This window comes from Hermetia illucens, chromosome 6, assembly GCF_905115235.1.
Source record: "Hermetia illucens chromosome 6, iHerIll2.2.curated.20191125, whole genome shotgun sequence".
NCBI lineage: Eukaryota > Metazoa > Arthropoda > Insecta > Diptera > Stratiomyidae > Hermetia > Hermetia illucens.
This window is the reverse complement of record NC_051854.1, coordinates 29,166,648-29,230,603: the sequence shown is the minus strand read 5'-3', so window position 1 is coordinate 29,230,603 and position 63,956 is coordinate 29,166,648. Positions and strand designations below refer to the sequence as shown.

General features: G+C 40.9%; 3 protein-coding genes and 1 non-coding gene across 5 annotated transcripts; 3 read left to right on the top strand and 1 right to left on the bottom strand.

The window, feature by feature from the left end:
* Window positions 1-4,761: 4,761 nt before the first annotated feature.
* Window positions 4,762-4,843, top strand: Trnal-aag. The gene has a single exon. It is a non-coding gene; the product is annotated as a tRNA-Leu (tRNA).
* A 6,936-nt stretch (window positions 4,844-11,779) lies between these two features.
* Window positions 11,780-21,029, bottom strand: LOC119659992 (terminal uridylyltransferase Tailor). The gene is made up of 8 exons (XM_038068364.1): window positions 20,818-21,029; window positions 13,543-13,773; window positions 13,370-13,487; window positions 13,090-13,308; window positions 12,788-13,027; window positions 12,558-12,725; window positions 12,232-12,436; window positions 11,780-12,158 (listed from the first exon to the last, which is right to left on the bottom strand). Exons 1-8 carry the CDS (start codon window positions 20,854-20,856, stop codon window positions 11,960-11,962), a joined length of 1,419 nt encoding a protein of 472 aa, XP_037924292.1. The 5' UTR covers window positions 20,857-21,029; the 3' UTR covers window positions 11,780-11,959.
* Window positions 21,030-21,267: 238 nt separating this feature from the next.
* LOC119660235 (structure-specific endonuclease subunit SLX1 homolog) lies at window positions 21,268-45,925 on the top strand. Of its 2 annotated transcripts, none has more exons than XM_038068683.1 (4): window positions 21,268-21,459; window positions 38,709-38,976; window positions 39,051-39,242; window positions 44,905-45,695. In XM_038068683.1, the coding sequence occupies exons 2-4, from the start codon at window positions 38,740-38,742 to the stop codon at window positions 45,367-45,369; spliced, it is 894 nt and encodes a 297-aa protein (XP_037924611.1). In that variant the 5' UTR covers window positions 21,268-21,459; window positions 38,709-38,739; the 3' UTR covers window positions 45,370-45,695. The 2 variants fall into 2 exon arrangements, with proteins under 2 accessions (XP_037924611.1, XP_037924612.1); XM_038068684.1 differs by lacking the exon at window positions 21,268-21,459 and adding an exon at window positions 30,045-30,062 and having other exon boundaries at window positions 44,905-45,925.
* A 15,764-nt stretch (window positions 45,926-61,689) lies between these two features.
* On the top strand, window positions 61,690-62,693 carry LOC119659309. Its single transcript, XM_038067324.1, has one exon. The coding sequence runs from the start codon at window positions 61,864-61,866 to the stop codon at window positions 62,179-62,181; it is 318 nt and encodes a 105-aa protein (XP_037923252.1). The 5' UTR covers window positions 61,690-61,863; the 3' UTR covers window positions 62,182-62,693.
* The last annotated feature ends 1,263 nt before the right edge of the window (window positions 62,694-63,956 follow it).

The window sequence follows — 63,956 nt, the reverse complement described above, 5'->3', positions numbered from 1 at the left end:
CACTGACAGTGATAGTGCCTGTTTCATGGGGATCGGCCGACAAAAATTCAGTTTCAGTTATCATTTTTGCTATTAGATGTAACATCATTTGCCCTGAACGTTGGATGTCTAGTGTGAGAGTGTCCATCAAAAGTACAAAGCGGGGTGGTGAGAGGACTTACTTACTTTTCGGATCGTGGTAGAGCAATTTAACCCAGTGCACGAGTTCTTCTGGCACTAGTTATTGTCGTAGAGCATACCAGATAAGTTCGTGTGGCACACGGGTGAAACGCTTTCTCCAGATCTAGAAATGCAATGTTAACAAGGTGATGCTTCTTAATGTGTTTCTCCATTATTTTGGACGATTTCGTGAATACGATTGTCAAGAATGGGATCAAAACTTGACGGTATGAAACAGCAACCGGATCGGGCGGTAATTTGAACATTCTGCTGGAATCCTTTTTTTTCCTATTGGAACTGTGGTACTTTCTTGCCAGTCAATTGTTCTACTTTCCTGACTAATCCGATTAAAGAATGCACTGAGCCACAGTGTTGGGTCCCATCTCCCCGCTTTCTACAGCGCAGATGCAATGAAGTCAGGTCAGGTTTGTTAAATATGTCTCCGCTAATTATCTTCAAAAACCAAAGTCCATTCAGTCGACAACTGTCTATTTTAAATAATTAATTAAAAATTAGTTGTTATCCATTATCAAATTTAACGTCGACTTTTCATTTTCTTAATGTCATAAAAATAAGTGGTTGGTTTGCGAAATGGACGTATAATTTTTTAGCGGCACATTTTACAAAAAATGCGTGTTTTCCTAATAATAATATTGTTATAATGTCTAACTTTTTTTAGATTTCTCGGTTGGGTAGGTTTTGAGAAAGAGACCTGTTTGACTTTATGAGCCCTAACTCCCCTATGTTTCACCCAATATCCGAAATAAGATCATTTTACTAATCGGGCCCTTTTGATACCCCATATGACCATATTCTGGGAAAAAAAATTGCACCCTCCTTTTGCGTGTATGGTGAGCCCCCTTCAAATTCAACACAAAATAGCGGCACTTGCTATATGTAAATTGATTCACAGACCACACCGTCTTATCTAATTTCGTGACAATCGGTTGAGCCGTTTTCCAGTTAATCTGGTGTGATAGACAGACAGACCTTGCATTTTTTTTTAATAACGTTTTATTTCACACGGAATCTCGAAAAGAAATATTTAATCTCAAAGTAGTGAGTATTATACACTGAACCCCGCTAGGAAGTGCACATTAAAAAAAGCGGAATTTTCTGAAATTGAAAAGGCGCTATACAAGTGGTTTCTTTGCCAATGGGAAGGAAATGTATCGAATGATTTTCACTCTATTGATCGCTGGCTACAGCATTTTAGAGGACGATATGATATTCTATTCTATTCTAGGTCAGTGGTGAAAAACTTTCATCCCAAGCAGAGCTTGTAGATCCATTCAAAAGCAAATTAAGAGACAAAATTACAGAACTAACACTGAGCCAAAACCAGTTATACAACGCCGATAAGACCGGTTTATTTTGGCATTTATTGCCGGATAAAATGTAGGTTTCGTTGAACGAAAGGACTGCACCCAGGATGAGAACGTCAAAGCAACGAATAACCTTTCTTGGATCTGCAAATGCTTCAGGCTTGCATAAATTAGACCCTTTGGTAACTAGGAAAGCTAAGAACTCTAGATACTTTAAGCAGTTTGATAATCCACTGATGTATAGAAACACAAAAAATGCATGACTTCGGAAATCTGTAAAAATTGTTTTTTCCACGAATTTATTCCGAAAGTAAGTTTTATAACCACTAAGCTTTTTAAATTTGCTACCTAAATTATAGAAATAACGGAATTTCAGGTAAAAATGTTGCACTTCTTCTGGATAATGCTTTGTCGCATCCATCACAAGGGAAGCTTGCAACGGATGATGGTCAAATTTCTGTCGCCTATCATTCAACCAATAAGCCAGAATGCTTTGCGACTCACAAAACTTTTTACTGAAATAGCTTCTTGAATTCTGTGTCCAAAAATGGAAAGGAAGGAGCTGGCAAAGCTCTCAGCAAATTCAAATTCACGCCATAATAAAAATTTTGGTGGCGGCATGGGAAAAGTTAGATCCCATAATAATCGTCAGATGTTGGGACAAGATTTTAAAAGATCATCATCATCAACGGCGCAACAACCGGTATCCGGTCTAGGCCTGCCTTAGTAGGGAACTCCAGACATCCAGGTTTGGCGCCGAGGTCCACCAATTCGATATCCCTAAAAGCCGTCTGGCGTCCTGACCTGCGCCATGGCTCCATCTTAGGCAGGGTCTACCTCGTCTTCTTTTCCTACCATAGATATTGCCCTTATAGACTTTTCGAGCTGGATCATCCTCATCCATATGGATTAAGTGACCCGCCCACCGTAACCTATTGAGCCGGATTTTATCCACAACCGGACGGTCATGGTATCGCTCATAGATTTCGTCATTGTGTAGGCTACGGAATCGTCCATCCTCATGTAGGGGGCCAAAAATTCTTCGGAGGATTCTAATCTCCAACGCGGCCAATAGTTCGCAATTCTTCTTGCTAAAAACCAAAGTCTCCGAGGAATACATGAGTACTGGCAAGATCATTGTCTTGTACAGTAAGAGCTTGGACCCTATGGTGAGACGTTTCGAGCGGAAAAGTTGTTGTAAGCTGAAATAGGCTCTGTTGGCTGACAACAACCGTGCGCGGATTTCCTCATCGTAACTGTTATCGGTTGTGATTTTCGACCCTAGATAGAAGAAATTATCAACGGTCTCAAAGTTGTATTCTCCTATCCTTACTCTTCCTGTTTGACCAGTGCGGTTTGATGTTGTTGGTTGGTTGGTTTTCGATGCTGACGTTGCCACCATATAGTTTGTCTTGCCTTCATTGATGTGCAGCCCAAGATCTCGCACCAATCGCTGATGAAGGCAGTTTGTACCTCTCGGGTGGTTCTTCCCATGATGTCGATATCGTTAGCATAGGCCAGTAGTTGGGTGGACTTGAAGAGGATCGTATCTCTTGCATTTACCTCAGCATCACGGATCACTTTCTTGAGCGCCAGGTTAAAGAGGACGCATGATAGCGCATCCCCTTGTCGTAGACCGTTGTTGATGTTGAATGGTCTTGAGAGTGATTTTGCTGCTTTTATTTGGCCTCGCACATTGGTCACGGTCAGCCTAGTCAGTCTTATCAATTTCGCCGGAATACCGAATTCTCTCATGGTCGTGTACAGTTTTACCCTGGCTATGCTATCATAGGCGACTTTAAAGTCGATGAATAGATGGTGCAACTGTTGTTCATATTCCAACAGTTTTTCCATCGCTTGCCGCAGAGAGAAAATCTTATCTGCCGCTGATTTGCCTGGAGTGAAGCCTCTTTGGTATGGGCCAATGATGTTCTGAGCATGTGGGGCTATCCGACCCAGCAAGATAGCGGAGAATATCTTATAGATGGTACTCAGCAACGTGATACCTCTATAATTGCTGCACTGTGTGATATCTCCCGTTTTATGTATGAGACAGATAATGCCTCTTTACCAATCGTCAGGCATTGATTCGCTGTCCCATACCTTGAGCACAAGTTGATGAACCACTTGGTGTAACTGGTCGCCTCCATATGTAACCAATTCGGCTATAATTCAATCGGCTCCTGGCGACTTATGATTTTTAAGCTGATGAATTGCACGGACTGTTTCTCCTATACTTGGTGGTGGCAGTATTTGTCCGTCTTCTTCAGTTGGCGGGACCTCCAACTCGCCGATGTTCTGGTTGTTGAGTAGCTCATCAAAGGACTCAACCCATCGCTCCAATATGCCCATTCTGTCGGAAATCAGATTGCCCTCTTTGTCTCGGCAGGATGAGCATCGAGGTGTATAAGGCTTCATCCTGCTGACTTTTTGGGAAAACTTCCGCGCCTGGTGCGGTTGCCCCCTGTACTTTTCGAGTTCACAGACTTGTTGGTTCTCCCAGGCCTCCTGTTTCCGTCTGTGAAGTGGCTTCTCCGCTCGACGGAGTTCGTGATAAGTCTCTGCGCGTGGCCGCGTTCTTTGAGAATGCAACATTACTCGGTATGCGGCATTCTTCCGTTCCGTAGTTAGCTTACATTCATCGTCAAACCAGCCGTTCCGACTTTTTTTGCGGCTGGGGCCAAGTATCTTTGTGGCCGTATCAATTATAACGTTCTTCAGGTGTTTTTTAAAGATATTAGTGGAGATATCGAGAATACTATGCCTTTAAGCGAATTGAAGAGACTATGGATGGATGAGCATTGCTCCAAAACAACATCTGAAGTGATACAACTACTCCAGGCGGTAATTTATACAAGACAACTGAACTCATCACTATTTGAGGTGGATTTATTCTGTTCATGTTAGTAGGAGTCTACTGTATATAATATGGTTCATACATTTTTTCTAACCTGACTTTGTTATCCCTGCATCGTATAAATGCCCTTTCACAGTCGTCTTTTGCTCTTCCAGCTCTTTTCTGGTTGCTGTGATGCTGCTTCGATTCTCTTTCCCATAGTGAAAAGTGGGTGGTTAGCGGCTTAAATACGGTTTTCTTCTTAACAATTGTTTTTATACAAGGTCGCTATTGATTATGAATCTAAGGCTGTTTTGGCGTATTTTAAGCCGTAACCATATGAAAATAATAATCAGATTATAATGATTGGCTTTAAAGTGGAACTTCTTTGAAAATAAAACGATTTGCTAGTAATGAACAGTTATAAAAAGAAGTCGCACAGGTAGCGTGGCCGAGCGGTCTAAGGCGCTGGTTTAAGGCACCAGTCTCTTCGGGGGCGTGGGTTCGAATCCCACCGCTGCCAAGACTTTTTTACACTTGTTATTTCCATCCAGGGTATTTATGTACCACAGGAAATTTATATTTTAAAAGAAAATACATTTTCCTTTTTTTCTGGGATTTTCCAAGTTTATTCACAATTTGGGAAAGTGAAGAAGTAAGAAATTCAAAGATAACTCGACAATATTTCAATAACGTAATTCCAAAAGCTTGAGAATCACTTATTGTTGAAGCAATAAAAGGTGCGTAGGAATCGTAATTTATCTTTTGGGGGGTTCGACAATTGGTTTGTTTCTGGTATGTTTTTAACAAACCCGTTAATGTATTATGTTCATAAGCAAATGAATGAACACAATAAATTCTTCAGAAAATTTGTTTATTAGATATTCGCGTTATGTGTAAACCAAAATAGTCTTTTTTTGATATGTCGCCTTTTGAACTGTGAAATAAATTATGCTTCAAAAGCGATAAAAAGGTAATGAATTTAGTAAAATGGGCGATTTTAAATAAAAGAGTTATTTTTATCTTTTTTTCCATCTACTTTTGTTTTAAATTATGCTTTCAATTCTGCACGGCATAATCTGAACACAAGATTCAATGCATTAAGAGATAAGTGGATTGCCCAGGCATACTTCGCGAATATTTTGTGTTAAAACTTTCTTCGTATGGTTTCGCCTCTCATAAACCATTTATTTTAAAACACTCCAACCATTTTGTGTGGCCAAGGAAGAGCGGCAATGTTTCGATTGGATAAACACGCGGCACGACAGGGTACATTACCTTGAGTAGAGATTGTAGAATCTCCAATTACTTCTATTCGTTGTTTAAACGAGTGAGGACCATCGTTTTAGATCTTTCGAACCACAATCCAGTCTATTCTCTTCGAAACTTTGCGTTTGCCCTTACTGTTCGACCGTAGATTCGTTTGGCCGCTCTTTCCTCCATGGATATTTTTGGCTGCTGAAAAACTGATATACTATAACTGTTCTGCCTCTACTGTCAATTACCATAACTTAAAGAAAACGCACATTTTTTAAACCGCTTACCTGCGCCGCTGAATTCGGATATGACCTCCGTTTTTTCTGTCACACCCCTATTTTGGCCGAAATTGTGGTGAAATCGATAAATTCGTCTATTCTGCCCATTTCACAGAAAAGAATGCCAACTTATAGCCTAAAATTACAGCAAAATAATGATAAATACTATGTCCTACGATAAATATCTTTGGGGATCCGAGGCGGTGAAAAGGGGGGTCAGGGGGTATTTTTATCGAAAATCCGTAAAAAAGCTGGGGGCACTCCGGGGGGTGGTAATGTCGCAGCTGACATCGTCGTAAATTCAGTGATGAACCTGATAACGACGGCGTGTGAGGCTTCCATGTCCCAGAGAAATCCCAGGTGCGACAAGCCTTCTATGTACTGGTCGGCGGTAGAAATTGCCGACCTTGCACGCTAACGAGGAGGCATGTGCCATAAAGGCACAATATAGATCAGCAAAAAGGAGACTCCGCAGCGCTATAAATAAAAGCAAAGCTCGCGGCTGCCAGAATCTTCTTAACGAGGTGAATGAGGACCCGTGGGGACTTGGCTATAAGCTTGTCACTCGGAAAATCGAGGCTCTGCGGAAGCCCTGCATACTGAGCACCGACCAGATGAATCGCATTGTGCGGGCATTGTTCCCCAGACACCCTGTACGGGTTGATGTAAATAGCGCGGAAAGCGTCGTAGATTGCCCCCTTTTCACAATGAGAGAGCTCGAAGAAGCGGTTCTCACTATGAAAAACAGGAAGGCGCCAGGTCCTGATGGCATCCCGGCGGAAGTTTACAAACTGGTGTTCCGCCAACGGCCAGAATTGCTGCTTGAAGTGTTCAACGCGTGCTTGAAGGAGGACATTTTTCCTTGTCGCTGGAAAGTGGCTAGACTCGCGTTGATCAGTAAGGGTAAAGGAGACCCGGAGCTCCCGTCTGCATACCGACCGCTGTGTATGCTTGACACGGCCGGAAAAGTGTTCGAGAAGCTCATCAGGGGTAGACTCGCTGAAGCGATCCGTGCTGCCGGGGACTTATCCGCAAGGCAGTTCGGGTTTAGAACAGGGAAATCTAGAGTGGATGCTGTTATGGAGGTCGCAGATGCGGTTAATCGAGCCGGGGCACACAGCCGCCGATCTCGACGGGTAGTGCTCCTCATAACGCTTGATGTCAGAAATGCCTTCAATACCGTAAGATGGACAGATATGCTAGGCACACTAAAGAACTCCTTTCACGTGCAAAGCTATCGCTTGCGGGTATTGAGGGATTATCAGAAAGACCGCTCCGTGCTCTATGAGACGCTAGAGGGCCAAAGGAGGATGGAAATCACGTCGGGAGTAGCACAGGGGTCCAGCCTAGGGCCGGACCTCTGGAACGCTTCCTACGATAGTCTGCTGAGACTCGACATGCCCGAAGAGTCGCGCCTGATCAGTTATGCAGACGACGTTGCGGCACTTGTTTCCGGAGGCACTGTTGAACAGGCGCAAAGCAAACTTGACATATTGATGTGACGGGTAAGCGGATGGATGACTGCTCACGGTTTCAACCTTGCGCTGGAAAAAACCGAAGTAATCATCCTGACCAGAAGGAGAATCCCGACCCTGCGTCCCATATGTCCCCATATGACTATAGAGTCAAAACCAGCGATTAAATACCTTGGTTTAATGCTCGACTTGAAGATAAGCTTCTTCGAGCAAATCAAAGCAGCAGCGGACAGGGTTTCAGCTGGAGTCGCAGCCTTGAGTCGGCTAATGGCGAATGTCGAGGACCCTGTATCAACTAGAAGATGCCTCCTCATGGGAGCAACGCAGTCGGTTCTTTTCTATGGTGGGGAGGTTTGGGCTGATGCCCTTGACAAGGAGGTGCATCGTAAACGCCTTGCTCAAGTACAGAGGCGAGGAGCTTTGCGAGTGGCGTCTGCTTATCGCACTGTCTCTGAACCAGCTATGATGGTGATCGCGGGAGTGATCCCCGTTACCCCCTCCTTGCCAAGGGGCGCAAAGCTATCTACCGCCGTAAGGGCGAAAACTTACGAGAGGTGGTTGCCATGAAAAACATCAACGCACCCTTACCGAGTGGCAACTTTCTTGGCAAAATGAGCCAAGGGTGTGTGTTCTGCAACGTAGTGGCGGGCGACGCTGAACACACATTTTTCCCTTGCGAGAGGTGGGACGGCCTTCGCCAGCAGCTTTATGCAGACACAGGGGAGCTCTCTCCAGACAACATTATCAGAGAGATGCTGAAGAGCGCTGGCAGCTGGGATCGTATTGCGCATTATGTTCGGGCTCTTCTTGTTGCGAAGAAGATTGAACTCGACCGGCGAAGGGATCGGACGGTAAGGGGTTCCCTGAACTAACAACAACTCCTTTCCTCCCCTCCCCTCCCGTTGGTGAAAGGAATTCCCTGACTTGAAGGCTCCCAAAACCGGGAGAGCGGGAGGGCTGGCCCGAAGTAATGTGTCAAACGGTTCCAGGCTAGTTCTCTGATGACAGGGTGGTGTTTCATTGGTAGTTTGCCAGCGTGCTGTTGCGGGAGTCCAACATTCTGTGCAAAAACGCATTCACCTACCCTACTCCCAAAAAAAAATACGGCAAGAAATCCTTAAAACAAGCTAGAGAAATCGTATCCAAAAATGAAGTGGACTTATTATTATTCTGTTAATGGAAGTCACATTGCGTCCTTAAAGAACTTTTATGCTCCTTTTACTGTGTATAGTGTACCTATTAACTATAGTATGTCAAGCAAGCCTGCCTATAACCGTTAGGAATTTTAGTATAACCGTTAAGAATTTTAGTATATTCCAAATCCTTCAATTTTGCATCTGGTATTATTGTAAGTATTCTCCCAGGTTCTTCGACCTATTTTGCGGAAGTGCCGAATACTGCCTCAGAACGTGTATAGAAGTTTCGACACGCTCCGCACTGAACCTGCCGGCAGTGTCCCTAGATCTTTCTTAGGTGATAATTTAGTCGGCCGTGACCAGTGAGAATTCCCACTATAATCCAGAGGTTCTTTTTGGTAAGGTTTGTGCACTCGGGTTCGAATCCCCTTATAGGCACCCTGGCCTGCTGCATTCCAAGTATAGTTCACTCAGCCATTCCTCTTCATAACGTCATAGCCATTAACCCGTTTCCGATTCCACAGAAGGGATGGGGAAAAATACCGTTTACGCTGAAAAAATGTTTTCCAGAAAAGTGCCCGTCGAAAGCAACCATTTGCCGTTGTTATGGAAACTTTAAATGTGGTGGAACATCTACCGAAGACGCAGGGCGCCCAAATTCAAATCAAGTCACAAGAGAAGAGATACCACAGAGTGTACAACATGCCCAAGGTTCGAATCAATTTTTTTTTTGGCCTGTGAATCTTCAGAAACGTACGTTTTATCACTGTTCAAATCAAAATGTCAGAATTTGCTATATAGTTTGTTATCATTACTATCGAAGCGTTAAGTAACTTGAAGGATTGTCCATTTACGCATCAATCCCCCCCCCCCCCAATTCTGTTAGAAACTGATTGATTACTTTAAAAGTGACAAGTAACAAACACTAAACTGGATGCCTTCACGTAGATAAGATTCAAATTGCTCGCTCGATGACGTCATTGCCTTTTCTTTTCCGCCTTGTAAGAACTCAATTTTTAAACCATTATAATTAACAAATGAGCGTTCCGAATTGGTTTTTTTAATAGATATGGTAATTTAGCAGGTGAAACTACTATTCCGGCGTAGAAAAACATGTTGTCGTTTTCTAACATGGGGAGTCTATTGAGGTGTCTGCGTCCGAAAACATCCAAAAAGTCCTAAAAATCGTCATGTTCGATCATAGAGCGAGTTTGGAGGACATAGGTAGGATTCTGAAGATATCGAAGGGTACTGTGTCCAAAATTGTGCATGACAATTTGGACATGAAAAAAATTGTCCCAAGTGGGTGCCGGGTTTGCTCACAGTGGAGCAAAAACAACAGCGAATTGATGGTTCAGAGCGCTGTTTACGCGGGGTAGAAATGTTTTTTTTGGTCGGTACATATCAATGGATGAGATGTGGATTCATCATTATAATCCGGAGTTAAAGTGAGTGTCAGTCGAATGGAGACGAAAGGGCGAAAGCCCCTATTTGACAAAAATAATGCGCCAATTCACAAGTCGATGAAAACGATTGGGGAAATAGCACGATTTAGGATTCGAATTGCTCCCGCATCTCTCATATTCACCAGATCTGGCCCCATCTGACTTCTGCTTTTTCGCAAATCTGAAAAGGAAGCTCCAGAGAAAGATATTCGGGTCCGGTGGTGAAGTTATACCCTCAACTGAGGCTTATTTTCAAGCTAAAGACAGTGTTTTATAAAAATAGGCATCGAAAGTTTTTAAAAAAAAACGCTGCAATGATTGTATCGTTATGAACGGCAAGTCGAATTTTACAAAAACTGGATTTTTACTAGTTAATCTCGGGACTTAATGACCCATGTGCTAAGGTAAAGAATCCCGACGCAAGACCTTTTTGTCAGTCCTTTTCTTTAATTTTCGTCGTGTTTGTTATATGTGCTGTATATGCCGAAAAAAAAGCGGTTTGGTTCTATAAAAACCGAATCAGACCAGTTTCCATATGTGTACCTCGTAGATGAGAATAAAACACATTAAAGTCAACGTGAAGATGGTTCAAAATGTATTCATGGCAGAAGTGCGAAAGCCAAGTAGTAATTATTATAAGACCAACAGATTCAACTTATTCTTCCTTAGTTCGACTTTTGAATCTCTTATTCTATGTAAGAAAATATCTAGTTCACTCAAATGTACATAAATTTAAATGTGTGGAGTTGTCTGAATTTCGCGATTCCTCGTCCAAAGAAAAATGCTTCAACATATATATGACTTCTTAGGATTTTCAATTGACTCTTTTCCAATATCCCATATTTTCCCTTAAATCTTCTTTTTCTTTAGCCTTTGTCCCATCCCGGATTCAGATGGCTCAAGCGGTTAGAGCGCTAGGCTGTCGTAGCGGAAGGTCGCGGTTCGAATGTCACTGGTGGCAGAGTTATTTGTTATCGTGACTGGATGTCGAATACCATTCGACCCAGCTACGAATGGGAGTACCTGAGCGAAATCAGTGTCATAATATCGGGCGAGTGCAATTCTGACCACATTGCTTCCAACAATGCAGTGTACTGTTACGATGTTCAATGGAGTGCTCTAACACACTTCCACGCCCTGATCCAATATGGATTGTTGCGCCAACGATTATTATTATTACTAAATAGTGTAGTACTAAATGTCTCGCTCACAAGCGGGGTCGGCTTGTGATCGGATACGCTATTTTGCTCTGTTAAACACCTGATCCGGATGCAGTCGCGAGGCTTTCATATCTCCATCTGGTGTATCAACTCATCGTTCCTTTCTCCGGCTTTTAATCTTTCCCCATCGACCTCAATGTTCAGCTCGATCTTGGCAAGTGAATTCTCGTTAATGCAAACTACGTGACCATACCATCAGAGATGCCTCTCTAGCAATTTTCCTCGATCGATGCAGATTTCAGGCACCATACCTACTTGCGAGAAAAAAAGCTATGCATTTCCCTCGCACGGCATTCGACCTGCTTTTGAAAACTATCCTAATACCTTCTAAAGAGTAGTGGTTACTGTGGCGCCAGGGGTAAAGTAAACATATCAATTGCGAAAACTAAGCGGAAAAATCAGTTTCCGCCCCCAAGCGCATGTGGTCGGAATATTTCAGTCGAGTTTTATTTCATGGCTAATGGACTTACACGGTATTTCCCATTTTTGAAATAGCTCGTCGTCGTGGTTGGATTTACTCCACTCGGATGATCATCTTACCCATTCCCTGCCTCCAGCGTTCATATGAAAGTTTATGACAAATCTATTTGTAACTAATTCGGTTATCTGTTTCAGGAAATAGTTACAGTATGAAATGAAATGTCTCCGTTTGAATTACAGATCTTGCTTTAATTCAAATAGAAACCAACATTAAAAAAAAAACGAAACGAAAAAAAAACATACAAATAGATTCTGTTCACTTTTGATAAAAAAGACCATGAGATAGTCCTTAACAGGTTGTCGCCTTTCAAATGATCTGTTTGTGCGTCATTGTCTTAGCTCATGCCATTACTTTTTATTTTCACTTTGTTGACGAATTTTAAGCTCCATTGCTGTTAATCGACAAATATTGGCAAAACTGCTCAAGGCTTTGTTAGTGATTGCCTTTGCAACATTATGATTATGCTCCAGAGGATCCTGAATACAGATGGGTGTCCCCAATCGAAGTTCCTCTTTTTCTGCACTGTTCAATCGGTAGTAGTCATATCTGAATTATAGAAGAGCAAAACAGAAGAAATTATAGAATTGTATTACATCTATTGTTTCTGGTCTTAGCTCACCTTGCAAATACTTCTTTCATGTTGTTGAAGTTCTTTCTCACCACCAAAGATCCAGTGAATGGGCAAATTATGTTGTTGGCATAGTCAACAGAAGCATAAAAATTGAAGAATGAGATCAACTGTTGCAAAATATTTTCTGGTGTTTGAGGAATCTTTTCCATGTTGAATTCAGCGAGTGGCAGGCGGGCAAAGTTTCCTTGCCAGGCTGGTAGTCGAACAATAAATTAAAATTGAAAAAATATACAACTATTATGGCAAGAAATTTCTCGAACTATGATTATAAAAGTGGCTCTCTATAGTATTTGCAATACAAATCTAAAACTTACGACCAATGCAGCTTGGATCCACACAATGTTGCAAAACAAACACAGCAGGTAAATAAGACTGTCGTTGTAAATGAAAAATAACCATTAAAGAAAACATATAGCTGGAAAAGGATTCGGGGCATTGAGAAGTCTTGAACCACTTCTTCAAAAATAGGCACATTTGTTGACCTAAAACACGATATATTTCTTTCAATTTTTTCAAATGTTTATTACAATAAAGCAATACCCACATATAGGTTGGAGTCCGATGAGGTAACTGATTAGGAGCGTATTGCACTCTCCTAAGCTAGAAAAGGATATATCACAATCAATGCTATGTTTATGGTTATACACTCGGAGAATTGGTGTACGCGCTGATAAGATTGCCGTGAACGCCCTCCATTCATCCGTTCGCTTCTGAAGTTCATTTTGAACTAATTGAACATTTTGTTTGGCTTGCTTCGAGCCAAGAAGTGTGTTATATTTATCATCTGGAAGCAAGTTACCTTTCTGATACTAAGAAAAGTCTTTACAGAGAGTGTATCATACTCACCAATGTCAATAAAAATGTCCAAATCTGAATCCTTATTACCCAAGCCATTCATTCTTGACCCAAAAAAGTGCACCTTCATATTCGGGTAGATATTTTTCAAGGCCCTCGTCAATGAATTTCGAATTGCGTCATATGCTGGAATCTGTTTGAGCGCATCGGCCGTAGCAGCAGTTCCAGTCAAATATTCGGAAAAGTTACTCCTTACAAATGCAGCCATCTCTAAAAACATAGTATTGTTTGTAGTTGATATAATGTTTGAAAATATCTTCATTTAAATTACTTTTTGGAAGCTTTACTTGTTTGGTTGCGTGATCCCTTTCCCCCTTTATCTGCCCGCTGATATGTTTTTCCGATGTTAAATGTTTTCTAATCTTATGAACCCGGTTTGCTATTTTAACCTAGAAAAATCTATCTGCATTTATGTTTACATATCGAGATGACATCACACTTCACTTGGCATTTATTGCAGAACACTACTTGCTCTAAATGATTCTTCTTGAAATCGATGTTGACATCACTCAGCATTGGAGATGGGATCTCCTCGGGATTGCTGTCCATGTAGGACTCAATTTCCTCAACGAGCTGACATAGATTCTGGCACAAGACGCTGTCAACAACATTCGTTTGTCGAAAATTTGCGAATTTTTCAAGAAAAGTTCTAATCTCCAAATTTATATCGCAAAGCTATGAATGAAAAATAATATTGCATAAATATTTCATAGATGAAGATTTTTTTAAAGTAGCACCACACGCTAGTTTTACATATACGTGGTTGAATTCAAGCAGTTTATATGCGACAAAGTCAATGTCATTATGATTGGGAATAGCATACCACAACTTTTATTTAAAGTTACAGGCTTAAACGCCAACAACTTAATTCTAACCTAAGGTACTAGCACTGAGGAAGGAGGCACGTGGTCTCCGAAACGATTGTATGCGGGGAAAAAACGAAAATATTTACAGGATAAGAAAAAAAACAGTTCTTTTTTCAACCTAGTCAGTCTTATTAATTTCGCAGAGAGAAAATCTGATCTGTTGCTGATTTGCCTGGAGTGAAGCCTCTTTGGTATGGGCCAATGATGTTCTGGGCGTATGGGGCTATCCGGCCTAGTAAAGTAGCGGAGAATATCTTATAGATGGTACTCAGCAACGTGATACCTCTATAATTGTTGCACTGCGTGATATCCCCTATGTATGAGACAGACAATACCTAGTTGCCAGTAGTCAGGCATTGACTCACTGTCCCACGCCTTGAGCATCAGTTGATGAAATACTTGTTGTAATTGGTCGCCTCCATATTTAATCAATTCGGCTGTAATTCTATCGGCTCCTGTCGACTTATGGTTTTGAGGCCGGTGGATTGCACGGACTGTTCTTCTATGCTTGGTGGTGGCAGCATCTGTCCGTCGTCTTCAGTTGGTGGGACTTCTGGTTTTTGAGCAGTTCATCAAAGTGCTCAGCCCATCGCTCCAATATGCCCATTTTATCGGAAATCAGATTCCCAGGCAGGATGAGCATCGAGGTGCATAAGGTTTCATCCTGCCTATTTGTTGGTAAAACTTGCGCGTCTGGTGCGGTTGCTCCCTGTACATTTCAAGTTCACATGCCTGTTGGTTCCCCCAAGTTTCCTTCTTCTATCTGTGAAATCACTTCTCCGATCGACATAGTTTTTGGTAGGTCTCTGCGCGTACCCGAGTTCTTTGATTATCAGAGGGGATTATAGGTGATGTCGTAATTCGAGCCCGGAGCACTATGTCAACTTGATAGTGATCCAAGTCTATATTGGCCCCCCGGTATGTTCTGACATTCATCAAGGCTGAGAGAGGGCGGCGTTCAATCAGCACGTGGTAAATTTTGTTGAAAGTGGTCCCGTCTGGAGAGGCCTACGTATGTTTGTGGCTTTCCGCGCAAACCAGGTACTTATAACAACCATTTCGTGCGATACTGCTAACTGAATAATCCGCAGTCCATTATCATTGGTATTCCTATCCCATCCCTACTTGACTGTTGAAATTTCCTAGTATGATTTTGACATCATACTTGGGACAGGCTTCGAGGGTTCGCTCAACTGCCTCGTAGAAGGTATCCTTCTTCCACTCCGTAGTCTCCTCTGTAGGGGTGTGAACGTTTGTGAGGCTTATGTTTCTAAATTTGCCTCGAGAAAATGCGCAACTATTGTCGTTGCCGGGTTCGTCGTTGTAAGGTCCATCCTGTCCGAAGCTCCTTCTGTGGCTTCGTAACGTTGGTTTTCCGTATAGGGTTTTCAGCCCTAGTGAGTATAGGCTGAGAAAGTAGTCTTTATGCATACTTCAGATATGTATACTTCTTTTCGGACAAATCTAAGTCAAGGTATAAAGCTGGTATCTGGTGCGGATTTAAAGATAATTGCTGATCACTAGCTGAAGATTTTGCAGTCATACCTGCAGCAAAAATTCTGCAGTCGCGTTTTCATTTTGCGAAACTGAATTAATTCTGAAATCTTCTACAAAGCTTAACTGGAAACTTGAGCCGAAAAGCGTAGCGGATATGAAATTTATTCCGATTTTTACCGACTTCGTCCAATTTTTTTATTGCTTTATAGTGCTGGTTTGCCTTTCCAATTCTTCCCTTGACTCATCTACATTCAATACCGAGCATAATTTTCCATGAACTGCCCTTCTTATCTTTCTTCCGTTGAAAACAACCCCGCCGAATGTAGTTCTGTTATGGTAACTCCGACTAGAAAATGGTATAACCCCAAAATTCGCATTCAGCCGCACCCAAAGTACACGCACTATAAACTAAGGTGTATACATGAAGCAACTAAAATATGCATTTTTAAAATCTTCTTCAAAGTTACAACTTCAATAGTGATAATTATTCTTACTTTACAGATCAGCAGAACAATTTAGTGACAAAAATATTTTATTTCAAAAATACTTTTTGAAACTACTTCAATACCCTGCCGAGTATATTCCATATTTGGAGACTGGCTTCTATTCAAAATATAAGGGGTTCCACAGGAAAGATAAAGTGCAACTGATGTAGCGCTTATTTAAAAAAGAATGATTCCTTAACTTTCGCCATTGTTACCAACTTAATAAAATAATCGTCTAAAGTCCCCTTATTAATACCAAATAATAAAAAACTCGTCAAACTATATTTCGATTTTTGTCGACTGGACGATGCACAGTCCCCCGGCTCTCTTTTGATTTAGGCTGTATTTTGATAATCAGACAAAATTGTCTGCTTTCTATTATACGATAATTAGAGTTAACAGAATATCTACTTTCATGAGTTTAAAGCTAAATTATATTTACTTTCTTATCTTCTTTTTTTGTCGGGGGTCGGCTTGCCGTTATCGGTTTCGTATTTGCTTCTATCAAATGCCTGATCTGGACGAAGTCACACATTTTTTCCTTATTCTTAATTCCTAACAATTATGTATTTACTTAGGTCTAGTGCAATAAAACTAACTTACTTGCTAGCGAGTATTTATTTAGGTATCGTTCTTTGACGATGCCGGCATGTGTAGGCAGATGGATGTGGATGACGTAACTGGGAGTGGCAAGGATTGAGAACAACCGAATTTTAACCCAATCAATGATTTTTATGTTTAGTTTGAAAGCCATTAATTGACTAGTTAATTTCAATTGCAACGAAAAGGTAACAAATCTAATGTGAGCTGAGTCTAAGCTAATATTATTTAAATCTTACCAACAACAATCCTTGTTTGTTGTTCTTTAGTTCCGACAAGCCATGCATTCTTATTGAAATTCGGCATTAGTTTATTGGAACTGATATGTTACATTATTTGTGCATTCCAACATCTTATTTACTAAATCTTAATGAGTGTTTTTTGTTGGTTTGCATAGCCCGATGTAACACTTTGGCGTCGTGAGCATGTAAATGCCAATATTGTAAATGCAGTTAATATTATATATTTCCTATTTGGAAGTTTTTTTACCAATTAATTAAAAATTTCACTTTTCAATATCTTGGGTTAGGCTACATTTTTACAAATTACCGCACTTAATGCATTTTCTAGCTCAAGTGTAAATATGCCTCCGGTTTTTAAGGTTTCCTGTAAAACAAAACCTTATTTCTAATTGCCAGTATACCACGGACTATCATTAGCAATTGTTGTGGCACCGCACCGCAATAAGCATTACAAGCATTTGGTATCAAAAACGATCTTTATGAAAGGATTCATAAGGCTTAGGAAAGTAATAATGCTGACAAAGGAAGTGCAGATATAAATATATCTGTGTCGTCTTTCACCAATAGGTTCATTAGAATTTGATGGATCAACTTCTTATTTTCCAGTACGCATAATTTAATTTAATTCCACGTTTATAAATACAAAGAAATTGACGCATATTGAGCGAATTGCTGATTATTGTATCTTAAATGATTTTCCTTTGATTTCGTGTTGCATCTTAATGAACTACTTAATTTCAAGATAAAGCAAACATCAAGTGTCACTATAATTTCTCATTTTCAGAAAATGCTAGGCAACGTTACAGGGTCCAGGTACATCGCAAACCCATTTTTTTTAAATAAACGAAATTCCTATTTGAGTAATACCCAAACGCGGTATTTAGCTTTCGTTAATACAGAACAAAATTATTAATTACGAGGCATGTGCTACACGGGAATTCCACCTACGCAGACATGCGTCGCCTACTTGCTATGAAACAACCTAATAAAAGGATTAAGGTAGACCAGAGGGATCATTGTTCTTTCAAGTAAAATTCTTTATAATTAAGAAAGCATAATCGTAAACGTGTATTCACGTAAACTTTAAGACTAACTCTTTAAGAGTTGTTATAAACATATACAAACAATTAACGGTGGGAATCAGCCGTACGAAAGAACAACTCTCTCTTTTTTATAAGAAAGTACATCCAGTATAAATCGGCTACTGTTGCTCAACTAATAGAATCTAATTCTGGAATAAATAGTCAGTTCTCCGAAACCGAAAATAAACGCTTTGAAATGTCCTTCTAAGCTGGTGCTCAGAGGTGGCGGCGAGGAAGATGGGGCGGCAACCCTATGGTTTGCCGGCCGTGATTCAGTAGGCGAATGCTCCCAAAGGCCTAATCAGGGCGATCAGACCCGAATCTGCACGGGGACTCATCTGAAGTGGCAAATTGGTCACGAAACCTTACCAGGAGTATACTGGTACCATGGGAACCGGGAAAGCCCCTGGACTCACATACTTCGGGTGAACTCCTGTTGTATGTGAGGACAGCTCGGTTATTTGCGGTTGGCCCCCCTAGTGGGAGTTTCATGGTGGTTGTGGTTGTGGCGAAGAGACCTTCGGGCCTCGACGTGGTGTTGCGTATTAACACGGGTGCCGTACTCCATAGTTCGGTAGAGATTTAGGTAATTCTTGCATCCACCATGAATTATAAGCCATGCACTTGGTATAGACTGGTACCGTTGTTGCTTGTCTCAGCGGGGCTCTGATTGTGGTCACAAATTCGATCCGTATCTTAAGAGGACCGTAGGGTTAAGTCTCACGACAGGTACCTACGTAAAACACCATGGGCTTCACTGTCCTTCTAAGCTTTGGATAAACGATAGGGGATCCTAATGGGATACTAGCATTTTTAACAACTTAAGGGGGTCATCCCGTGTGTCGGATCCGCGGAATCGATTTTTTTTTTTGGCATCAATTGTATCTAGATATAATGTAGAATATATGGGCAAAGTGATTTTCTGATATTCGGAGTCATTCGGAAATCAGTGTTAAACACGTGATAAGTCACATGCTAGATTTATGTCGATCGCCGTAATAAAGCTCGTATTTGTCGGTCCGAATGACTTCGCTAAAAGGACGAGAATTGAAGCCAAGGCTGTACATGTGTTCTTCAAGAAAGCTAAGGTTTATGGATTAGGTATAGCAGATTAATGGTCAGTTAAGGTTTTATGGCTAAAAATCGCATTCTACTTTTTAAATGCGTTTTTCTCGAAACCGTATGTAGAAAATCGGCTGCCACCATAACCCAAAATCTATCCAACCAAATTCTTTGAAATTTTCATCACTTATTCAGAACATATTTCTACAGTCCGCAAACTGGGATAATTGCGATTCATTGAGTTTTCTTTTATTCATTGAAGAAGCCGTAAAAAAAACCCCAAAATTCAAAAAAAAAAAAAAAATTAACACGGCATCGAAAATTTTGTTTTTAATATTTTTTAATGATCCTAGTTTGCGGACTGTACGTTAAAATACTGTTTACTTTTTTTCTCTAAGATGATCGCAGCGCCCTGTAGCGTGGCAGCAGAAAAACACCTTTTTTTGGAGATGGGTGTATAAATTGCTCTGCTCCGCTCTAAGATATCGCAGAACATGTCTTTACATTCCAAATAAGGTAAATGCATTTTAAGAAAAGAATATAAGCCACTTTAATGTTACCTAGTGGCAACATTTAATAATTATATATCATATCAACAGTCCTCCATTTCCAATCCTACCCATAAATCACCCAAACAACACCCCATACAATATACGACGATGCCACAACAATGGAAGAATCATTGCCAATGTAATTAAGAAATAATCGAACGCACATTTGCACTTAAGCAACAAAAGGCATTCAGTGCACTAATTTATAGGAGTATAGCCTAATCATATCATCATTCATCATATGATGTGAACGTCTCAAGAGTTCGCAGCACATTAAAATCGCTCGGAAGCTTTTCAAATGATCAGCCCACAAAATATCAAAACATTTTGATGTTCCTGCAACCGTTGCTGTAACCTGAGTTTGTATGGAGAATTTTTCCACAGACGTGCAACCGCACTGTAACCAGGATCTTGGTCACCAACTTGGTTCGTCGTTTGTGGGTGCTTTAAGCCAGACCAGCGAACTTAGCTCTCTCTGATGTAGCTTGCCGAGACATCGTGGGACAAATAAAAACACAACAACTCTTACCGCAAAATGCAAACATCCCAAAATGTTTGTCGGATAAAACATCGCCATCCACACGTTTGCAAGTGCGTCAGTGTTTTCTGAACGGGCAAGAAAATTCTCTTGGATTTGTCATCGGTTCGCTAGCAAGTGCTTCCAAACCTACACAATCCAAGCCAAACACTCTATCCGCACTTTTGCTTTTGCGGTTGACGTCATCTCAAATCATATCCAACTTCTGGGGGTTGTTTTATTATTCTGCGACTACTTCTGGAAAAACAAACGGTGTCTTGTCATTTTTACCAGCACTGTAACTGCAAAATCGTACATCCACACGTTCAAACATGTCAAGTGCATTCGGAAGTCCTCACAAATAGGGGTTTCCCCGAGATTTTAACAATGTCCCGGCAACCAATGAAGTGTCTCGGAATTTCTCTCAATTCGATGATCTCCCGTGACTGATTTTACGGCCCTCGCTCGCCCCTTTTTTCGTGGCTGTTGTATATTGCACTTTTTATTGCAAAAATGGGAACTTATCAGCAGCAATTTTGTTACAAAGCTGAATTATTTCGGTTTTATGACTCAGTAACAACGATCTGCTCGACTTGCCTCATCACAAGCCGCTGAGTAATAGGTTTTATCCCGGACGCACTGCACAACTCAACAAAAAAGATACGAACAATTTTCTGGGAAATACTGCGATTTCAACGCTAATATAATTAACGAAGCAAAAGAAAATATGCACTTGTGTAAAATCAGGCAATTTTTAAATTTCATTTAATGCAATGTCCTACTCTCGTTTGATCCTTTGTAGAATTTATTCGTTTACCTGTTCGCTTACTCCTGCCGGGATATCCACATCGCCCATGGTGGTTCTGGCTGATTCTGAAAACTCCCTGGAGAACTTCTAAATGGTAGGTCAAAAGAACTGGGACCTGTTGAAAAGCATCAAACACCGGCGCGGAAAACCCGGACCCCACACGGCCAGGACGCACGTTCACAAATTTATTAGCACGTAAACTTCAACACAAATCAGCTGCGTTGCAGTATTACCAGAGTGACAAAAATCATACAATTTGGCTCACCAATGCTGCTTCAGTTTGGAAAGCATAGTTAACATTTGCAATATATTGGGGAATGTATTTTTGAAAAAAGGCGCCAATGGAAATTATCTAAGCTTGAAATGTGATAAAACGCGAGGAGAATGCGGTCCAAAACGTTTTCTAAACTTATATTTTCATTACTTCTCAATTGTTTGCAGAAATCCTTTCAAACAAGAACGTTTGAAAATCATGTGATTTGTGTCAAAGGTACTGTTCCCCGGCTGCAACAAATTAACCGCCAATTGTTGCTTTCCGTAAACATAACGTGACACGAACACTTTATTTTGTCTACACTGGCCTGACGGCTATGTGGAGGAAGACATAAATATTTATTTTTGCGTTGGACGACTGTGTTTATTTATTCTGAGGTGAGTTTGGATTTCGTTTCATCATTAATTGTTTTAGATTTAGAATAGTGTTATGTTTGTGTTTGAGCTGTGAGCACGGATTTCTTGTTTGTTTAGGCTCTGATTGAGAATTTTATGGGCGTCCCTATCGTGGTACACATTTTTGATAAATATCCACACATAAAAATAAACTGCCTCAAATTCTCGCTTGAAGGCCTTCCACGTCCAGAGTTGAACTAATGATGTTGGTGTTTGCCGGTACGGGGATGGTGCATTCAGTTCAAATGAATCCCGGGAACGTTGATTGCGAGCTTAACAGTGAACTACTCATGCAGCTCCCGCTGACCCTCCAGGGAATTAATACAGTTGAACCTCAATTACCCGAACTAACTGGAACCGAGACTAGTTCGGATAATCGAAATGTGCTTTTTTGATAAGATCAAGATTACATTATATTAATATTTGACAAACATATTAACGTTGAAATGAAAGAAGTCGAATGCTTTTTTTATAGAATTGTCGATTCTCAATTGACGACAACGCAGATTGATAGATAGACCCGAGATATTTAAATCGCTCAGTACTGGGCAGGTGGGACCGCTGACAGTGATTGTGCCTGTTTCATGGGGATTCATTCAAAAATTTCGTTTTATTTAGTTTTAATATTGCATGAGGCGATCATCCCACTTTTGGATAAGTTGATCAACATGTTTTTTTCTATTAGACACTAGGAAAGCGTCATCTGCATAAAGCAGTGTATAGGGCACTGGATGTTGGATGCCCCGTGTGACGGTGTCCATAACAATAACAAAGAGAAGTGGTGAGAGGGTGCTTCCTTGATGAACACCAGCAGAGACACGAAACGGTTTTGATACACCCGCCATACTTCGAACTATACTTTTCGTGCGCTGGATTCAAATGTTCTACCACGATGGTAGAACAATTGAATCCAGCGCACGAATTTTCTGGCACCAAGTGTTGTCGCAAAGCATACGAGACGAGTTCGTGTGGCATAACGCCAAACGCTTTCTCTAGATCCAGATAAACAATGTAAAGAGGGCGAGGCTTCTCACGGTGTTTCTCCGCGCAGCGTGTATGGGCAATGATTGTGGAAGTGGAGGATTTTTTTTATTGTATGTTCTGCTTTTTGCAGAATATGTAATCGAATATTATTGACTAAAAAAAACATATATTCTTCCCTGGAGTTTGGAATTTATGATTATGAAAAGGCTAGCTTTAACAGTATTCTAAGGTAAAAGTATCCTAGTTTGCGGACAGTAAAAATATGTATAAAAGAAGTGAAAATTTCAAAGAATTTGGTTGGATAGATTTTGAGCTATGGTGGCAGCCGATTTTCAAGATGCAGTTTCGAGAAAAACGCATTTGAAAATTTAAATGTAATTATCAACGGTAAAATTTTAACTCATCATTAATATGCTATACCTGGTCCATAGAGAGCACCCTCCGTTTTTTCAAAAAAGTCTTGTAAGGCCGATTGTTGCTCTCTGGTTTCAATTCTGGCTCTTTAGCGAGGTCAGTCGATCGTCGTTCGGACCGCCAAATTCGCGCTTCATTACGGCGGTCGGCATAAACCTGACATATGTGGCCAACTTGACATCCCATTGTCACTAGGATTTTGAGAATGCCATTGAATCCTTCATTGAAAATAATTACAGCCAGAAAGGTGGCTATTTCTACGACCTTGGCCCCAGAATGAAGGTGTTTAGGAGCAAAAGTCCAGATCAATGCATTTAACGACTCATTGTTATTCTGGGTCTCTTCCTAAACATCTGTTCAAGAGATTATCTCGTGAAAAATCTTCGTAGATTGGTTTGGTGACTGTTTGAACTTCTTCAGTCAAAGATGCCTTCTCGTGGTGGAAACTATCCAGTTCTCCTTTAGCTTCCGCTTTGTGCCATTTGCACCAACTGTCCTCGCCTGCTGGACAATTTTGATGCTGAGGATTTTCGTCTGTAGAACATTTATGGCAGAAAGTTGCCCAAATTTCTTGCTTCATTCCTTCTATCGAATTTGAGTCTCGACGGATAGCTAGCCCAAAAAATGTAGTGAGGTCGTTAATATCCTCATCAGTAAGTTTTCCAGCCCCTTTTCCACCAATGCCTTTGTGATTCTTCTTTGCATTTCTACGCCGCGTTCCCATTCTTTTCTCGACATGTCCTACGCATTCCTTTTTTACTACTACGTATATTTTATTATTTGCAGAAATACCGGAGAAAACTCCAGCAAAATCCAATATACAATATACAAAACTTGTCGCAATTGGAACATCCATGTTCATGTTTGCTAAAAGTTTCTTTGCTGATTTTGCTGCGAAGTCCTTTTTCTTCTCTGATAAGTATCGATTCCCATGAAATACTCGTTTAGTGCGAGCATGACGTTGAACGTTAAAGCGATCTCCCTTTGTACGATCCATTTAAACAAATCACTGAACACACAAACAGCACACTACTTACAACAAAATATAACTGAGTATAGCTTGAAAGCCTTTCAGTGCTCACTCTAGACTGGGTTATCCTTTTTATTCCAAACAGCAAATAAGTTTAGACAATTGATTGGTTTTCTATCTTTTTATATTTATACCTGTGTTCGAATTTATAAGGCTCAGGTAAAAAACTAACAGGTAAAAAATGATTCGATGCTTTTTCTCATCGAGTACTTTAGCCGCGGCTGCAAACTCCTTACCTGTTTAACCCTGTAATTTCTGAACGACTCGGAATATCGGAATATCCCTTTGCCCACATATTCTCACTATATATAGATACAATTCATGCAAAAAAAAATCGATTTCTCCAACCCGACACACCGGATGACCCCTTAAATCTCGATGTAAGCTACTATTCTTAATGAACCAAGGAGCACTTTTTATTATTCGAAGGACTTCGACTGGGTTTGTTGGAGTAGTTTGATGTCTGAAATTTTTGTTGTACCCCACAACTGAATTCCGTAGGTCCAGATTGGTTTAATTATAGACTTGTGCAAAAGTAACTTGTTATCTAGTGATAAAATTTCGGTTGATCGGCCATGCACGTCTCAGATTTTGTTTTTTGCGGATCATCTCTCGGATACGCGCTGAGGCTTGTACCAATCGACTACCATTTGGTTTGGTTTTGTGGATAATCGTGCAGGAGGGAGTACAGGATGTTCGTGAAACTTTCAATGTCTAGGTCAATGTCACGCTTAGTATTCAGCGGCATTCCACTGACTAAGTACTTATATAATATATTTCCAATATTTCAACCAGTTTGTAGCTTTGTTAGTTAGAGCTTCTGGTTTGCTTCCTCTAGAACGCTGTCAATACATGTGAATGATGACAGGAGAGTGATCGGATGAAAGTTGGTAACATGGTTCAGCTAAAATCTGAAAGCTTACCTTCAGGGTGTATGGTAGAATATGAATCCTTTGATGTCGAAATTGTATTTATCCGTTAGGTGTGTTTCAGAGATGAGCATCATAGCTATTTCGTTGTTATTGACGAAGCACTCCAATTCGAATTTACGTTGGTATATACCGTTTGCATTCCAATGGCAGATTTTAAGAATGTTTACTTACTGAGTAAACTTGAAGCAAATTGATCGTACATCTATTTTCGATTTACTTCGTGCAACAATCCAATTGGATTAGGGCCTTAAAGTTTATTAGAGCACTTCATTCAAGACCGTAACGGTACACTACAGGACATTACAGTACCCTGTAGCAGACAATGTGGTCAGCATTGCTCTCGTTCGAGATTACGTATATTGAATACCGCTTGTTCAATGTACAAATATATCTATCTGAATTAGCCACTACCCCAAAGCTTCATTTACATATATATATATATATATAGTTAAAAAAGCCCACGGACCCTCTTCCCGCCCAACCGGACCGAGGGGCGACCAACCTCAGGATGGGCTGAAGGCAACATCCAAAGGCCCGCATCACAGCGATGATGCGTTTTAACGCAAAGTGTGTGCGACCATGCGAAAATGTATTACTACATCCCGATTGTCGCAAACACTTCAGCCAATGACGCGGAGGTCCTACTCTACAGAGACATGGATCTTATATCGAAGACCGTGCGAATCAAGACTGAAACCCATTAGGTCAGATTGCTACCGGACAGGACTCTTCGGACCATAGCACAGGTTGCAACGATAACCGCTTTTTGCATCTCCATGTATAGTCCAGCCCTAAGATCGAGCGTTTTCGGCGCTTTATGTAAGTTCTGCGGGACTAATCCCGTCGCTGAAATTACTACTGGGACTACTTCGATCTTTTGTAGTCTCCAAGTCTGCTTCATATCGTCTGCCAAGGGGCCGTAGTTCCGGATTTTTTCGTGCTGTTTTTCAACAGTGTTCCTGTCCAACGGTACGGCTACATCGATTATAAAGCACGCTCGTTCTTCCTTCAGAAGCAGAACTAGATCGGGTCTGTTATGATTAACACTGTGGTCGGTGGCAATGGTGTGATCTCTCAGGTTGCCACTAAGTTATACTTCAACGCAAGGTTTTGATGGAGAATCTTGCAGACGGAGTTATCACGATTGGTGTACTCGGTACTGCTCAACATCCTGCACGCAGATGTTATGTGCTGGATGGTCTCCTCTTCACAGTTGCTAACCTACATCTGGAGTTGGTGATTGAGGAGTCGTGAAGAATGTATCGTTTATAATTTTTCGTTGGGAGCGAAGCATCCTGAATTGAAGTTAGGAATGCTTCGGTCTCATAAAAAAGGACACCATTTGTCAACCATTTGTTGGAGGCTTCGATGTCAATGCCTGACAATAACAAATTTTTGATATGACCTCCGTGAATGGGTTTCTCTTTCCACATGTCGATCTTCTGTTGGACTGAAGTAACATATATATATATATAAAAGTACGTACACATGTCTATCTGGAATAATTGATATATAAATGATTAAAAAACTACAACGAATTGTTTCCCTGCGACCTCCCATTCACATGAGCTCACTTTGTTGTAGTATTGACGAATTGATATGGAATGATGACGTCATACACATTTAAGAATGCACGAAATTCACGCTTTCTATAACTTTGTTAATAATATTGGCTTTATTTCAAACTTTTCAAAGTTATGCCTCATGTTATCTCTTATGCAAGTGCCAAAATTTGTAGTTCTAGCATGAACTTTCGCCCCTTAAGTTCCAAAATATGCTAATCTACTATTATTAACTTTATTTGTGCAGATATCGGACCGGGATGTATTTTGAAGCCTAGATTTCATTTAGATGTGAGATTTGCGATTTTTCAGGTTTTTCGGTTGGATAGGTTCTGAGAACGAGACCTGTTACATTTTTTGGGAGTTATGTTTTGAGCGCTCGCTCCTCTACATTCACCTGATTTCAAGTATGGGACCAGGTTTTTGTCCTCGTTATAATTCATACACGTATCTGGTTTGTGAATTTATATAAGAGAGCAAATACCACCTTGTAACCACTTTCGCCACGCTGCTTCCAGGGCAGAGGTGAGGCAGCTTCTGATAAGTTGTCCTTGTCCTGGACGAAGCCGCAAGTAATATATAATTGCCTCTCGATTTGCATCAGCTATATCTCCACACTTATAGATTTGAGCCAGGACATCGACTGCATCATTAGAATTAAAAAAAAAAAAATTTTTAAATCTAGAATGTATTTTAGAATTAGCACTTTGAATTGAAATTTTATAGAAAGTAAGAGTATATTGTCTGAACGAAAACTAACATTAATTGATGAGAGAAAAAAGCAAAGAAAAATTATTAAATAGTAAATTGGGACAGCGAATCAATGCCTGACGATTGGCAGCGAGGCATAATCTGTCTCATACATAAAAAGGGAGATATCACACAGTGCAGCAATTATAGAGGTATCACGTTGCTGAGTACCATCTATAAGATATTCTCCACTATCTTGCTAGGCCGGATAGCCCCATACGCCCAGAACATCATTGGCCCATACCAAAGAGGCTTCACTCCAGGCAAATCAGCAACAGATCAGATTTTCTCTCTGCGGCAGGCGATGGAAAAAATGTTGGAATATGGACAACAGTTGCACCATCTGTTCATCGACTTTAAAGCCGCCTATGATAGCATAGCCAGGGTAAAACTGTACACGGCCATGAGGGAATTCGGTATCCCGACGAAATTAATAAGACTGACTAGGCTGACCCTGACCAATGTGCGAGGCCAGATAAAAGCAGCAGGATCACTCTCAAGACCATTCGACATCAACAACGGTCTACGACAAGGGGATGCGCTATCATGCGTCCTCTTTAACCTGGCCCTCGAGAAGATGATCCGTGATGCTGAGGTGAATGCAAGAGGTACGATCCTCTTCAAGTCCACCCAACTACTGGCCTATGCTGACGATATCGACATCATGGGAAGAACCACCCGAGACGTTCAAACTGCCTTCATCCAGATCGAGCAGGCGGCGCGAGATCTTGGGCTGCACATCAATGAAGGCAAGACAAAATACATGGTGGCAACGTCAGCACCGAAGACGAATCAACCAACAACATCAAACCGCACTGGTCAAACACGAACAAGAATAAGGATAGGGGAATACAACTTTGAGACCGTTGACAATTTCTCCTATCTAGGGTCGAAAATCACAACCGATAACAACTACGATGATGAAATCCGCGCACGGTTGTTGTCAGCCAACAGAGCCTACTTCAGCTTACAAAGACTGTTCCGCTCGAAACGTCTCACCATAGGGTCAAAGCTCTTACTGTACAAGACTATGATCTTGCCAGTCCTCATGTATTCCTCGGAAACTTGGGTTCTTAGCAAGAAAAATTGCGAACTCTTGGCCGCGTTCGAGAGAAGAATCCTCCGAAGAATTTTTGGCCCCCTACATGAGGATGGACGATTCCGTAGCCTACACAATGACGAAATCTATGAGCGATACCATGACCGTCCGTTTGTGGATAAAATCCGGCTCAATAGGTTACGGTGGGCGGGTCACTTAATCCGTATGGATGAAGATGATCCCACCCGGAAAGTTTATAAGGGCAATATCTATGGTAGGAAAAGAAGACGAGGCAGACCCTGCCTAAGATGGAGCGATGGCGTGGGCCAGGACGCCAGACAGCTTTTAGGGATATCGAATTGGTGGACCTCGGCGCAAAACCGGGATGTCTGGAGTTCCTTATTAAGGCAGGCCTAGACCGGATACCGGTTGTTGCGCCGTTGATGATGAAATATTAGACATCGAAATATATGCGTTTCACTTCATATGTGTTGTTTCCTTATCGTGTTATCAAGCAAAGTTTAATTACTTAGTTTAAATAATTGGCTATCAAATTCGAGATTTACATTCAACAATTAATTTAAGGTTTTTGATGACGTCATGTGCAGAACGACGACCGAATTTTGCGTGAAGTGTCACAATCTGGTTTTCTTCGATTCATGCACTGTAGCCGTGCGACTTAGTTCCAACATAAACAAATAAGTGTACCCAGCTCGCAGGTCCCATCTCCTAACGGTAACCCTATGGATAACATCTGCAAAATGTATATAAACAATAGATAGTACTAGTCAGTTGAAGAGCTCAAAGCTGCCATATTCAAATCCTGTGAAAATCTGTTTACTGAGATTTTTCTCAACGCTTTTAAGACATAAAAATACTTTCGTTCTTCAAAACGAATGGAAAAGATCAAAACTTACAAATTTTAATAAATTAATTTAAAATTTCAAATTTTAAACTTTTGTTGCACAGTGTTGTTACCAATATTTGTGCCTGTAGCAAATGAACATTTCCCTGGTCACCATCCTGAGACAGGACAAATCTTTATTCCACCATAGTAGCATTGTCTTCTTGCTGTATTTAGCAAGGCAACGCACGACACTTTAAAGGCGGTTTCGAATGCCTTCTCCAATGCCCCGACCTTTGATTTCTGTTCGTCTGTCGTGCCAATCTTACCAATTTACGCAGCGGAGATTTTGTTCTTGATAAATTGACCAAACTTCCTCTAGCCGATCATCCCGGGGTCTCTGAAAGGGTTGGGGTCCTCTGCAACGAGATTTAGATTGGAAAATATCCAATTGTGATCTGAGAAGAATCTCTGGTTCACCATTCTAAGAATCCCATTGTCAGTTAGTAGGGTGATATCAAGGATCTGCTCCCAATCCATCCCCGTCACAATTCTCCCAGCACGGAAAATGGAAAGTTGGTGACCTGCCCCGGTCACACACCGATTTGTGTTAATAATAGAATCAAAAAATGACTCATCTCGTTCGTTGATTTCCGAGCTGCGCCAAAGCGTATGGATTATACAGTCTCTCCTTGTTGCTATGGTGGACGTCAAATATAAAACGTAAATTCCTACCTGAATCCATTATTCATAATAATTATGAAGTTTACATTAATTGTGTTATGTCAATATGGTCCTGGCAAGGGTGTTTGTTTGATCTTTCAGTTCGTTCAGTTCTTTATATCTTTTAATTTCTCTCGTTCTCTAAAAGTGGAGTATTTAGAAATCGATGGAAGCTACTGCTTGGTATATTTGCTGTTATTCGAAGTACCTTCAATTGCGTTTTGGCAGTTTGATGCTAGGAATTTCCATTGTATTTCGTAACTGAATTCCGTAGGTCCAGGTGGGTTTAACTAACGATCTTTTCCAGGTAAGTCGTCGATCAAAGTAGACGCAAAGATATCTGTCATTGTTACTTTATGGAATATTTAATCATTTAACGAAATGGGCAAGCATTATTCAGAGAAAATGTAACGTGACAGCTTTTGCTTTCGTTTGTGCGAAATCTCCATTTCTTTAGTCACAGTTCAAGTTTTTTCAGATAACATTCATTCAGGGTTGTTGTGAAAGCTAAGAATCGTCGTGTCGTTTGTGAACATAAATATAAAAAGATTATCAATAATTGGCGCCAGGCTGTCGTAGCAGAAAGTTGCGGTTCAAATCGCACTGAAGGCAGAGAAATCTGTCGCATTTGTCGATTCAGCTTTAATTGAATACCTGGGTCAAATTAGGGTAATAATCACGTGCGAGCGCAATGTTGACCACATTGCTTCCTACAGTGTACTGTCGTGTACATTTACGGGTTTGAATGAATTACTCTAAATTGTTTCAAGGCTCTGAATCAATTGAATTGTCACGCCAACGATTATTATCATCTATTGGCAGGTCGAAATCAGATACAGTAATGGTCCTAGTATGCTTTCTCATCTGACATCTGCTTTGGTGCTATAGTCTTTGGATGATTTGTAATGCGATTGGTTAGGAACGACAGAATTTTTTATACTAACAATCTTTCAAACACGTTTTATAGGATAGCAAGCAGGTGGAGGGTGTGACCTTTTCCTGATGTTACGACCGTTGTTATAACTGACGTCCTTCATATGGAAATTGATTAAAACGTATCATCGCGTTGAGGATTTCCATTAACTGGTTGACTATATGGAAAGGCATTTCTCTGACCACTTTTAATTTTCTCTGGGCAATATTTTTTTTAGAATCAAGTTCTCCGACAATACAAATAACACTTGAAGCTCTAGAGCGGAAGCTCGTTTTAGCAGATGATTGTTTTTTGCGGTATTAAGTCAAAAGGTTAAAGGTTAAAGGTTTTGTGTAAAGCAAAACCTTATTAAAATCGGTCTGCTGTCTGTCTGTCCGTCACACGCATTTTTCTCGGAGACGCATACAGTGAGTTACATCCTTTTACGTCGAATTTAAGGGGTGGTCCCCATACATGCAAAAGCGGGGTGCAAGTTTTGTTTTAACAAATATAGTCATGTGGATTCAAAGAACCGCGTGTGCAGGTGCTACTGGGGCTCTGCAGTCCTACCCAGTAGATGCTCTCAATGTACTCCTGCATCTCCTTCCCCTAGACCTCCATATTAAATACGTTGCAGCGTGCAGTGCCGTCAGACTACGTGAGTCCGGATGCTGGGCAGCGAAGTCCTACGGCCACAGCAACATCCTAGATGAAGTACCTCGGGAAATCTGGGCATTCCTTACGGACTATGCTACACGCAATCTGAGCTTCACGAGAAACTTTGCTGTGGACTTTCCAACCAGGGCAAAGTGGAAAACCGGCGGCGTGTTGCAAGGTTATGACAGTATTCTTTACGGACGGATCAAAGATGGCCTGTGCAGTCGGCGCGGGGGCAGTGCAGAGACGCGCTGAACCGTCTGGGCGGCCCGCTCAAGGTCATTCTCATCTGGGTTCCAGGGAATGAGCGGGTTGACGAATTGGCCAGGCGAGGGTGTGCTCTTGACAATCCTTCGGAGAATACAGTCGATGTTCTGCTGGCGGCTGTCGGGGGCCTCGGTGCAAAATCGGGGTGTCTGGAGTTCCTTATAAAGGCAGGCCTAGACCGAATACCGATTGTTGCGCCGTTGATGATGATGGTGATGATTCTCAGAAACTACCCAACCGAAAAATCTGAAAAAAGTCAAGAGGCTGCCACTATATGGTACCTAGGCTCCCAAATACTCTCCATACCGATATCTGTTTAAATAGAGTTAATAATAGTATAATGCTATAATTTTTTGTAATTGGCTGCAAACCCCCCTTAAGTTCATCTTAGCGCCACGTAGGTGCAGTGATGCAGGCTATAACATAGAGCATGATCTCACCAAGTTAGGTAGAAATCGCGCTATTATTAAAAAAGTTATAATACGTCAAAGTTGTCGTTTCTTTGAAAATTCAAGCCTATGAATTTCAATATCAACCGAAAGTGGATAATCTCACATAATATATGCATACATTACGTGCTACGTACTAATGGAATAAAGGCACAAATGTATTTATATAAGAAATACACAAAACCTCTCGTACCTGAAGCGTCCAGCTTGCGGTTTCCCGACTTGTTTATTATACACAAGGGTCTAACATTTCACTTTTTTACCATGCGAAAGGCCAATGTTATCTGTAATCTGTGGTACTATGTCTTATGTTATTCGCTTAGCATTCAGATGGCTTAGTAGTTAGAAGGCTAGGCTGTCGCAGCGGAAGTTTGCGGTTCAAATCTCATGAGCGGCACAGAGGTTTATATCGTGACTGAATATCAGATACTGAGTTGACTCAGTTGTGAATGAGTACCTGGGCACCTGACCACATTGCCTTCTACAGTTACTGTGGGAAATTATTACACATCAAATTTCTTCGGATTCCTTTAAATTTACTTGGAATCTGTAAGTAATTTGCATCAAATTTGTTATCATTGTTAGCGGCCATAATGTATCGTCAACTGACGCTATACGCCTATTCTATAAACATTTGTCACATTTTAGCTTCCATCCAGCAGAATTTGGAACGACCTACTGACATGCCTCTAGAAAGATAGCCTTATTAACTCCCACTCGATCTCACTCCTTTCTTCTTATTCCAAAATCTTCGAAAGATACTTCAATGGATGATTTTGTGAAACGTCGATTTACTGCCTCTAACCCTACTCGACCTTATAAGTTTCGTCGATGTCTTAATTAACACCAGGAGCTACCTGTTACTTACTTCGGCTCGGCAAGGCCTTTGATTCCGTTAATTACAATATATTCCATTCCAAATTCTGTTTAGTTCACTTTTTTTGATCAATTATCAGATGGGTCACTTCCTACTTTTTTAATTGAGAGTTTCTTCTAATCATTGCTCATCACGTTTCTCCGAGGAAAGCTCGCCTGTTTATGCTTACTGTACTTAGATGACCGTGAATTGCATTCTTCTGTTTTATGTACTGTGGTGCTTTGGTGATCGGTGAAACCTTCACAGATGTTTCAATTCCCAATTCGACGACAATCATCATCATCAACGACGCAACAACCGGTATCCGGTCTAGGCCTGCCTTAATAAGGAACTCCAGACATCTCGGTTTTCCGCCGAGGTCCACCAATTCGATATCCCTAAAAGCTGTCTGGCGTCTTGACCTACGCCGTCGCTCCATCTTAGGCAGGGTCCGTCTCGTCTTCTTTTTCTACCATAGATATTGCCCTTATAGACTTTCCAGGCTGGATCATCCTCATCCATACGGATTAAGTGACCCGCCCACCGTAACCTATTGAGCCGGATTTTATCCACAACCGGACGGTCACGGTATCGCTCATAGATTTCGTGATTGTGTAGGCTACGGAATCGTCCATCCTCATGTAGGGGACCAAAAATTCTTCGGAGGATTCTTCCCTCGAACGCGGCCAAGAGTTCGCAATTTTTCTTGCTAAGAACCCAAGTTTCCGAGGAATACATGAGGACTGGCAAGATCATAGTCTTTTACAGTAAGAGCTTTGACCCTATGGTGAGACGTTTCGAGCGGAACAGTCTTTGTAAGCTGAAATAGGCTCTGTTGGCTGAAAGCAACCGTGCGCGGATTTCATCATCGTAGCTGTTATCGGTTGCGATTTTCGACCCTAGATAGGAGAAATTGTCAACGGTCTCAAAGTTGTATTCTCCTATCCTTATTCTTCTTCGTGTTTCGACGGCAATAATGCTTCAAAAGTCGGTGGTTTTGCCCTGCGTTCCTCTTCCAAATTGATTTCAATCCTTTGTTCTTGAATATGATTTTTTGTTTTGTGATTTGTGACTGCTTCAGAGACAGAGTAAAGCGGTCACAATTGCATTTCCCAATCTCTCCTTTTCTTTTTCGCGTGGACTATCCTTCTCTGCTACGTACACTCAACCTCCCTTACCAGCCACATCGCAAAAACTTCCGCATTGCTTCTTATAACACATGTAACGCAGACATTTTCGAAGTTTCTTTATGTTGATCCTGCACCAACCTACTACCTAGCTTGGATCTTTTAACTCTGTCTCTTTTCCTGGCTTTAAGTATAGAATAGATTATTTACTTTCTCCTGTGTATTGTTTCTTTAAATAAATTACAGGGACGAAGAAGAGGAGGCGATTAAAGATCAGGAATCAGTTTTGGTATACTAACCACATTCCGAACATTACTCTTTGGATTGTGATAGAGCTATTTAATCCAGCGAACGAGCCCCTTTGGCACAAGGTGTTCTCGCATTGTGTACTCGTGCAAACGCTTTTTTTGGATGCAGGAATACAATGTAGATAAAGCGATGCTTTTCACTGTCTTCCTCCATGAGTAACTGCAAAGGGCATATTGGTTACGGGTTGGATCGGTAATTTCAATGGCGTCACAAAAATGCCAAAATTTTGTTTAATATTTTCAGGGTAACAACTGCACTGAACGGTAATTTGAATATTCCATTAGACAGCTTTTCTATTTTCCTATTTTAACAGTTGCACTATCTTGCCGACCGAATAATGTTTTAGCTTCCTCAATAAGGCAGTTTAGGACCCCACTGAGTCATAGTACATATTGGGTACCAGCTATCCGCTTTCCAGAGCTCAGAAACAATGTTGCTTTGCTCGATTTTATTCGTTTGGTTGCTTTTCCAAATTCTGTGGCCCTGGCAGGTGCTGTTGCTTCGAATGTCTGCGGTGCTTGGGAAGTCAGCAGCATTTTATCGAAAAATAAACGTGTAATAGATCCTATTGCTGCTATAAACGTGTAAAGCTCTACCCGTACGATCCAGCAACTACCGTATCTAGCATGGAGCATGTCCAGCGCAGCACAGATAAAAGTATTTATACTATCCAGCACCTAAAGTGTTAGACACAAAAGAATTCTTCCATACATTTATTATGAGAGAATTCATCCTATCCAGCAGCAAGTGTTCCGTGTCCAGCACAGAGTGTGTGTTAATTTATCCAAGCTGATGATAAATTCACAGTTTAAAAAGGAACGAATTTGGAACAACACTACTATCTTCGCGAAATCACTGATCAAATAGAAGTTCGGATTGCACTCTACACTTGGAACCACTTTATATTTCCGAAAATTATGCTTGAATTCAGGTACATTTTGATATAGATTGACCTCCAACGGAACAGTTCCTAAAAAACACATGTGCATGTCTATGGTTTTTTCCCCTTCTTGTGAAATGGCTTTTCAATTCTGGGAAAATATTTGTATATTCTTTGCAAAAATTCTGACCTGTGCTGATAGGATGACACTCTCATAGTAAATTCACGTGCTGAATATTTTGTTTCAATTGTCGTTATCCGTTTATTTATATTATGTCGCCTTTCGGGCGTATCTGGCCTCTGGAAAGAATAGCTTCATTCTCCTATTATATGTATCTTAATTTGTTCATTATTATTATTCTTTTAAGGGCAACTCGCACCGCGTCCTTAAAGAACTATTGTGCCCCTTTTACTGGTAATAGTGTACCTATTGATCATAGTATCTCAAGCAGGCCTATAACCGTCAGGAACTTTAGTATGTTCCCTACTTCCAGATCTTTCAGCTTTGCATCTGGTATTAAGTGTTCTCCCAGATGCCTCAACCTACTTTGCACAAATGTCGGACACTGTCCCAGGACGTCTATAGAGGTTTCGTCATACTCCTCATAAAACCTGCAGGCAGTGTCCGTAGATATCCCTAGCTTCCTAGGTGATAGTTCAGTCGACAATGACCAGTGAGAATTCCCACTATGATTGGAGGTTCTTTTTGGTGAGGTTTAAGCAATCTTTTGTGCGCATGGGTTCGTATCCCCAATATGCACCCTGGACTGCTCGATCCCTGGTAGACCCGCCCAAGAATAGTTCCCTCAACCATTCCTCTTCATTTCTTAAAGTCATAGCCATAAAACCGTTTCCAATTCCACCGAAGGGTTCTGGCCCGTGTAAAGGCGTCCCTGCTCCCTTCTTGGTTAGTTTGTGCGCTGCCTCGTTGCCTTCCAACCCAGCATGGTCTGGAACCCATAGTATCCAGACCTTGTTGGACGAGCCGAGTGTATTCAGTTTCTCAAGGCATTCCCACACCAGTTTAGAGTTCACCTGGTTAGACCTAAGTGCCTTGATTGCTGCTTGGCTGTCGGTGAGAATAGTTATGTTCTGTCTCCTGTAATTCCTTTGCAGATTAAAGGAGGCACATTTGTCTATGACGTATATTTCTGCCTGGAATACGCTAGTGTACCTGTCCATTGGCTCAAAGTACATTTTCCTTGGACCAATGACACCGGTACCGGCTCCCTCTGCTGTGAGGGATCCATCAGTGTACCAAGTAATCAGTTGCTGGTTTAAGCCGTATGTCATAGCCACACTCTCCCAGTTTGCCTTGTTACTCCAACGGTTTTTATCGAAGTGAAATCTCGTTGTCATGTTATCCCTTGGTATCAGTAATTCGGGATACCGTCTAGAAACAATATCAATCTTCCTTCGGTTTAAGCAGCTCCCCGCCTCACTGATACTCCCGGCCATCCTGAATATTGCCCTCCTTGCCTGCATCTGTATGTGCAGATGGAGAGGGGTTAATCCCAGAAGGACCTCCAGGGATGCCGTTGGGCATGTCCTCATTGATACACACGCAAGCCAGCCTTTGGAGTTTATGTAATTCCCTGGCTTGTGTGCTGAGTTCGATTACTTCTGCCCAGATTACCGCTCCGTAGGTAATCATTGGCCTTAATATTGCAGTATATATTCAAAGTAGTATCTTCGGACTGCAACCCCATTTTTTTCTTGCTATGGATCTACAAGGAATCAGAGCCCTCGTGGCTTTCGGACATGTGTCTCTGGAAGCAGAGTAATTTTTGGTCTAGTGTAATTCCTAAATATTTGACCTTTGTTTCTCGTTTCACCTCCATATCATGTACTCTTATGGCTCTCAGGTGATCAAGCTTACGCCTCCTAGTGAATGGTACTATGGTGATTTTGGCTGGGTTGATCCGCAGTCCCACCTTCCTGCACCAGCCACTAGTAACCCTTAGCCCAGTTTCGATTCTATCACATAGGGTATCTTCATATTTTCCCCTACAGATTAAAACAATGTCGCCCGCGTAACACTGGACTTGTATTCCAGTATTTGTTAGCACGTCCAAAAGTTTATCCACTACCATACTCCACGTCAGCGACGATAGTACCCCCCCTGTGGACAGTCTTGAGTAGTGTTCATAACGAAAAAATTTGTACCTGTCGGTACTTCTATTTGCCCGCTTTCTAGCATTTTGCCCATCCAGAATGCCAGGGTGTTTCCCACTCCCTTGCGGCTCAGGGCATCTTGTATCCCTGCAATTTCTTTTGTTTCTATGGCATCCCGTAGTACCTCTGTCAGCTGATACAGAGCACTTTCAGTTGACCGTCCTGCCCGGTAAGCGTGTTGACAGTGACGTAGGGGATTACGCTTTAGAACGTTAGTTCTAATATAGTTGTCTATGACCTTTTCCACCGTTTTGAGTACGAACGATGCTGGGAAAATTGGTCTGAAAGATTTAGGGTGAAAAGGATCCTTTTTACCCGCTTTCGGAATAAAGACCACTTTTGCCTGTATCCATGCCCTTGGTACGTATCCCAGTTCTATGCTCCCCCTTACCACCCTCAGAAGAGACTCTAAGATAATTCCTAGGCCTCTCTGGATTAGTGCTGGGAAAATGGTGAGATTTCAGTGGTTTAAAAGTTCCCATTGACCACCTTAGCCTAGCTTCTGAGCATACCTCTTTTGCTAGTTTCCAGTTCTCCTTTCTTCCCCTTTTATTCGTTGTTGGGGTGTCAGGCAGAATGTTGTCGCCTGCCACCGTGGGGTAGGACCCCGTGAAATGAAAATCTATTTATAGTTGTTAAATAAGTTTCTAAGTTTCCTGCTTAACGTTTCCGCTTTAGCACCTACACTTTTCAATACTCAGCTTCAAGTGCAGAGGGCGCGCCGAAAACTCCTGACTTTTCAGAGCAGTGTTATCAAAAACGAGAAATGGATTCTCTATATGAATTACACAAGGTCGACAACAAGTCGAAAAGTATAATGAATGGCGAATTATCATATTTGCCTCGAACCCCCAGAATTTCGCACATGCGGGCTGTGAGAAATTCTTACATGTTGTCGGTGATTTTAGTGCATATATCGCTGCAATTATAGATACCTAGGAGAAGGACTCATACATTTCGAAAATCTCGTTCCCATAAGCTTCTATTCTTATATGTATCCCACTAACATTTCTAGGTCAATGCGATTATTATCCAAATGATTCTTCAAATGGTAATGATAGTGCACAAACAATTCATTAGAGGAATGAGTTGAAAAGCAATTAATCGTTGCTGAATAGTTATATAGCATATGCAGTGATGAATGTATACTAATTGGATTTTTGAACCCTTAATGTTTATTTAATAAGCGTGAGAATTTTTTTCATGAAAGACATGGAAGAATCTATGTTAAGAGCAATCTAAGAGTTTTCACCATAGCACGTAATTCATTTGTTGTCAGTGAATATTACTTCATGAATGAAAATGAACTTTTTCCTCTAGATCTCTCTTCGTAATTTCCACGAGCTAAACAATGGAAACTTCAGTGAAAATTGAAGATTTCTATGGAGTTTATTTGCTTTGTAGTCAAAGTCCAGTACCGAAGTACCGAAATAAGGTTTACATTGGGTTTACCGTGAATCCAAATCGTAGAATTAATCAACATAATCGCGGCAAAGACTTTGGTGGCGCCAAGAAAACCAGCAACAAAGGACCATGGAAAATGGTAATGATTATTCATGGATTTCCGAATAATATTTCTGCGCTACAGGTAAAGTCAATGTTGATAACAATCTTTCGGGAGATTTTCTCATTATGTCCATAAACTATGCCTTCCTTTTTCAGTTTGAATGGGCTTGGCAATATCCAAAAGTTTCATCACGACTTAAACACGTTACTGATTTGAATCGTAGGAGAAATGAAACGTTTTTGGATTACGCCTTTCGTATTTTGAGTGAAATGTTACGAGTTGGCCCGTGGAATCGCTTGCCGCTGGTTATTCGTTGGCTAGCAGCCGATTTAGTTCGAGATTTTGCGGTAAATATAAAATAATTGTTTTCATGTTTACACTCTTAGGTGTTAGGTTGTTCTCAAATAGCAAAATTTTGGAAGTTATCAAATAAAACTTTTCGATTTATGTATTAATTTTGTAAAAAGTATTGGATTCCAGAAAGTGTTATCCCATACTAAACACACTTAAATCGAACCTACTTGTGGAAATAATGGCACTATAGAAGTAGCATCTCAAATATCTTTAAGAAGTAACCCTTTGGTTTAGTTCTTGATCAATTGGTCTTGAGATTTAGATAAATCTCGTGCCTTGTTATATTAAAAGTGAAACTTCACGATGAAGATTTCAGATAAGCAACCCTCGAAATGTTAAATTACTGGCTTATATTACAAATTTAAATCGAACTGAATTGGAATATTGGCTATAGTAATTATACAGAGCTATCTTTTGGTGAACATTGAATAGAGCTGTGTATGCCGAACAATTTTCATTTTCGATATTTGGGGGAGTAAACCTTATTCAAATGTTTCCACTATTTGTCTATAAGTCCTTTGGCTCCTTACTTGGAAATCTTCTTCTTTAGCCTTGGTTCCGTTCAGTAACAGAGTCGACGCATCTAAATTGAATTCACTATTTTTCTCGGTCATAGGGCTGGTGCGAAAGGCTCTGAAATCTCCATCTAACGTATGAAGCCCTCCTAGTTTTAGTTGAGCTTTTGGTCGGTTCCCGTCGATTGATGCTACGACCACGAACATACCGCCGAAAACGCTCCTATCTCAACTTTTTTGAGCAACGGCAGTGGCTTCCGCTGATAAGATACTGCATTATTTGCCTATCCTTGCCCAACCTTTTGGATTAGACGAAGCCTAGCAAAGAGTAAGGCTAGTTAGTTTCATGCGAATTTTGAGAATAACTGCAATGGCTTGGAGTTTGTCTTTATTTTCACGCGAAATGTAAGTTAGTCGACGCCAAACAAACTTGGACTGAAAGAGCCGCTCTGATTTTTTTCTGTTCTTTTTTTGTAAATATCGATAGTTATTAGTTTCATTATTCTTTTGTGTGAAACCTGACTCAAAATGTGTGCCCCAAGTAGTTAAACAGGTCTGAAAATACATCATGTTTTAGAAGTTTACCCGAAACCCCCCTTAACTTCGTCCTAGGGGTACTAAATTTAGGATAGTAAAGAGTATAATTCTGGAAAGTTTGAACGAAATCTAACTCTTATTAACAAAGTTATGGAAGGTCAAATTTTCGATTTGATGTGAATTTGTTGCGCTCTAAAACGACGTGTGACATTATCATTTACAATATCACAATAAAGTGAGCTCATGGGAAGGAGGCCACATGACAACATCCTACTTTACTTTTTGCACTTTTTAATTTTTTATTTGTTAGTTTAATATCAATTACTTCAGACAGACATATGTATGTAAATGAACGTTTTTACTAGCGGCATTCAATTCAACCCACATATGTATATACGTATGTATGCTTTTGCATATGGAATAAATAGGAAATATTCAGGTGCGCATGGTCAATTTAGTTGGTACATATATATGTATGTATGCAGCAGTATGCGGCAATAGTTGTTTGTTTAGGATGATAATATGTACATATAGTCGTATTATTTAACTAATAATAATAATAATACTATTAAAGGAATTTGCATTGCGTCCTAGAAGAACTATTTTCACTGGTGTTAGCATACCTTTAACTATAGTATGTGAAGCCACCCTATCACCGAGAGAAATTCCCTACTTCCAAGTATTTCAACTTGGCATCTGGTATGTACTAAATATTATCCCAGATACCTTAATCTACTATGCACAAGTGTCGGACATTGTCCCAGAACTGTCGTTCTTCGCACAGAATCTGCAGATATTGTCCATAGATTCCATAGATAGATATCCTTAGCTGATAGGTAAAATCCGGACGCTCTCCTTAATAAAATTTAAACAATTCCTTGAGCACTTGGGTTCGCATCTCCCTCTGGAATGCTCCATTCATGAAAGGTTCACCCAGTATCGTTCCCGCAGTCGCTTCTTTTTTATTTTTCAACGTCGCCATGAACTCCAGCAAAATGGGTCTGGTCCGTATAGAGGCATCCCTGCTCCTTTCCTGACCAGCCCGTCCGCTGCCTGCTTGGAGCCGAAAGTATCCAGACTTTATTGAGCGAACCGACCGTGTTTTGTCTGTTAGGGCATTCCCATACCAGTTTAGAGTTCACGTATTTGGACCTGAGTGCTTTGGAGGCCGCTTAGCTGTTGGTCAGGATAGCAATGTATTGCGGTCTGGAATATGTTAGCTGGCTTACTCATTAGTTCAAAGTACGTTTTCCTTGGACCAATGACCCCTTCACCCGTTCCTCTCCTGTAATGGGTCCGTCAGTGTACCAGGTATGCAGCTGCTAGCTTAAGATGTAGGTCACTGCAACGCTCTCCAATTTTGTCCTTCAACGAGGAGTTAATCCCAGAAGGACCTCCAGAAATGCCGTTGGGCATATGGAGGCTGTTGTGCTGAGTCCTATTCATTGACCTCAATATTGCAGTATATATCCAAAGTAATATCTTCAGGTTGCATCCCCATTTGTTCCTGATATGGACCTACAAGCCATCAAAGGCCTCGTAGATTTCGGACATATGTTTCAACATGCGTCTTCAAGAGTAATTTTTGGTGTATTCAGAGATATTTGACCTCTGTTTCGCGTTTCATCTCGATGCCATGTAATCTAATTGCTCTCAGGTGATCAAGCTTCCGCTTCCTAGTGAATAGTACTATGCCTTCCTGCATTAGGTGCTAGCAATTCTTAGTCCGTTTTGGATTCTATCGCATAGGGTATTCTTCACGATTTTAAATGCAAAGGATGGCAGGCAAATTGGTCTGAACGTTTTCGGAATAAAGACCACTTTTGCCCACCTCCATGCCCTTGGACAATACCCCAAAGCCATACTGCCCCTTACCACCCTTAGAAAAGACACTGGGTTATTTTTTGGGCCTATTGGCTTTCTGTCTTCATGTGCGTCGGACAGCTGGCTTCATATACGTCGCTGTCGACTTTGTTGAAGTTTACCGCCCCCTGTAGATAAGCTATGTTAAGGCATCCGTGCCTTAAATAGGAGAGTTATGCCTTATATTGCTTGTCTAGTGCTGATCACAATTGTTTGAATGTTTCTATGTTGTATATTTCTAGCTTATTGTTAAGAATAAATTCAAGAAACAACCCGTCCCAGTTGAGGAAAATGGTAGCCTTCTTCTCGTAGAACTTCACTAGTCTAGCGACAAACTCCGTCCGGGCGTCGTCTACTGGGAAATAGCTTGATGCCACGACTGCCTTCTGAGTTCTCCCCCCGGCTTCCAGTGAAACTTGGACAGTTACAATGTCTCCAGTCAGCAACTCTTTTATCGTACTGGGTTAGAGGGTTTAATTCGGTGAAAAAATGGCACCTTGTAAAAAAATTTTGCGGATAGAGATAGTGGCAACCTATTTGATCAATTACCATATAATAATGAAACAATCGGACAATATTTCCCGAAATTTCTTTTGCAAAAAATTTATAATTGGATGAGTGACTGTGAACTTCCGGAGGCACTACGGGAAATAGTTGTTTCACGGTGTACACGCTATCTCGCAATAGAATCATCTGAAACACAAAAATCAAAATCCATTGGTTAAAGGAGATGTTTGGTGGGTGCTCCGGGATTCGACTGGAGATACTCCAGAGCGAGAGCAATTGATATTAAGCGGGATGAAAAAGAGAAATCTTGGTACTGGTGGCTGCGGGATGCCGGTTAGCGGTGGCCGTGCTCAGTTCTGCCATTTGTTTCTTGGTGGGGCTTTGTAAATATGTACATATTGAACGGGTGCTGATTTTGTCTCCAGCTGTAACTTATAAATACATACGTTATTATTCTTTGTTTTTTTTTGTATGGACGTTATTGTAAAAAAAAAGAAAATATGTATAATATAAAATATATAATTATGATAGTTTTTAAGAACAATAATTTAAGTTAAAAGTATTTTTTGAAGCGATCAAATATTTCTTATTACTTTTATATTTCTTTATTTGCCACTAAGTCCAAGTGAATTCTGTCGGGTTTTTGACCATTTCCCGACAACTTATTGTAAAATTAGATTTTTATTTCTTACTGTTCTCTCTGTCTGTAAATTATTATTCGAAAACTTTGAGAGCCCATAGTGGCCATTAGATTTAAGTTATTTTTGTTATTTTAAAGGATTGTTTTTTATTGTTCATTTTTCCAATCTATGTACTATTGTTACTTATTTCTTAAAAATAAAAATGATTTTAAAAATAAAAAAATAAAGGAGATGTTTCTCGAGGTAATCCTGATTTTTTGTCGATTTTTCAATTTTTCGTAGCAGTTGGAAGCTAAAAATTCGATTTCGGCTAATTAAACAAATTTAAAATTAGTAAATACTTAAAAAAAACAAAAAACCTGGAGAATTACATGAAGAAGCACTGCACAACGTCTCAAAAGGATTGGTACAGTAGATTTTAAATTATGGCGTACACGGACTTAAAAACTAACAGGTTTCAAGAAACCCTCCTTAAACGTAGTTGTGGCAAATTTCATTAGCCACTCATCATCTACATTTTACAGTAAACCTTTTGCAATCCCGTGTTGTCCAGATCCCGATAAATAATCTGTTGGGTTAAACTCTACTACGATGCATAGACATAGACGCAGCTCCACTATCGCCATAGGTTCTCTTAGCACTTCTTTAGATTTAGTGACATGCTCGGGTTTCACTTTCTTTTTGTTGTTCTTATCTTGATTTTTCAGATTCTAGGTATGGTTATTGTGTTTGTATGTTTGTAAGTAGAATTCTTCCGCCTCTGTACGCTCTTTTCTTCGGATCTCTTCCTGGTTGTGGACTCCATTAAGCTTTGCGCAATTCTCTTATTCTTCATTTCGGACTTTATGTGTTCATTTTGTTCGTTTTGTTTTTGTGTTTACATCCATATTGATTATTAAAAAAAAACTTTATAGAGCTTTTAAGTAAAGCGATGATGACTAAAATGAAGATTCGAAATATTTTCTTTTCCCTAATTACTGCTTTCCTTAGTGCTAGGTTTCGAATGCCAGCATGTAATATGTATGGATACTTAAAAGTGAAGCAATACAATTCGAGATATTAAATTAAAAAATTTTTAAAAAATATCAATAAAACAAGGAACATATAATGCAGAAAAAAGATTCAATAAATCTGGCCTCATAATTCATGTTGGTTCAGCTACGCATTCCCTAGAGAACTAAAAACATGACTCTGTCTTAGGAAAAGAGTTATACTAAAACGTCCGGCATCCAAACTTTCGCGTCAAAACGACCTGTTTCATGTTTGAAGATTTTGTGATTCTCGGTATTTTGCCAAAGATTTCTTGTTCGCCCATATTGCTCTCTTGGCTTCTCTGAACAGTCTCTTTACATCGGTGGGAACCTGTTCATACTCTTCCGTACTTTGGATTTAGCAAAGGAAATGATCAGTAATTCTCCACAGAACCTTCCTTCTATTCTTATCTATTTAGATGCTAATTGCTTCATAAAAATATTTCAAAGTGCGTTTCGTTAGGCATCTGAGAGTGTTAACCATACCATATATTCCAAAGTTAATATTGAAAGAAATTCCGCAAAAAAATTTCACTTATTTCAGTATTTATCATATTCCAGCCCGACAAGCTACCACCAATGCATATGCAAATTTGTCACGGACAAGTCAGCATTAAAAAGAAATCTAAAGTAAATGATAGCGAAGCGCTAGCGATCACATCCACACAAATGTCAACACAAGCCAGTCAATTTCATACTCTCGAATGCCATTTATGTATGAAAACGATCGAAAATGCAGAACGTTCGAAACTTACGTGTATAAATCCAAGATGTAAATTAAGGTGTCACATTGTTTGCTTAGCAAATGTGTGTCTTGAGCCAGGTCAGTATGTCCCCATTGAAGGTGATTGCCCCATATGTGAGAAACATTTCCTATGGGGTGACCTCATACGAAAGAAGAGAGGATGCAATGATTTGGAAGAAAGTAATTTTGATATGAGCGACGATGATGAAAGTTGTGACTATGATGGAGATATTGATTTATTCATGGAGTCACAAGCAAGTGATTATGAATTTGAGATGTAATGGTAGTTACGGGTCTAAAATTTACAACTATGTAATATCTTTTTTCATAGAATACTTTTATCGCATATAATGAATGACTGAATGGATAGCCAGTGAATTATTGTCGCTGCTCATTTGGTATTTTAGATGTGCTTTTAGGAAAAGAAACTAATATGGTGATCCAAAAATCGCTCTAGGTTTTAGTTTTCTGATCAAGATATAACAAACATATATTGAATAGTTTTAAATGATCTTGCGATGGAAGTGCAACAAACTTATTAAAATCTCTATATTTCTTGTGCGAATAGAATATATAATCAACTGATTAGCGTACTATATGAGTTTAATTTCGTGTTTTTTTAAGCAGATTACTTTTATTGAAATCCAAAAGCAGCTTAAGATATGTCTTTGACTTTGCAATTTTCACGGTTCAATGTGTAAGATCGTAGATAGTAAAAAGGTAGCATGTAAGTTACTGTTTAAATCCGTATTGCTTTTTTGTGAGTATACCTGCTATCTTATATTAATATCTTTGGACTCTGTGTGTTAGCTGAAATATATTTTGCGTTGAAAAGAATGACCGACCCTAATTTTTGTTGTTTAGTAGTAAAAACTTTTAGGATTAGAAATATGAGTTGTTGTTGTTGTTCCCCAACACTCAGAATCATAGAGAGCGACATAGCGGATTACACTGCGGTAAATTATGGATTTGAGACGTTCGTTGATACATCGGTCACAAAGAACGTCAGTTTTGGAACGCTACTTCATCCAGGTTGCACTAAGGTGTGAAGCAATCTCATAACACGGTTCACCTTAGGCTGATAGCATTGGTGTTCCCTATTCACTCCTCAGTGGAGTATAGGGCATCCACAAACTCAGATTATGCTTCAGTGCCACTATGATCGCATTTAACGTTATGCAAATAATAAGCCCACAGCAGCGAGACAAACACCGATGACGACTGTGTTTCGAACCCAGAGCAGTGATATTGGGAGTCTGACGCACCACCCTCTCAACCATCATGACATCGATTGCATGATCCGGTATATTTAAATCGCTCAGCTCTGGGTAGGCCACTGACAGTGATAATAGTGCCTGTCTCATTGGGATCTGTCGTCAAAAAATCTGTTTTATTCAGATTCAATCTTCTTTTGGCATGGTATGGGCGAGCAACCGGATCAGATGGTAATTTTAACACTGCTGGACTACCTTCCTTTTATATATTGGAGCGGTAGTGTTTTCTTGTCTGTCAGATGACTTTCTGCCTTCTTCAATAATCCGATTGATCACTGAGTCACAGTGTTGTGTCCCATCTTTTCGCTTTCTAGAGCTTAGATGCAATTTCGTCAGGCTCTTTGTTTTCCTAAATTTTATTTGTTTTATTACTTTCTCGGCTTCAGTGGGGCTGAGAGGTTGATCCAAATGTCGGAAGTGGAGAATGAACAAATTCTTCCGTTCCGTCCGTTGAAGCAATACAATTGTTCGATATCCTGTGTCCATCGGTGTCGGTTTTTGACAAGGCGATACAGATTGCTCTCGCCGTCCTGAGTGTCGAATTAGTTTATCGCAAAAATCTTTGTAATGGAACACTCGGGTAACAGCCCGAGAGTGGTATAGGTCGCCTTGTTGATCGTGTTTTTAACTTGGTTCCGCGATTTTTCCACATTGCGTAAGTGAGATAATTTCTTCTTTTTTCTTAGAAAAATCGCCACTATTTAATGCGCAGCAGGCCAGTTCGTTCCTCCCGTTGTTTTTCAGTGACTTGATTTGCAAAGCACTAATGAACGGCCGATGTTGAAGAGACATGGTCTCATAGGGAACGTCAGTCAGTGACGGTGATAAAACATCGGCTTTTTTGAGGATATTGTTAATTTGGGGTTTTACTATTCCCGTCCTTCCCGCCCGCAATGACGATATAGTCATCACGTTACAGGTTCTCGTATCGTGAAGTTGCAAGAAGGCATCTTTCTCAGCATCAAGTCAACCTATCTGTCTTTTGGCACCACCCCATTTCGAGTTTTTTGTAGAGCGCCATCTAAAGGTCTTTTGCGAGTTCCCCGGTTTCCAGTGAAGATACCAATATTTAGCGTACAGACACGAATTTGTTTTGCTCGCACTAATTTACTTATATCTTGCAGCCTTCTATGCGTAAGAACCCTTTCCCATTTCTCGATAGAATCAGAGTCCGTTCTGCTGCGTGGACTGAGCTGATCGCCTTAGCATTGTTCCAAGGCTTTAAGTTCAACACGGTCGTTTGGGTCGGCAATCTTCCGCGGGTCTTGTCCCCAAGAGTAGTCAGGTGGTGAAATGACGCCAACTATACTTTTTATTGTTCCTTTTGCTGGGGATAGTACTAAGTACATTGCCTGAACCCCAAATTTTTTATCTGGGCTTGGGATCATCGTGCTATATAACGTGACGGAGTTGCTTCTTGGAAAGGTTTTTTTATATTATAATATTATATCGTGTCCGCTTAACTGAGTGGTTAGAGCACAGGGCTGTCGTACGGAAGGTCGCGTTTCAAATCTCACTGATGGCAGTGGGATTTGTACAGTGATTTGACGTCGAATACCAGTCGACTCAGCTGTGAATGAATATCTGAGTTAAATCAGAGTAATAATTTTGGGTGGGCGCAATGCTGACCACATTGCCTCCTACACTATACTGTAGTGTACTGCTACGGTTTTGAATGATGTGCTCTAAAACACCCCTGATCCAATATGGATTATTTCACCAACGATTATTATTATTATAGTATTATATTAAAAATACTAACTTCAAATTTGCATGGACATCAATAAGAGGGGTTTTATGCCATGATGTAAAATGGAAAGACAAGATACTATGATGGGGTCCGTACGCAACCACACCCCGGATTTTCTCTCTACGCTCCTATTCATATATGAATACTTCACGATAGCGTGCACAAGAGTATTAATCGATGTAGAATGCTTAAAAACAAAGATCATATTATGTGACTTGCGGTTTCGTCCGGGGCAGAGGCAACTCATCAGACGCTGTCTCACCTCTTCTCTGAGAGCAGAGTGACCGAAGTGGTTACAAAGTTCGCCATCCACTTAATGGCAGACCGCACCAGTTGGAAGGCAACATGCTTTCTCGGTTGTGGTCCACGGAACCCTCATGTGTCGCGCATAACTTCTGAGACTTGAAACTGATCCGGCGTGCTAACTGAATTGTTAGGATTTAAATCGTTGTTTTTAAAAAATCGGGCCTGTATGAAGCACTTAGTTACTGTCGCCAATTTTATTTTACTGATTTATTTAGGTCGTTGTTGGCTGCAGACCACCAAACAGTCACTAATAACTTCTTCGGATGAAAAAACTCGGTTTTGGCATATGTTTTGGAGCCTCACCAATATCTAGCCATTGTGCTGATCTGCGACGACTTTTCATTACATGTCACTATTCTTTGCACAAACGGATCCTTTTTGTTACGGTAGAGTAGAGAATTGCAAATTTCCATTCGGTCCCCCATGCTTTGCTCTGTAAGTTCGTGCGGAATCCACTTATTAAGCTTCTTCACTTTTCCAAGCTGTTGCATGTGCCGGGAAATTGTCGAATAGTGTACGCCCACTTTCTCTAGAATGATGCATGTGTGTCAGATTTCACCACCAATCTCAGCTCGTCGTTGTCGATCGATGGTCTTGGATGTCGGCCGATCAACATTTTTTGAACCATCACTCTATGGTTCGGTCGTTCACAATATCAGCTCCAAATGCCCTGCAAATGTTTCTAGTTGGCGTAAAGGAGGCGTTTTTCACTCGCTTCTATATTTTTTTCTTTTCTGATCCTCTACAGGCACAATGACTTTTAAAACAGAAATAACACCTTCACCGAATGTACGACTATTTATACTCTTTTATTCATTACCACCAGCGCGCGGTAGTTTGACACATCAAAATCGCAACTAACTCCACTTGATTGTGAAATCTAATATTTCATCTGCAACCAGTGTACACAAACTAGATAAGGTAATGTCGTCCGAAGATCATCATCGTCCGTAGTATCCAGTAGTCTGTTTCGGTTTTAAAATCGTTGCGAATATTCTATTGAGAAGTGTTAAAATTTGTGGTTTTAATGTTTCTATCAATACAAATTTTTGTGAGAAATTGAAAATGGTAAGGTGCGCGATAAATGATTGTGACAGTTATAAAGTCAAAAGAGGAAGCACTTTGAGATTCTTTCGTTTTCCGAAGAATACGACAATTTGGGACGATTGGAGAAAACTTGTATGTAGGAGGATCGACTTTAAAAACGCTCAAATTATGTGTTCAGGCAGCAACTCAATGCTAGCAATAAAAAACACTTAGCTGTCTACAAATAGCAGAACTTACTATTTCTTCACTGAAAGGTATTTTTATGAAAAGGCAAATTCGGAAAATGGAAAATTCGAATAAAAAAATGCGCTTGTGTACTGAGGATATTTCTTCTGCCATTTCTCTTTACTCAAGCATACAGGATTCTATACAAGAGAAATGTAGCACTGCCAGCAGAGCCGATGCTAAAGAAATGGGCTGCCAAGGTAAAATTAAATCCTGGAATCGTGGATTCTGTGCTGCAACTACTATCAAAAACAAAGTACGACATTAAGGAACGACTGTTTGTTTTATCTTTTGACGAGATGAAGATCAGAAGTACTTTTGAGTGTAAGACCAACGACTGGCATTTAAATTATTTGCTTCCACAATCTGCCACTAAAAAGAGAAAAATTATTAAGATAGAAGAGAGAAGGTAACAATGTCGTTATAATGGCGAAAACCGACTACGACGACGCGGTATCATTGAAACTCAGAAATGGAAACTTTTTTTAACTACGTAAGGACCCGATGCCTGAGTCCATCAAACGCGTAGATCGACCCCCAAAGAAGCCAGTACAATATTCAAAGATATAACTAAATTAAGAATGCCAAATCCATCGTTACCACGCATCAGATGCCAGCCCAAGATACATAAGGAAGGACACGAAATGCGTGAGATAATCGCCGACTCGAACTCATCAACTTTCAAAATTGCGAAATGGTTAGCCCACGAATTTTCAGCCCTGGGAAACACAAGAAGCAGGGCACATAAACACAACCGAAATGATGGTATCATTCGATGTTAAATGCTTGTTCCCAAACACTCCGATCAAACCAGCTATTCACCAACTAGAAGTTTGGCTGAATAAATTAAACAACACAATTGATTGGAGGGCCAAAGTGAGACAATACACTAAATTGGCATCACTATGCATGGGTGAACATTATTTCACATTTCGTGAAAAATTTTATAAAACCACAGCGGGAGTCTCCATGGGCAACCCAATGTCACCACTGGTGACGGAAATGTTATGGCATACGTGGAAACAATCATCGAAGAAAAGGGGATAATGCCGAGGATTTGGTTCAGGTATGTCGATTATATATTTGCCGTAGTTGAAAAGGACAGGGTCGACAACACGTTAACAGAAATCAATAGAATACACCCGAAGATCCAATTCACAATAGAAAAAGAAGAACATGGATCGTTACCATTTTTGGACCTACGAGTAACAAACAATAGCGGAAAACTCGAATTCGAGATATACAGGAAGCCAACGGCAACCCAAAGAATGATACCAGCAACTTCGGCTCATACCGCAACACAAAAAATGGCTGCCTACAATTCAATGGTACACCGTCTCTGCACATACCCCCTAAACAAAGATGGCTTTCATAAAGAAAGAATGTTCATACTTGATACAGCTATCGTAGTTCGCAAATCCAAATCAATTGTGCAATTAACAATATCTGGAAATGAAGAATTTAAATATATTCCAATTTTTTTCTATTCATACGTGCGAAAAGAAAGAAATCGTGACTAAAGAAAGATTATTTCAATTTACTGGACATAATCAATTTATAGGCATTTTTTCTAAAAGAAAAGTAAGTTTAAATCAGATGGCATTTTTTGCATCTAAATTGAGTTGAAATTCACAAGACGTGAGAAAAAAAGAAAATCTTAGTAAATCTTTTTTCCGAATTATCGATGCTTAAATTGATTGTATATACATATCATGGGGAAGCCCCAATTCCAAACCGATTTTTACAATACCGAATAATTTTTTTATCTACTGAGCATTGAAAAAAGAAGGAAAGTAGTGAAAATGCCACAACTAAATACAGTACAAATTTGTTTACAAATCCAAATTCAATTCAAGTTTACAGTCAAGTCACCATAAAATTAGGACCACTTGCCGTGTTTAGGTCATTATTATTACTTTTATGTATGAGAAGGAAATTCACTTTCTTTATGCGGACCATACATAGCGTGTTACTTGATTTTCTCGGTGCATGCTTTGCTGTGTACATAGAAGTCGAGTGCCCACCGTTCATACATACAATTGCGGAAATGAGGTTGCATCGTGATTCAATTCTGTTATTATCGCTGGAAAATATTGTTCATATTACTGAAACGAGTTTTACCTGGATTCTGTGTTTATACCTTGTGTATTACACGCGCATTTTCTGAAAAATCAGCTCGATAGGTCGCCCATGTAAAAAAGCGTTATTAGTGGAGTTGATATGAGAAGATTCGCTATCACTAGAACGCCAATATCTCTGGTCAGTGTAATGGATTTTAGTTCACTTTAATTTCAGTATTTGAGGTCAAGATAGGTATGAAACTTTAGCTGTTTATGAGTCGGATATTAGTTTTTACACGTTTACATGATTTTGTTATATTTTTTATATAGAATAAGATATGTAATTTCAATTTTTGAAAAAAGTTCTCATAAAGTAATTATTTTCAATAATGCCGTTTTCTTTAATTTTTTGCTCGGAAAAAAACGTGCTCAAAGTAATTTTCTCAGTTTATCGTTGATTGGACGGAAAGAAAACGTGCTCAAAGTAATTTTCATAGTATATCGCTGATTATGTTATTAGAAGACAATTGCCTGAAGAACTAAAGCCTCTCTTTCGCTAAGGCGGTAGAAAAAGGCTCCAGTCAAAGATTGGTTATTAGGGAATTCAGCATCTGACAATCCAATTCTGTAACACGAAGAGTACGGGGACGGTCGAGAAAATCAACTGAGGTCCAGGATCGTCTACTTCTCCGTGTTGTGCGCAGGTCGCAGAATCTGCTGGCAACTCGTGGAAGCTGGGAATCACTGCAGGTACGACTGAACAGTGAAATTTATTTTTTATGTCTTATTTGTGTTACATTATGTTGCTGTATGTCTAGGTGTTCAAAATTGATTGCTTTCTGACCCACCCGAAAGCCCCGTTGAATGGATTGTCAAACGCTGGACCGCCGTATCTTACTGGTCGACTAACCAAAATTTATGTTGTTTTGAACAGATGGGATCCGTTATGTTCGACTTCCTTTTGGAAAACTTTACAACGTCAAATACCAAGTGCCGGCGGTTAAAAATTGAAGCGGATCCATGATAGTACGATGTTATTTTTCTCGTGATACAGTTGGTCCAATATTCAATGTCGTGGGTGTGGGATTTATGCTTCTCATGGATTTTGGAGGAAAAGATACACCTGGTAGTAAAACTAGTTGTGAGTTCGTATACTTCAGGCTCAAATTCCGGCTGCCGCAAGTCAAAATGGACGCGTCGCGTGCTACTCTTCTTGATCGCTTTGGGATTTAGTCAGGCCAAAGAGGCCCATTTGACCGTGTCCTCAACGTTGAGGCAATAATGGTGTCGACCCCGCTCAAGGGATTCGAAGGGTCCTCGTAAGGAGGCTGCAGCGGCTACCTTGAGGCGTCCGTTTTAATTAGGACAAGATTCGAGATCCCTGGCCACGTTTGCCACGGTTTTCGCGAGGTGATGGCTTCAGCTTGAGCAACAAATCACTAGGGTTGAGCCCCGACCTGAAGTCGAGATCATGGGGAGTCCCAGGCTCTCCCCATATATCGGCTCCGTGGGACTTGCAGCGAGCCAAGACCCTTCTTCGCCGCAGGTCTTGGGCCATTATAGCTGCCTTCAGCGTCCTGTGCCACGTTGCGAGCATCCCTTTAGACTGCGGTTGGTACGCAATTGTCCGGTAGCGTTTGAAACCGAGAGAGGAATCAACTTGCATTCCCTGGTCGGTTATTATAATTGCCGGCAGACCAAAGCGTAGAATTCATTCCCGGCAGAAGGCCTCGGCCCCAGATTGTGCAGTAATCTCTTTCAGAGGGACTCAGGCCACCGGGTGAACCTATCAATGATTGTGAGGCAATACCTAAAACCGTATGAGACTTGCAAAGGGTCAATGATGTTGAGGATATTGTGTGGAAACGCTTGATGAACTGAGAGAATATTCCTACCTCTTTCCTAACATGCTTTGTGATCTTACTCTTCTGGCATGCGCTGCACTGTTTGGCCACAGAATTAATGCCCTGATTTATGGACAGCGAGAAATATTTTGCGGGGACTAACCGATTTGCACTTGCGGGCTCCGTCACAAGGATGTTTTCCTACGTGACGGTTTCCAGAAAACGATTTTTTCTTTTATATATATTTTGAAAGCAGAACATATTGAGAGTATACTGTAGAAATCTAAGAAGGAAATCAATAAAAATTACTAAGTATAGGAAATTGAGCAGTAAAAGTTATGTTGACGTAATACATAGAAAACGAAAATTTTAACCACGTTTTTCTCAAAATCACATTTTTATGTTCAACCGATCTGGCTGAAATTTTTACACAATCTTCTGAACATCCGTAGTTCTGGTCCGAACCACGATTATGTATGTATTTTCATTAATAATTTCCTTCTGGATTTTCCAAGAAAAATTGACCTGATTTTCAAAGAACTCCTTTAATGTTTTGTAAGGTAAAATTATAATCGTGGTTCGGACGATAGAGGCAAGTATACAGAATAAGAGAACGTTTGAATTTTTATTGAGAGTTAGATTCGAGAAATCCATTGCTCTCCATAGAGATGAAACCGACTGGAATATTCTATGAAGGAAGGACATTCCGGAGAAACGGAATGGATTACAATTTGTCGCCAATATTTGTCGTTTAGATATCGACGTTGTCCTTCAAGCTGCTTTGTCCGGGAAATACAGAAGGGCTCAATGAAATATGTCATCTTTCCTTAAGCACCCTGACCGCGCTGGCGGTATCTGTTTCTCTCACCGAGTCATGCACCTTGGCCGAATAGATTTTAGATGGATTTGGAGAAGGAGATAAATAGAGTCGGATTGAAGATAAAAACCAACAAAGCCAAGGCTCTTGACCTGACTGGTCATCGCATTCTTCTTATTTGCAAGGTATGTCTGGAACTCTCGATATACATGCCAGAATCAAACATAGTAGCGGATATTTATTGACCAAATCATGACAAATAAAAAACTGTACTTTGAAGTGTTGTGCGTTAATTTATAGCAAACCGGTGCCACCTCGGACGTAGAACAATCGTTTGTCTTTCAGCAGGAAAACAAGCATAAATACACTTTTTACTTAGAAGGAGAATGGTAATAGTATAATACCCCTCGCCGACTCCATGTACCTCCCTAATCAACAAATGTTAACCTGATTGAATATTTATAGCATTTGTTCGAATTACAAGTCCATAAATATCGCATTTTCCCGAAAAATAATTTTTGGGAGAATCGTAGGAAGCATGGACCGAACCCTTAATAATCTGACGTTTACTTACAGTTATATGTGTGTTAGTGCTGCCAAGGGCATGCATACAAAACATTGAAGTTGAAATCAAGTTGGGGGGGGGGGGGGGGGAGTTGTAGTGTGTTCAGGGAATCCCTTATCGTCCGATCCCTCTGCCGGTCGAGTTTAATCTTCTTCGTAGTAAGAAGAGCCCGAACATACGCAATACGGTTCCAGCTACCACCGCAGCATCTCTCTGACAATGTTGTCTGGAGAGAGCTCCCCTGTGTCTGCATAAAGCTGCTGGCGGAGGCCGTCCCACCTCTCGCAAGAGAAAAAGGTGTGTTCAGCGTCATCCGCCACTCTATTGCAGAACACACAATCAGGAGATTGCGCCTTCCCAACCCTGTGCAGGTAAGACTGAAAACCTCCACGCCCACTTAGAAGTTGGGTAAGGAAGTAATCAATCTCACCGTGCTTTCTGTTCAACAATGGGTCTAATTTGTTGATGAGCCGCGCAGCCCACTTGCCCTTTGACTCATTTTGCCAAGAAAGTTGCCACTGGCTAAGGGTGCGTTGACGTTCTTCACGGGCAACCACTTCTCTTAAGTTTTCGCCCTTATGGCGATAGATAGCTTTGCGCTCCTTGGCAAGGAGGGCAACGGGGATCACTCCCGCAATCACCATCACAGCCGGTTCGGAGACGGTGCGATAAGCAGACGCCACTCGCAAAGCTCCCCGCCTCTGCACTTGAGCGAGGCGTTTACGATGCACCTCCTTGTCAAGGGCATCAGCCCATACCTCCGCACCATAGAGAAGGACTGCGTTGTTCTCATGAGGAGACGTCTCCTAGTTGATATAGGGCCGCCGACATTCGCCATTAGCCGACTCAAGGCCGCGACTCCTGCTGCAGTCCTGTCCGCCGCTGCTTTGATTTGCTCGAAGAAGCTCATCTTCGAGTCGAGCATTAAACCAAGGTATTTAATCGCTGGTCTTGACTCTATAGTCAACTCGCCGATCGATATGGGACGAAGGGTCGGGATTCTCCTTCTGGTCAGGATGACTACTTCGGTTTTTTCCAGCGCAAGGTTGAAACCGTGAGCAGTCATCCATCCGCTTATCCGTCGCATCAATATGCCAAGTCTTCTTTGCGCCTGTTCAACAGTGCGTCCGGCAACAAGTGCCGCAACGTCGTCTGCATAACCGACCAGGCGGGACTCTTCGGGCATATCGAGTCTCAGTAGACTATCGTAGGAAGCGTTCTAGAGGTGCGGCCCTAGGATAGATGCCTGCGCTACTCCCGACGTGATTTCCATCCTCCTCTGGCCCTCTAGCGTCTCATAAAACAGGGAGCGGTCTTTCAGATAATCCCTCAATATCCGCAAGAGATAGCTTGGCACGTGAAAGGAGTTCTCTAGTGTGCCTAGCATATCTGTCCATCTTACGGAATTAAAGGCATTTCTGACATCAAGCGTTATGAGGTGCACTATCCGTCGAGATCGACGACTGTGTGCCCCGGCTCGATTAAACGCATCTACGACCTCCATAACAGCATCCACTGTAGATTTCCCTGTTCTAAACCCGAACTGGCTTGCAGATAAGTCCCCGGCAGCACGGATCGCTTCAGCGGGTCTACCCCTGATGAGCTTCTCGAGCACTTTTCCGGCCGTGTCAAGCATACACAGCGGTCGATATGCAGACGGGAGCTCCGGGTCTCCTTTACCCTTACTGATCAACGCGAGTCTGGCCACTTTCCAGCGACAAGGAAAAATGCCCTCCTTCAAGCACGCGTTGAACGCTTCGAGCAGCAATTCGGGCCGTTGGCGGAACACCAGTTTGTAAACTTCCGCCGGGATGCCATCAGGACCTAGCGCCTTCCTGTTTTTCATAGTGAGAACCGCTTCTTCGAGTTCTCCCATTGTGAAAAGGGGACAATCCACGACGCTTTCCGCGCTATTTACATCAACCCGTACAGGGTGTCTGGGGAACAATGCCCGCGCAATGCGGTCCATCTGGTCAGTGCTCAATATGCAGGGCTTCCGTAGAGCCCCGATTTTCCGAGTGACAAGCTTATAGCCAAGTCCCCACGGGTCATCATTCACCTCATGAACAAGATTTTGCCAGCCGCGAGCTTTGCTTTTATTTATAGCGCTGCGGAGTCTCCTTTTTGCTGATCTATATTGTGCCTTTATGGCACATGCCTCCTCGTTGGCGTACAAACGTTGTGCCAAACGGCGGAGCTTATGACACTCCTTCCGTAGGTCGGCAATTTCTGCCGTCCATCAGAACATAGAAGGTTTGTCGCGCCTGGGGCCTCTCCGGGGCATGGAAGCCTCACACGCCGTCGTTATCAGATTCATCACTGAATTTACGACGGTGTCAGCTGCGACACCACCACCCCCCGGAGTGCCCCCCAGCGCGGCCCCACCTGCTCCAAGAGCTTCGACGAACCTTCCGATGTTCACCCTCGCGATATTCCACACGCAGGGGGAACGTCGTGTTGGTGCTCACCGGCAAGTAGCGTCAAACACTTCGAAAGCAATGTACTGATGATCACTTGCCGAGAAGTCTTCTAGGACTCGCCACCCGTCCACCGATGATGCCAGAGATTCCGACGCAAAAGTGATGTCAGGAATGCTTCCTTCACAACCTGGGCGCCGAAACGTTGGCGTGGATCCGGTGTTTAAAATTACGAGCCCGGTTCTCGCCGCCATTTCCAGAATCCGTTTCCCTTTGGAGTCTGATTGAGGCATGCCCCATTCAAGGGCCCTGGCATTAAAATCACCGCCAACCAGGATTCGTCCCTCCGTGCTCGAAACGGCGTCTTCCAGAGCATCAAGCCGGTGCTGAAAGTCCGGAATCGACTCATTCGGCGTCAGGTAAACGCTAAAAAACGTTATCCCTAAACACCCGATGCAGACAAATCCGTCCCCCCGGCCTTCGGCAAGAACACGAAGTCGAACGTCGTCCCGAACCCAGATGGCAGCGGTGCCCGATAAGTCGAAATACCATGATCAATCAGCACTAGATCAGCATTTACTTCCGCAGCGAACTGTGCTAGCAACTGGTGAGCGGTTGCACTCCGGTGCATGTTAATTTGCAAAATGCGGATCATGGCGTTCGCACCCTAACCCTCTCCAATTCCGCCCTGAAGATCGGACACCGTCCCGAGCCCGCAGTGTGTGCGAAAAAGCAAATCCCGTCTTGAAAAGTATTTTTCCAATTAAAACAGTTGTGCACTGTTAACGATTAAGGTTAGGTGTAGATCTGAAATAATAAAAAACTTGTTTCTTTTTCGTTGGTGTGGATATTTATTCTTGCAAATACCGATATTTCGGGAACCACTTGTTCCCTTCATCAGTGCTTACACTCAGATAGGTGTGGAGGTTTTGTCCAGTTATATAACCGCTGTGCTCCACAGTGCAGAGAAACGAACCTTAAATGTGTTTTCCTTAAACAACATTTTCGAAATCGGCGTACACGATAGCATGAAAACTCTGATCAACTTTGTATACATCTACATAATATGGTATGATTGGTAATTGTTTTCAATAAGTTCGAAAGCAACAAAAATAGTTAAAAAAAATTTTAGAAATTCGACGTAAAAACCAATTCTTTTCTTAAATTGTCCGCCATTTCTTCCCCATGCATTTTTCAAAGGCTGTATGTCCCCAAAATAAAATGCCCTGGTTTGTTTTGTCCAGGTCAAAGGCGAGGAAGCGGGAGAGTGTATGCCAAATTAAAACTCCTGCCGAAATTATATATGGTTTGAAAATAATTTAGAAGAAAAATTGTATAACGTATCGCAAAAGTCTTTCGTACTAAAATTCCTAAAATCAGGCATGAAAGATCATCCGTGACGAAACATATAATAGAAGGACAAGCCTTTCTAAATACGGATCTAGGAAACGAGCATTCTCCGCTCTTCTCTGCCAGAATCCGCTTTAGACCACAAACACCTTCTCTTTTTGGAATCTTAATGATTATTCCCTTCTTTCACTCTCTGGCAAACATTTCGGATTCCCAAAATTTTCGTACGAGTGAAAGTAGCAGATGTTAAACCTTGCGGCTTTACTCCGTTTTTACTTTACTACCAATATTGGTCTGAACATCGAAGTCGATGGTAAGTAACCAAAAGACCGGCCGAAAAGTTAAGGGGGCAACCACATTAGGTTTTCAAAAATGCATAGATCGTTGGCTTGACAGAAATTTCAAGCCGAAATTCGCATTCCTTTAGGTTTTATGGGCATAGAACCAAGCGATTGTCGGGTACAAATTCAGGCTCGAACGCCCAAGAGGTAGTTGTAGAGCTATGTAAATGGCGAATTTATAAATGCTTGGCGTGAGTCCCCCGTACGAGTGCATTTGTATTTGATGTAACTGTATTTTGTTCCTAATTAAGAGTGATAAATGTCTTCGTATTCGAAAGGAGATTTTTCAAACGCGTTTTTCAGGTTTGTGGGAATTGTAACCCAAAAAGTTATAAACCGTTCACTATGAAATTTGGAGGTATCATTCTCTACATTCTTTCGTCCTGTGAATTGGTACTTGAGAATACAATCAAAGCCTTCCCTGCTTGTCATAAGAGGCAATTAAAAGGGGGGCTAGTTACCAGCAACTTTTGAAACTTTATTGCTACCGAAACGTCAACAACGCCTCGCATAGGGACCTTTGGCCATTGGAAATGGACTATGAATGGCTTCTGCAATGTGTACATGCTCCTCAACAACGATAACGAGAGCCCTCAGAATGCTCGCTGTCACCAACTTGAGTGAAAATTCCAACGATATATACTGAACATTCTGGGCCTAAGTGGAGTAAAATGGTGGAACTATTGCTTGCAGCTTGCTTGTGGTTGCATCGTTCGATGTTCCTGTAAAGGACGTCAACGGTCGACTTCTCATCCACGATGGTGAACAATTGAAGAGGTGAAAAGAACACTTCACCATGGTTCTTGACCGTATTACATGCAGTGAGGTTCCTCCTCTTGTGGATGAAAAGGGTAGACACCGTAACATGCGGATACGGACTGTTCCTCCAAGCAGAAGAGAAATCATTACGGCCATCACTGCACTCAAACGGAGTAAAGCTGGACGATCTCCCAGCAGAGTTATTCATCGCTGCACCTGCAGATCTGCTGCTTCTACTTGTACTTGGAAATCCGACACATTTCCCAGAGAGTGGAAGAAGGGGATGATCGTTAAGGTTCCAAAAAAGGGCATACGTTTTGAATGTGAAAATTGGAGTACTCCTTGCGTGTTCACTCGCGTCGCAAAAATAATAGCTGGTACGCATCAAATTACATCTCGAAAGCTCGATCGACAGAGAGCAGGCTGGTTTCCGTTCGAGATCCTCCTGCATTGACCACATCAAGACCCTACGGAAAATTTTGGAACAGTGCACGGAATTTAGATCTGGGGCATTTCGGAGAAACTGATAGCTATTATCAGAGCGACATATGATGGCGCAAAATTTAACGTGCTGGGCCGAGGTAAAATCCTGGAAGATTTTGAGGTCCAACACGAAGTTCCCCAAGGTTATATCCTGTCACCGATATTATTTCTTTTTGTTATCGGTGACGTTCTTCATGTTGCTTTGCTCAGAAGATGTGGAGGAATTCAATGGACTATAACATCTTTCCTCAAACACATCGATTACATGCCCTCATGACATCTGTATGCTCCTTCGCCGGGTTATCGACCTCTGGCTCTGGATTTGGACAAAGGGACAAATAGAGTTAGACTGAAGATAAACACTAACAAAAATAAAGTTCTCAGTCTGACGGTTCATCGCACTCTCCCTTTCTACATTAATGGGCAGAACATCAAAGGGGTCGATCAATTTGTATATCTAGGAAAAAACCCTATCAACATATTTAGATAGAATAAAATCCGAGAATCCTGAACCGGTTACATAGAAATTAAATGTTGCCGATTATTCAGTCAGCTCAACTAGCAATTCCCGGGGGCATGATTTATTTTTTTAAATGCTATCTATTATGCAGTCTGCTCTAACATAAATAAACTTGTGGACTGTTGCTGTACGTGCATTGCTGCACTTAACCTAGAGAAGTCTACAATGCTAATCTTCCAATCTTTCGATATTTCATTGATTTGATGTTGGATAATCGTGACGATCAATAGATATTTGTCTGGAGGATGCGTAACAATTTCGATAATTTCTCTGATACACCCAAGCTTCTAAACCATCGGATGTCGATTTTCCATCGGGAGTTAATCTCGCATAAGTGGCAATATGTACTTACTTCTCCGAGGTAATTGTGTCGTATCCGTAATTGTCGACATTTTTTTCAAAAATACCGATATTTCGGGAGCAACTTATTTTCTTCATTAGTGCTGGCTTAAAGCAAAAAAAAAAACGATTAAATAAAAAGACCGACTAGCGAGGAAACGACGTCACTCTTATTTTTCTATAGTTCTCAACTCAAATCTGCGCTACGTGCTAATATTTAAAACTACAGTTTATGTACGCATCTGCGTTCGATTGTGGATATCTTAAATTTCCTCAAGTTATTTCTCGGCTTTTAAATGTACTGACGACGGAAGAAAAGATGAGAAAAATTAACGGTAGAACAATTTCTTATGTTTCTGCTATATTCAAAGAAATAACGTAAAGACGATAATGGTTGAAACCATCATTGCTTCTTGAGCGGATCATCTTCTGGTGCTTGGAAAGGTTTTATGCAATCGGAAAAACTTGAGAATGAAGCTTATGGAAAAGATTCCTCACATCAGCCTCAGGTGGACAAGTTCGAGGTAACCAACATTGACTGGTTCAGTTAGTTATCCACGAGCACTGTAGCGTAGCTGTTGGATGTTAGTGACCTATAGACGACGAAATTGAACTTGAATATTCAACAAACGTGAGTGGTATATCAGTGCATAAACTAGAGAAAAGGAAATTTGCATAATGAAGTGTCGGGTGCTGTTGATTTTTATCGTTGTTTTGTTCCTAATTGCTGCAAACGTTGAAGGTCGAAGGCGCGTTAAAAAGATTAAACACAAACAGAACAAACAGCTTTCTGCAGAAAGTAAGGAGACATCGCCGCCGAATTTTTTCCGTTTGCTGGTGATGCGATTGGTCTATGGCATGGCAGCTCAAATGGGATTCGAAGAAAGGATATCAGGAATCTTTAACGGAGCCTTTGTACCTCCCAATGCAGAGGAGGACTATTTCGACTTTGGAGTTTCCGATGGTGACGAATTTGGATTGCTCGACGATATTTAAAGTGCTCGATTAAAATTTTAGCTATATAAAATGGAAATAACATCGAGAAGTAGTTTTTTGTCGCCGATTCCAATATCAATAATTCCGATAAATATAAAGACATACAAATTTACGAATATGAGATTGGGATTTCTAATTGTCTCCTGATTGTGTGGAGTGTACAGATTGCTTGCATCATTTTCTCTTTGAAAAAAGTAGCATAGATTTTATTTCGGTCCCACTTTGAACCCTAGACTTTTTATACCCAGGCGATCCTGTTGAAGTCCGTAATATTTTAAAACAACAAATGCGCATATTGTTGATATTGGTTTCGGCAACGCTCGCGACGGTTATCTTGCTTTAATCTATTGTAATACGATTTAACGTAAACCATAATTTATTTATTTATTTGTGTAAATGTGTCTATAAAGTGTATGTTCTGTATTTATTCTGTGTGACTGTATAAGCTCGAAAAAAATGAATACTGTGTAAATATGATGAAGCACAACCGATAAAAACGATATTACAAATCTTTAATCTAGTTTAATTTCCCGTGAAAATTACAACACTCTACAATGGAGCGTAATCAATTGAACAGATGATGAATGAATTAACATTTCATCGAGTTTGAAGAGAACCAAAACCCGACTGATGACCGCCTTTGGTACTTTTGGAGTAATCTTTATGTGCTGTGCTCCCATTTTAATTTCATTAACAGAATCAAATCAAGTGGGCGCATTCTTAATCTGTGCCTATGTTCAGTTATATGCCCATGTACGACTAATTTGTAATTTATTTCCAACAATCAGTTAAATTTTTCTGGAGAAAAGAGGACGGACTGTAAATGTTAAGAGAGCTTGCAGAAAATTATGCTAAAATGGTTCAGAAACAATGAGTATTTGAGTTTAGTTTGAGTTTCTGGGATTTGAATGGATTTTAGGTTTTTTTGTGCGAGAGCTGGAGTTTGAAGAAGTCGATGTTCTGCTTTGAAGTTTCAAAGAAAAAATAAATCTTAATACATGCTTATGACGCTTTGGCACACGATCAAACGGATTTGAAACTAAACGAGGTTTAAGAAGTCTTGTATTTAAGACCGCCATTAAGCATTTTCAAAGCAATTTTCAGGAAATGTATAAAGTGATGCTGGTACAATACAATTTAAGCCTTGTTAAGAATTCACACTATGTCCGCCATTCGAAATTTTGACCTTCATAAGAAAAGGACTTTTCTCTTTATAGTACATTAGGTGCTCGCATTTTGGGTTATTCACCTGAATTGTTATGATGTAAAAAGAATTTGTAAAGTGCGCCTCGAACTGGAGTGTGCATTTTGGGTCTCTCAAATTGAACGAGTATGTCGCCTTTCTCCACACATGCAAACCAAAGGTAAAACGCTGTGAGTTTGATAATTATCTTTGAAAGTTTGTTTTCGTTTATATCTCTGTACGAAAGTTTTTTTTTCATTTCTCTCATTGTAAGATATTCCCAATTGATTTGCTAAACTTTGTGAGTAAATCTTGACATGATTGGAAGTATTTCCAAAAGTTGAATCATAAAAAGTCAAGAAAGAGAAGTTGCAAACCTACTTTCATTGACTTTACCTTTTGAAACTTTCGTATACAAATCAGTTGCATTTTGTAAGCCTTCATAGGGAACTAACCCCCCAAAGATATTTGAAATAAATGCAATCATTTTTCAGTTCTGTTGGTGAGATTTTCGACTTTCCCATCAATATGTAAAAGGCAACAGATGTGATTGACTGGGATCTATTACAGGGACGAAAATTGAATGTAAATT

Coding starts and splice junctions, on each gene's coding strand:
- LOC119659992 (XM_038068364.1), bottom strand. CDS start 20,856: ATGGGCGATGTGGATATCCCGGCAGGAGTAAGCGAACAG. Junction 13,774..20,817: donor CGGCAGGAGTAAGCGAACAG/GTAAACGAATAA, acceptor TTTCATTCATAG/CTTTGCGATATAAATTTGGA. Junction 13,309..13,369: donor ACAAGTAAAGCTTCCAAAAA/GTAATTTAAATG, acceptor CTATGTTTTTAG/AGATGGCTGCATTTGTAAGG.
- LOC119660235 (XM_038068684.1), top strand. CDS start 38,740: ATGGAAACTTCAGTGAAAATTGAAGATTTCTATGGAGTTTATTTGCTT. Junction 38,977..39,050: donor ATAATATTTCTGCGCTACAG/GTAAAGTCAATG, acceptor TTCCTTTTTCAG/TTTGAATGGGCTTGGCAATA. Junction 39,243..44,904: donor ATTTAGTTCGAGATTTTGCG/GTAAATATAAAA, acceptor ATCATATTCCAG/CCCGACAAGCTACCACCAAT.
- LOC119659309 (XM_038067324.1), top strand. CDS start 61,864: ATGAAGTGTCGGGTGCTGTTGATTTTTATCGTTGTTTTGTTCCTAATT.